This window comes from Pygocentrus nattereri, chromosome 11 (assembly GCF_015220715.1).
Source record: "Pygocentrus nattereri isolate fPygNat1 chromosome 11, fPygNat1.pri, whole genome shotgun sequence".
NCBI lineage: Eukaryota > Metazoa > Chordata > Actinopteri > Characiformes > Serrasalmidae > Pygocentrus > Pygocentrus nattereri.
This window is the reverse complement of record NC_051221.1, coordinates 25,767,582-25,839,670: the sequence shown is the minus strand read 5'-3', so window position 1 is coordinate 25,839,670 and position 72,089 is coordinate 25,767,582. Positions and strand designations below refer to the sequence as shown.

At 40.1% G+C, this 72,089-nt stretch overlaps 3 protein-coding genes across 8 annotated transcripts in view; all 3 read left to right on the top strand.

Annotated features, from left to right (window-relative positions):
- roraa (RAR-related orphan receptor A, paralog a) overlaps positions 1-23,806 on the top strand; it is a 305,914-nt gene extending 282,108 nt beyond the window's left edge. For both annotated transcript variants that reach the window (XM_017708331.2, XM_017708332.2), the window contains 8 exons: positions 1,848-1,989; positions 6,515-6,910; positions 8,537-8,658; positions 10,253-10,385; positions 11,752-11,859; positions 13,276-13,386; positions 13,743-13,855; positions 16,636-23,806. In XM_017708331.2, the coding sequence (XP_017563820.1) occupies positions 1,848-1,989; positions 6,515-6,910; positions 8,537-8,658; positions 10,253-10,385; positions 11,752-11,859; positions 13,276-13,386; positions 13,743-13,855; positions 16,636-16,800 (1,290 nt within the window). In that variant the 3' untranslated portion in view covers positions 16,801-23,806. The remainder of the gene's footprint in view (positions 1-1,847; positions 1,990-6,514; positions 6,911-8,536; positions 8,659-10,252; positions 10,386-11,751; positions 11,860-13,275; positions 13,387-13,742; positions 13,856-16,635) is intronic.
- Positions 23,807-35,161: 11,355 nt separating this feature from the next.
- Positions 35,162-57,098, top strand: ice2 (interactor of little elongator complex ELL subunit 2). 5 transcript variants are annotated; one of them, XM_017708334.2, is made up of 15 exons: positions 35,166-35,315; positions 35,933-36,034; positions 36,274-36,568; positions 36,673-36,777; positions 36,941-37,075; positions 37,165-37,281; positions 37,441-37,597; positions 38,761-38,939; positions 39,078-39,969; positions 40,718-40,884; positions 42,662-42,791; positions 53,859-53,943; positions 54,203-54,253; positions 54,923-55,175; positions 56,623-57,098. In XM_017708334.2, the coding sequence occupies exons 1-15, from the start codon at positions 35,302-35,304 to the stop codon at positions 56,782-56,784; spliced, it is 2,844 nt and encodes a 947-aa protein (XP_017563823.1). In that variant the 5' UTR covers positions 35,166-35,301; the 3' UTR covers positions 56,785-57,098. The 5 variants fall into 5 exon arrangements, 3 of the variants coding, with proteins under 3 accessions (XP_017563823.1, XP_017563822.1, XP_017563824.1); XM_017708333.2 differs by having other exon boundaries at positions 35,167-35,315; positions 36,670-36,777; XM_017708335.2 differs by lacking the exon at positions 35,166-35,315 and having other exon boundaries at positions 35,941-36,034; positions 36,274-36,307; positions 36,408-36,568; positions 36,670-36,777.
- A 3,267-nt stretch (positions 57,099-60,365) lies between these two features.
- On the top strand, positions 60,366-65,056 carry LOC108433632 (annexin A2-like). Its single transcript, XM_017708336.2, has 13 exons — positions 60,366-60,445; positions 61,408-61,465; positions 61,569-61,662; positions 62,143-62,237; positions 62,351-62,464; positions 62,552-62,642; positions 62,742-62,821; positions 62,977-63,036; positions 63,244-63,337; positions 63,441-63,536; positions 64,083-64,141; positions 64,339-64,461; positions 64,725-65,056. The coding sequence occupies exons 2-13, from the start codon at positions 61,418-61,420 to the stop codon at positions 64,782-64,784; spliced, it is 1,014 nt and encodes a 337-aa protein (XP_017563825.1). The 5' UTR covers positions 60,366-60,445; positions 61,408-61,417; the 3' UTR covers positions 64,785-65,056.
- Positions 65,057-72,089: the final 7,033 nt, after the last annotated feature.

Below are 72,089 nucleotides of genomic sequence, written 5' to 3'. Positions count from 1 at the left end.
GTGAACACAGTTTATGATTTTTACTATCAGTATTGAGTAAGAGCAACAGTATATTTTGCCAACCAGCAAGTGTATATATCCGTAATTGTAGCCTCATGCTCTCTTTTTTATACAGCCAGTGGATTCTTGTTATAGTGGATGCTCTTGGGGGGAACTGTAACTTTCCACTTTGTTGTTGCTTTTGGTAGTTAGCTGCTTGTTGATTTATCCATAGGTCTTCCATGAGCACTGTCCAGCATAGCCTGAAAAAGGTGCTGAACGTATCAACATCATACAGAGTACAAGCAGATGGGTTTTGGCCCACATTACTACAGATGGTTAATAAGGTCAAACGCAGAAACTACATTAATGGAGTGATGTTAATAACTTATCAATTTAATACTTTATGAACATGTTAATCTAAATAGCTGTAATATCTTTGCTAGCTTCACTAAAGTACCAAACATGTAAAAATCAGTACGTTCATCATTACTCACTGGAGCACACCAGGCTCTAATAACTCTATCACTCCACTATGTGATTATTAGGACAAAGTGACTTCCACAACTCATTTTCCTTCTGCCCTCTCTGGGAGATTTTTATTTTTTCTGACTTTAGCTCTGCAGTCATTCTCTCCTCCGCAAATAAAACCATCAAAAGTGCAGTGCTTTGAATTATAGCGCATCGTTAGCTGTTTTGCTACACTGTTGAGTTTTTTTTCCCCTTTTTGTGTTTGTTTCAAACATGCCATCCACTCAGCAGAGGGAATTATATGCTTATTGTGTATTCTTGTTTGCCACTTGTCACTGGGGCTGGTTGTTAGTATTCTACAGGCAGGCATTGCAAAGCGTAGCAGAAATGAACAAACGCTGGGGTTCGACTATTTTTGAATGAAAGACAGACTCCCTGTTCAGCATCTTGCTCACTCACAGAGCCCAGCGAAAGAGAGGGGAAAAAAATGTACAAGCCTGAAGAATAAACTGCTGAAATGTATCTTTAATGATTGCTAATTACTTCAGGCAGAGAGGCATTTAATGATATGTGCGAGCACACCGCTCTGGCCCATAAATCATAGCATTATTAAGGAGTGCCGCTTGTCACCGGCAGTCCTACCCCACTTTCATAATGGCTGCCATTAGAAAGCAACTTGGCAGCTGTCAGCTGTTTTCTTGTAATTAAACAGCCAATGAGCAACTAATTAAGACATATGTGTATCGAGCAGTGGAGTGGGGTATGTTAATGGTGTGCTGGAATCAATTCATTAAGTAAAAGGGATGAGGTATCAACTGAGTGTGGCTGCACACTCTCTCTCGCTGTCTCTCTCTGCCTATGTCTCTCTCTCCCTCACTCTCCGTCTCTTTCAACACCCACTGGTTTTGGACTCTGTTATTCGACTCTAATAGCCGTGCCCAAACTCGCCATTATTTACAATCACAGGCATGCAAATAGTGGCACAGAGTACAGCGCATTAGCTAAGCGGCTTTTATTTCAGCCCCTTGCCAGTATTATGCAGAATTATATAAAACAGATTTGTCCCCTGCTGAAACAGTGATTTCATGTATATGACTCAGGATTAACAGAAGTGATCTCACCCCTTAACCTTGTGCTTCTGTTTATGACCACATCCTTGGTTACTGTACACTCTTAAAAATAAAGGCTCCTAAGTGGTTCTTGGCTTAGACGAGCATTTCTAAGAAAGACCTTTAGTTGGTAGATTCTTTACATTATGTGGGTAGTTATTTAAACTTCTTTGTGTTTTATTTTCTCTCAATTGAATAATTTCTGTTAGCATTTATTGTTTGAAAGAGAATGTAGTCATGCATTATGGAGTTTACTTCATAACGGTCTTCTCCCTATGTGTCCTGCAGGGTTTCTTCAGGAGGAGTCAGCAGAGCAATGCTGCGTACTCGTGCCCGCGTCAGAAGAACTGCCTGATTGACCGTACCAGCCGAAACCGCTGCCAGCACTGCAGGCTGCAGAAGTGTCTGGCTGTGGGCATGTCGCGGGATGGTGAGTTTGGGGCTGACGTCAACCTGGACTGGTGGGCACTAGGAGGCACAGGCCCTGTCTCTTAAAGAGGGCTTTAAAGCCATGCCAACATGAGCTGGAAAAATACATGTGCTGGAATATATGAATGGATTTTAGGCTGCCTAGGCTAAATGTGTCGGTCTACAAAGAGACTGCTGTCAAACACTTGAGAAATTCTGTCAGTATTGTGGAGTCTAAACTTTCAGTCAATATGACAGATATGGTTGTAAGTAGAAGAGATACTTAAATATGACTTATGTGATGAAAAGTAATTGTTGTGCTTAGATTCTTGATATAGAAATAAACAAAAAATAGTCAGAAAACTCGATCCAGTCAGTACACTGTATAAATGTGTAATAATTCTGTAATTATGTTATTATATTTAACAGGCTAGAAACAGCAAAGGTACTGACTCTCCACTTCTGAAAAATAAAAGCTCCGAAGGTGAACTGATTCCCTAAATTTAACGTGTGGAGTAAATGAAACACCTATAACTTGATTAGACCTTTATCCAGGATGTGTCCATTGTTCGCTTGCATTACTCTTAACCTTTTAATGCGGAACCAAAATAATATCTGTTTCGGCCCTTTAGAGTACTGTTCTCCATTAATGTCTAATGTTTTTGATGTAGTTATTTTGATATTTAGTGGTTATTTGATTTGAATTTGTTATAAACTCACATTTCGAGCAAGCAGACACATGAATATACTTCACTCTTCAGAATATACGCACACTCACTCGGTACATAGAGCATACAAAAAAACTCTGGGGGCAGATTTTAATGAGTTAAGAGGATGCTGACGAAATGTTAGGTAAGATGAGGTTAAGATGTTAGAATACCTCCGACGTCGCAGAGTGAGAATGTCAATCTGTGATCGACTCCTCTCATCCATGTATCTGTGTATGCTGTGGGCAAAAGGCAAAAAGGCACTTTTTCTCTGGAAAGTTGAATACATATGACTACAGACATGCATGTTTTTTTAGACTGCACTTCAGACTGCCATGTCATTTGGTATTCTGTGGTGGCTGCGTTTAGAAAGCAAACGCTGCTTTCTTCCAAGCTGGTGACAAGATCAATGGCCAGGCGCACTGTTTCCTGAGTTAGGTCTTGTGTTGCACTTCGGGGCATGACCAACTCTGGGTGGAGAGAGTGTGACAGCAAGTAGCTTTTATTAAATGACTGTCATTAGGAAGGCTCATTAAAGCCATCGCAGGTGAGCAGCATTATCGGGAGCACAGGTGAGAGCGTGTGTGTGTGTGTGCGGGTGTTTATGTGAAGGCCCCCTGCAGGGGCTCTGGCTGGGCTGTGTGACTGTGGCCCGTAACAGGAGGCAGTAATCAGGCCAGGCCATCAGAGTCTGCTGGGCTGCTCTCTCACATACAACCAGGACAGGCAAGGTGACTTCTGACTTCACTCAGACGGGAGCTTGCTGGCCCCCATCTGCCTTGTACTGTCTCTCTCTCTCATACACACTATTGCTGCACAAAAACATCATTAAAATTATGATCTTGATTAGTTATCAATTGCATTCATCAGTGCAATGTGATTCTAGAACAGCAGACTGGTAGTAAGGCTGCAGTGTTCAGAGCAGGCCTTTAACCAGGCGTTGACAGCACATGTATGTCAAGCCCCTTTTACATCAGAAGTGATATCCAGTGTTTCTGCAGTGCATTGGTCAGCTTGGCCCATTGAGTACTGCACGAACGACAATGGAAGTGATGCACAGTCACTGTGCTCAAAACTTTAAGTTTACCACGAGCTGTGTGCCAGTAGAAGCATGCACAGAGCACTTACATGGCATTTATCACTTGCAGTCTGCTCTGCAGCCGTGCCGTGTGAAATTAAAAGAGACTCACATTAGCCTCATTGGTGCTGTTGATATTTTATGCTCATTGACACAGAGCAAAGCAGATTACTAAAGTTCAACTAGTTAAAACAAATTCTAAGATACAGGTTCATTCTGTATTAGTTTTACATACATGTTACCCTAACACTATCTGGGTGTGTGCCTCCATATGTAATAAAACTCCATTTAGTTTTTATTACCATCTCATTATATGTGTCCAAGTATGTTTAATACTATCAATATGTCTTTATTCACCTTTTTTGATTAGTAAAAATGATTACTTAAATCTCTTTACTTTTTATTTCTTGATTGTTTTCCTTGTAACATGAACGAATATGAACCAAAACAACTGAACTGTGTTTAAAAAAAAAACTTAATGACTGTCAGTGTGTCATGGTAATGAGATAAAATTGCAAAATGCTATGTAATTTAAAATATGTATATTTTAATAATCAGCTTTAAAATACTTAAATAGGCTTATCTTTAAATCTTATGGTGTTGCAGTAATGAGAATTTGGTCACTTAAATTGGAAAATGTTACTAAAAACCTGTTTAAAATTCTTCTGTCACAATTGGCTCCTCCCACTACTCCATGTGCTCCTTTGTTTTGGTCTTCCATTCCGGGCCTTTGTTTGATGTATCGGTCTCTGTTTGTTGTGTTAGTGTTGATTCTGGTTTATGTCATGTCTGCACACCATTCTGTCTGTATTGGCTCAATGACCCTGGACTGTTCTGACCATGACCCTGGATTTGCCCTTAATAAATCTCGCTTATCTCAGCATATGCGTCCGCCTCCTCGCTCCCCGTTACAGCTTCAATATAGAGAAACTTCCAGAGTCTGAGTTGTTCACTGTTTATAATCAGTAAAATTATTGATATATATATATATATATATATATATATATATATATATATATATATATATATTATTATTACATTTTTTTTCTTTATCTTTACCATCTGTTGAATTTCCAAAACTCCCCCATCTCTGCATTAGTCAGTCCCTCCATTGTCATCTTTATCACTCCTCCACTGTGACAAAGAACTTAAAGCCAAACTTGTATAGTCAATCCCCTCTCATTTCCTCTGTGCTCAGAAACTGGAGTTCTTTTCTCTGGACTCCCTCGTACTTCAGCATTCAGGCTTTCTTTCTCTTTGCATTCCAAGTCATTTATCTCCAGCTAATTTAAAAAATGACCCAAAGTTACAGAGATGACATTCATTTAGACATGAAAGATAAAAACTAATTGTAGAGCAGTGCCATTAGTCCACTTAATGGACACAATATTAGTATAGTGATTTTATCAGTACATAATGTGATTGTAATACGCTTTGCAATATGACCTCACTGTTGTAACAAAGCGTATCTCTACAGGTAGCTTTACAGGAAACGTCTTATGTAAAAGTTATTGAATGTATGTTTATGTAACAAGATTTTATTCTAGATCATTCTGGACCATTCCTATTGGTGCATTCACCATAAAATGTTAAGGGTAGCTGTAATAATGAAGTACACTTTTATGGTATCAGTATTGCAGAGGATAATATAGGGGTTAACAAAGAATTGATTAACAAAGAATATATTATGCAGGCCCTTTTCCTCTATTCTAACAGCTTTTACATCAACTGTGTCTGAAAGACCTGGTTCTGTGGCAGATAGTAGTGCTAGCTGTTCTGCAATTCACTCTCCCTCTTCTGTTTACTGGGCTTGTACATGTTCACTGTGTCTTGTGCCTTGTCTCGTTCGCTCTGAGTCATCCTGGCCGAGTCTGCTGGCCCTGTCTTAATCTGACAGGTAAGAAGCAGTGGAAAGTTAATGCTGTAAAGATGTCAAAGTGGGGAAGTATTTTACACCCATTACTCTCCTAATGCGCAGGGAGAGAACTCATTCCCGCTGGGCTGGCCGTGTTGTCACTGCTGCTACATTAAGCTCCTTGTCTTAGGGCCACATCCCAGAGGAAAAGGACATGTTAACATGTTAGTTTGCTGATTTCCGTAGTGAAGGAATGCTGCCACTTGGTTGTACCTCCAGTGTGTCCTCAGAGAGATGCAAACTTCAGGGATATAGCACTTCACTGGTCCCTGAGTATCCTCTGTAAGACATATCTTAATGTTTTTCACCATTTCAACTTACAAACAGCTTATTAATAAGCTAATGAGTTGGAAAATGTATAATAGAGAGACAAAATACCAAAATATGTAGGGAGCATTCTCTGTTCTGAGAAAAAAAAAGTTCTGTCACTATTTTACCATCATCAGCATTACATATACAAACTCAGTAGAAGCATGTAGGTATGTTGAACAGTAAATATAATAGCTATATTTGCGTAGACTTCACATGCTTCCTGTCACCACCACTGTAGAGAAATCTGAGTCTTCATATCAGACCACTCTGAATGACTATGTTTACATCTCAGTGTTTAAATTATGCAGAAATTTTGAAAAGTCTGTGGAATTCCCCTTTAAGCCTGGGCAGGAAAACTGGCCCAATAATTTAATCATAAAAAAAAATGTTTTATCTTCGAAGCAACAGGTGTTGGGAACAACCTGGTCCCAACAGGTCAGGTGTTGGGAACCACCAGCTTAGGTCCATTCTAAACATTTCTATGGACACATTTCCTGATGAAAGAGAGAATGACCACATTTTCTGTCTTCTCCAGCGGTGAAGTTCGGCCGCATGTCCAAGAAGCAGCGAGACAGCCTGTATGCAGAGGTGCAGAAGCACCGGCTTCAGCAGCAGCAGAGGGACCACCAGCAGCAGCCTGGCGAGGCAGAGCCGCTCACCCCCACCTATGGGCTATCCGCCAATGGCCTGACCGAGCTGCACGATGAGCTTAGTGGCTACATGGATGGACACACGCCGGATGGCACCAAGCCCGACTCTGGCGTCAGCAGCTTCTACCTGGACATCCAACCCTCACCTGACCAGTCCGGCCTGGACATCAACGGCATCAAACCTGAGCCTATCTGCGACTTCACACCAGGATCAGGCTTCTTCCCCTACTGCTCCTTCACCAACGGAGAGACCTCCCCCACCGTCTCAATGGCGGAGCTAGGTAAGCATAGCTGAGACTACAAAGGAGGATGCAAAGAGATATGAAGGATTTTCAGTGGGGCTGCAAATATTAGTCGATTAAGCTAATCAGTCATCGAAGACTTTGTAAGTAACAAGGTAACAAAGTTAGCCTCAGCCTTGATCAGTTCTAATACAGTGTTTTCAATAAAGTACATGGTCAATTTTAGGCCCATATTAAAAAAAAACATTTTCTTATATTAAGTGATACTTTTTCTGATCCCATAACCGGGGAAATTCCACCTCCGCATTTAACCCATCGGTGAAGTGAAACACCACATACACACCAGTGAACACACACACTAGGGGGCAGTGAGCACACTTACCCGGCGTGGTGGGCAGCCCTATCCACGGCGCCCGGGGAGCAGTTGGGGGTTAGGTGTCTTGCTCAAGGACACCTCAGTCATGGACTGTCGGCCCTGGGGATCGAACCGGCAACCTTCCGGTCACAGGGCCAGATCCCTAACCTCCAGCCCACGACTGCCCCAAAGCCCACGACTGCCCCTATCTTTGAAATAAAAGTTTTGGATGTAGAATGTAAACATGTTTAACGTTTCAAAAAAAAACAAAAAACTTTTTTTGGTATGTAATATCACACAAACATTAAAAGTTGATCCTCAGAGAAAAATTAAAACACAAAATTATGTAATAATGAGCCCTTTAAAAATTAAATGGAAAATTAAGCTACTGTTTACTGTAGTTTACAAATACACTGAATTGCTATATCCTGAGCAAAGAAACTGCACAAGGCGTAAAGACTTGATTAGCCGATTAATCGACTAATCTGCAAACTAATCGGTTACAGTCATAATAGTTAGTTGCAGCCCTACTGTGCAGTAGGGACTATGTGATTGCTGCTGGGGGATGCTGCGCTGGGGGTGGGAGATGGGGAAGAACTCAACCATGGGGCAAATGACACAAAGGTGGCTTAAAATAGCAGGAGGTTGGAGACTCATCTCCGAGACTCATTAAAAGTGCCTCTTTTTTGTAATTAGTTTCCATTAATTAGGGCCAATCAGGATCCAGCAGGGCACGCATCGAGGGAAATCATTTTTTTAGGTTCCCCTTGTGCTCTGGGACTCCTTATAACAGATGTGTTTTCAACATGATTGGATTTTTATACTTTGTGTTTTTTTTCCCCTTTTGTCTTTTTTTTATTGAAAGCAAATGTGACCTTTGTTTCCAAGCCTGATGCACATATATTCATCTCCCCTTCTAACACACACACATACAGAAAAACACAATTCCTTAAAATATTCCACTACTCAAGCAAGGCCCTCATCCCAGAGGTAGTAGAAGAAAATGTCAACAAGCTTCTAAATCAAATTTAAAGGCAAAACAGCAATAACACACATACATACTCAAAACACTGTTTTTATATTGCACAGGCAAATCTGCCTCTTAAAGAGAAAATCTCTGTCTCTGTCTCTGCAACAATAACAATCTCCCCAACTAAAAGCAGCCACTGTTTATTGGCAAATTGGAAAAAAGCACTATGTCTAGGATGTATAGAGTAGAACATCTGTGAGTGCACTGTGTGTGTGGGTGTGTGTTCATGTGTGTTGGTGCGTGTCTGAGTGTTTGACGCTGCGCTGCTTGCCCGTTGCAGAGCATCTGGCCCAGAACATCTCCAAGTCCCACATGGAGACGTGTCAGTATCTGAGAGAGGAGCTGCAGCAGATGACCTGGCAGGCCTTCCTGCAGGAGGAGATGGAGAGCTACCAGAACAAGGTAACACTCTCCCCTGCACATACACCACAACCACTGTCACCCACATCTCCTCATTGGCTGTTTCAGCCTTCCAGAAGTTGCTGAACTGCTTGATACCAGAAACAACTCCAGGGGTCACTTTTAACCTCTTTTTAATTAGGTGAGAGAAACCTGCTATGATTCTGAAACTGATTAATTTCATATCTTTTCAAACAACAGTTGCATAAACTTGGACCTAACATCATGTCATATTATTGTCTAAAAAATAAATATAGAAAGGCTCCAAAATACTTAAATAAAATCTCTTTACATTAACAGTTACTTACCATTTTGGAGACACGTTTTCCAAAAACAGGAGCTCTATGAAAGATTTAAAGCAACAGTTTAATGGAAAATCAGATTTAATGATTTTTTTTTCCCTTTCTCAAAATGTAGTCAATCAAAAAGACCTGTTTGGTGTTCAAAGTTTGCTTCTTTAATTTTGCACTGGAGCTACCCAGCTAATGTAGCTGACAAGTAATGGTTATGGACATTAGCATTGTGGAAACTGGATTAGTATCATTAAATTATTATGTTGCATAGATTAAAACAGTAATAGCTGCCATCATAAAGACCATCCTTTTCATACACTCACTGCAAAGATTGATAACTTGCCAGGTGAAATCATCTTAAACCTAGTGTAATATTCCTTATTTTGAGATTGTTGTAAAAACATTATAAGGTTATTTTACTTATTTAATGTACTAATTTTAAGTGATTTTATCTAGTGAAGTCATCTTATTCTATTGGCAAATAATTTAGCTTGTTTTGTGCATTATTTCTTGAAACAAGCAAAATTATTTCTATAACTAAATATAACTATTTCTTTAAGGTACATAAACAAACATCAAGAAATACATTTCATAAGCATTTCATGTTAAGACGTTTTCACTTTCAAAGTTTTTTTTTTGCATTGTAATATGATCAATTACATTTTTCAATGAATTAGTAGTAGTAGCAGTGGTAGTAGTAGATGATGTAATGCTTCTCTTGCCAGTGCTCCCCAAAATATCTTGAAATGTGTCATTGTTATTATTCATGTGTGCTTTTTCGAAACACCTGTGCGTGATTGTGAGCAATGGGTTCACACTCACTCAGCGCTGTTTCCCTAAAAAACATTTTTGTAGTTTATGTATATGTTTTTACTTAGATGGCCAGTCCAAACTGGTGTCAATTTTTTTGTTATTATTTTGTTAATACTGATTTTGTTGCAGTCACAGTAAACTGCTGTAGAAATTCATTGTACAAATGGAATCATACAGACACACACAAAAAAATCATCTGTTTGGAGGAAATGAAAGGGAAGTGCGGAAAAGTTTATATTTCTAACACAGCTAATCAGCTCTGCTTGCCTAAAGCTTGTCTGATTATATAAACTAACATCTCTATCTAGAAAACAGTGCCTGCACAAAACATTCCAAACAACTCTGAAAGCAGATGATAGCAGAACTGACTGCTGATCATTTACTTACATGTTCATGTGAAAAATTCTGCATGTAGCACCTTTGAACAGACTAAGTACATTGAAGGAGATAATCAGATACAGAGCGTTCCTCTGTTTTGTTCTGCTCCCCAGCCCAGAGAAGTCATGTGGCAGTTGTGCGCCATTAAAATCACAGAGGCCATCCAGTATGTGGTGGAGTTCGCCAAGCGCATCGACGGCTTCATGGAGCTCTGTCAGAACGATCAGATTGTGCTGCTCAAAGCAGGTACTGAGACTGTGATTGTGCATTATATCACTGCTAGCATAGCATAGTCTACGAATAATAGGACAAATGTATGGAAGCATTAGTTTGCATGTATGGTTTTTAAAATTATAATTATATATATATATATATATATATATATATATATATATATATATATATATATATATATACATACATATATATATATATATATATATATATATATATATATATATATATATTCCCAGTGTTACATTCAGTAAATAATAATAATTATTTACATTTATTTAGACCGTACATATATTTATCAGCCGTATATTTTGAACAATATATAGCTGATAAATATAACAATGCATAAAATATTTGTGTATACTGCAATATGTGTTAATTTATTATTATGTGTTATTATGTATTAGTTTATTATTTGTATAGTACAAATGGCTTTATATAAATATACACAAAATATATTACCTAAAAATAGTCAAAAATAAGCCTGCAAACTTATGTCTACTGGCATAACAGTGTCCACTTCACCCTTATCTAAGACTGGACTACCTTCTCTGATGTTTCATATTCAGATTCAGAGCAATGAAGCTTGTGGGGTTTTGAGTGGCGGTTGTGTAATACACATATATTCTGTAGTCTTTTCCACTGCATTCCCAGAGACAAATATGAGAAAAAAGCAGGAAGTGATGACATAGCATGGTTGAAGTATTTATGGAGTGAAATAGTTTGAGCTCTCCCCTCTCAAAAGATGGGGCAAACTGCTCTCCAATGCACAAACAAATCCTGAAGCTCTGCACTCCCTCTATGTGTGCCTACATGTTATTTGTGCTCGCTCTGCCAATATTAATAATGACATACTGACAGGGATCCCTTGCCTGATGTGACATTCTAAAGCAGTGGCATCTCCCTAAAGCTCGGTAATGGCTTCCATTACGGTGTGTTTATCCTCTAATCCAGTTCTCAGTGAGCACTCTTCAGCGGAATTACATCTCCCACTCACAACAACAATACAACGGCCCACCTGAGTCACACACACGGGAATGCAAGCACACATAAAGTACACATGCAGCACAAAGGGAGATCACAGTAGGCATGGAGGCGTTTCTGTTGTTATATGGATTTCAGTGAATTACATACTCTCTATTTCAGTGATAGTGAGATGGTTTTTAATTTAGATTCAATCGACCAACATCGACCAAAATGACACAGTCAGTGTGGCTCGTAAACGAAGAGGATGGAATCTGTGGGTTATCAGAGAGACTTGGCAATTACAGACCAAATCAAAGTGGAGTATGAGTCAGAGTTTCATGGCACAAATGCTGCCTGTGATGATTCTTTCTGGTTGGAAAAATCTCACACTGATGTTTTTTGCTGGCTCTAGGCTCTTTGGAGGTGGTGTTTGTCAGAATGTGCCGTGCCTTTGACCCTCAGAACAACACAGTCTATTTCGATGGAAAATATGCTGGTCCGGATGTGTTTAAGTCATTAGGTAAGTAGAAGACAACCTCATGTTCTGTGTTGTTCTATGAAGTGTTTTTGTGTTTTCACAGTTAGTGATGTATCTAGGACTTCCAGAAGGCCTACAGTGTCATTTTTGTTATCTATTGGAAATAAAATTGTGATTGGTTGCTCTGTCACTTCTTAACTATGTTTGTGGTTAGTCTTATGAGTTTGCTCTGCAGTTCAGCTCCTGTTAACCAAGAGATTGAACATGTGTAGGTTCACTGGTTATTTTTGACAGTATATAAAATCCTATCACCACCACTGTAAAGACATCAGCGTCATTAGGTTTCTCTACTATGCACCATTTTATGTTAAAACACTCTGTTTACATCTCAGTGATTGAACTATGTGAAATTCTGAAATGGTGGAATTCCCCTTCAACAATGAAAAAGTATTACAATACTTTGCAGAGTTTAAATGCAAAGAGTATGATTATTATGTTAAATAAAAATGAACAAAAATTACATAAATATATGTGTTTATTTCACAGAAATCATCAGGCCTTCTCTGTGAGCCTAGAAGGCCCTGTGGGTTCTGCCTAAAACACATTTTTTGTGATGAATTGAGAAACCAAGATGCATACTGTATCTATCTTACCTGTGAATGTAGAGTAGGCCAGCTACTCCTAGATCACAGCCCAGCTTTCTTTATATTTCTTATGTCTAGAAAAAACATAAGATTGAGTGCCTATTGGGGGAGTTTTATCAAGCCTGCAATCCATGCAGTCATAATCCAGGCATTGGATTTCTCTAGTGTAAGCAAATAACATTTATGTTTGAATGCCATGACATTAGTAAAAATCCCTCCACTGGAGTTCCTTGTGCACATCCAAAGCCTTTTGAGGCCGAAAGCTGTCCAAATGCCAGAATGAATATAAATGGGAGAGAGACGTGTATGTGCATGCATGTGTGCGTGCATGGTTATATTAAGGAATCTCAGTGTGTGCATTTGTGTGGGCGTTCTCAGTGATGTAGCAACAATGGTGTCTTATTCAGTGTATTGCGTGTGGCCCCTTCAACAAGCCAGCCTCTGTCTTCCACACTGTGGAGAGAGCAGCAGACTGCAGGCTTCAGCTGCTCCTCTGCCATCAAAACGACTGTGCAAGCCCCTCCAGTCATTGATTTTACTAAAAGTCTCGTTAGTGACCCCAGTCATGGTTGCATAACGGCGCTCATCTGCCAAAACATGATTAGTGTGTGACGGAGAGAACGGTGAATAAAAGCCTTCAGTAATGCGGCTGCCACTGTTGCCTCGCTGTGTTGCTGTTGACGGCGTGTGTATGCGTGTTTGTGTGTGTGAGCGAGTGTATGTTTATACTTTTCCTGTGCTAAAGATCAAGAGTGCGCTTGACACCTTTGTCTGCATCTTCCCAAAACCCCCACCCCCTCTCTACCTCTGGCAGGCTGTGACGACTTGATCAGCTCTGTCTTCGAGTTTGGGAAAAACTTGTGTTCTATGCACCTGTCTGAGGACGAGCTCGCCCTGTTCTCGGCGTTCGTGTTGATGTCTGCAGGTAGGAGCACAGCTAACAGCAGTTGCAGAGTTCTATCACAGCCAGATAGAACCATTCCCTGCTCTACCACAATACTGGGGTGCTTTTTTTGTTTTTACTATGTTTTACTTGTTCAGTCTAATCTAGCTCCAGTTGCCCTATGTGTGTCAATGCATAAGACTAACATGCTGTCTTATATCAGACTCCCATTCCACAGCATAACTTACACCAGCCCTGTTGCAAGTGTTCCACTATGTCAGACTGAATATTAATTCAGTCCTGTTTTATTACTTCTGTTTTACTCATAGTGGTTTATTTCTTCATTATGTCATCTCTTTCTGTGTGTGTGTGTGTGTGTGTGTGTGTGTGTGTGTCAGACCGCTCTTGGCTCCAGGAGAAGGTGAAGGTGGAGAAACTTCAGCAGAAGATCCAACTGGCCCTACAGCATGTCTTGCAGAAGAACCACAGAGAGGATGGCATACTCACAAAGGTACACGCATGAAAAACACAAGACGACAGCAAGGTTCACCTCCAGGCCACACAGCCCATGTATGGAAACTATGCAGCAAAATCAGTCCACTTTGAATTTGTTGTTTTTGTGACATCACAAAAAATCAGCACATTTGCTTATATCCACCTATTCAGCCTACAACAGCTGGACTGTTTTTCAGATGACGCCCAATACAGGGTAGCCAATCAGAACAAAGATAATTTACTTCTCAGTCTTACAGGCATAATAACAAAAAGAATGTTTGATTCTAAATGAAAAAGTGTGATTGGAAAATGGTTATGTGAAAAGAAATTTTTGGTACATAAAAAAACACAAATATCATAATGTCAGAAAAAGGACAGAAAAATATAGGCTTTAGATAATTAAATATTACCATACCAACCATTCACCTAAAGGTATTTCTAGATGTTTCAAGATTCCTGTGAATAAGAAGTGTATTCAATGACAACTCATGTACTGTAATTGTTTTTTTCAACTGCCTTGAGATTTTCAGCTTTGAAGTATAGTGAATTCTGGATATTGATTATATTTTAAATTAATTCTGGATGTAAAAACATCTTTGTCATCCTGGAGAAAATGTCTTCATTTTTGTTTTACCTTATTTGTATCTTGCTGATTATTTGTGAAATTGTGCAGGACAAAGATATTCAAATGTGCTTTGTCTGTCTAGAGAAAGTATCTTTGCTAGTTACCTATAGGTTAAGGAAAAAGGCAGTCCTGAGCTCAGATACTGCTAGAAACAAAAGTCACTGTAGATACCCAGAAAGAAGGCTGAAAAAAAGAGTTGAACACAGAACTCTGTGCCGTACAATACAATACAATACAGTAAACTACAATACACAGTGCATTCAACAATAAAGTAAACTACAATACACAGTGCAATACAATAAAATATAAGTGCAGCACAATATATTGCAAACAATACTTAATTCAATGCTCATTTAAGTGCTGTGTAAAGAGATGTGTCTTCAGTCTACATTTGAAGACAGCAAGAGACTCTGCTGTTCGGACAGCCAGTGGGAGTTCATTCCACCACCTGGGTGCCAGTACAGAGAACATTCTTGACGCTTGTCTTCCACGTGCCTTGAAGGATGGCAGGTCAAGCCGAGCTGTACTTGAAGCTCGAAGGGCTCATGGTACAGTTCGAGATTTCACCAGTGCCATCAAGTAGGTAGGGGCTGGTCCATTTTTGGCTTTGTAGGCAAGCATTAGGTTTTTAAATCTGATGCGTGCAGCTACAGGAAGCCAGTTATGGGAGCGCAGCAGTGGGGTGACATGTTCACAGTTCAAACACAGGCATGAAAAACTCAGAGAGGAACACACAAGGATAGTGAAGCGCAAAGGTACTAGATAAACATTTTAAAGGGATGATACACTTCATTTTCCTTTTTTTTTTCTTTCCATGAGGTCCACGTTTGGCATTTGTGTGGGTTCATGTACCAAAAACAGTTATAAAACATTTTTACACAACCATTTCCAACCTCTCTTTATCCTTTACAATTAAACAGGCTGTTTTTCTTAATATGTCTTCAAGACTGACATATGTAAATGTGCTCTGATCTGATGAGTTTTGATTGGCTGACATGCACTGTGCCTCATTCAAATAGTAGTTCAGGCTAAAACACTCATATATATAACTTAATCATATATATAAACAACATATAACTTCACCATGAATATGCAGTGCTAAACTGCTGCAGGCTGAAAAAGGTGGATGTGAATGTGGTATATATAAATGTGAAGGTTTGTAACATAATAAAAACAGTAATTTCACAATGGGCTGTTTTTGGAGTTTATGTTCCATGAATAGACTGTATGGACTCGGGAGTAAACAGCTTACAGTGCTGACAAACTACATCAATCTGTTCTATTTCAAGAATGCAAGGAAAATTGGTTATGAGCCCTTTAACATTTGGTAAAGGTGCATGACATATTTGAACATTAGTTGCTAGTTATGTGAATAAATATCCTGTGCACACATGCTACTTATTTCATCACTAAATATTCTTACTGTTGTTGACTTATGAACAGCAAAAAAGTGCCATTTTTTTCTCTTCCTAGTAATGAATGAATGAATTTATGGTTTAATCCATTAAATATGATATGATTTGACAGTTTTACGATGAGCTAATGCACATAAAAGGAGGGCCCATCTGTGCTGAACAAGATCGTATGAAGAGTTGAGTGTGTAACCCTGTGTGAGGGTTCAGTCATGTGAGAGGAAGGGAGGAGCTGAGCTGGTTCTCCAGATACCCTCCTCTTCCTCCCCTCCTCATCTCTGACTTTTCCTACTAGATCACAGTAACAAACCTCTCTGTATTACCCCTTCCCCTTTTCTTTCTCCCTCTCTCTTCCTCTTACAATCTCCCCATGTCTTCCATTCTCCTTTAATTCTATCCTTTTGCCCTCTTTTGTCCTGTTTTTTTTTACCTTCTCTCTCTTTTTCTATCCCCATCCCCTTTTGTCTTTCTTCCCTGTCTTTCTTTCCCTCTTACCCCTTCTTGCTAATTTTTTCTCTACTCTTTCACTCCATTTTCCACTGTCTTGCCCCATCTCCATACAACCTTTTTTCTCTCCTCTTTTCCACTCTTGCCCCTCTACTTTTTTCTCTCCTCTTTCTCTCTGCACCCTCTCCCCTTATTTTTCTCTTACTCCTCAATTCTTACTCCCTCTCTCATTCTCTGCTTGCTCCCCTTCTCTGTCTCCACTCCTGCTCTCCCTCTCTCTCTCTCTCTCTCTCTCTCTCTCTCTCTCTGCAGTTGATATGCAAAGTGTCGACACTGCGAGCGCTGTGCAGCAGGCATACAGAGAAGCTGACTGCTTTCAAAGCAATATACCCAGACATTGTGCGCACCCACTTCCCTCCGTTATACAAGGAGCTGTTTGGATCGGACTTTGAGCAGTCCATGCCCGTGGACGGCTAGTGGTCCCTTCGTCCTGCCCTCTGGGGGGCAAAAAACACCGTGGGGAATGTCGAGCATGAATCTGAGACTTTACCAGTGCCCTGCACACACATACATACACATACACACAGACACACACAACACACAGACACACACACACATACCAGGACAGCGAACCTGCTGCACATACAACTTTCCCGTTTTTTGTTGTTTTTCCTTTGGGAGGGCGTAAGCCAAAGGAGGCTTTGATTTGAAGGGGTAATTTGCAAGGTTTATTCCCCTCCCTTTTTGACACATGTGGGATTGAGGGGGCCCTGGGGAGAGGACGAGAAGATGAAGACACTCGTTTTCTCTCTCTTTTTCCCTTTCTCTCTCTCTTCACGGCTCAAGCTGAAGCACTCTTGCATACAACATCAGAACTGTCACATGACGATTCCTAATGATCAGCAGAAATTGTTTCGACCCGTTTCCAAAAGAAGAACCAGCGATCTAGAGAATCATTCTACTCAATTAGACCACTCAATTTCAGTAACCAGCAACCAGTTTCTGATGTCCAGCACGACCTCCAGATCAGTCTGATGAAAATTTTTTTTTTTTTTTTACAAAAAAAGGATTGTGACCCATACAGCATGCGTGTGCCCGGCCGAGCCACCTCTCCTCTTTTAATAAGACGGCCTCTGCTCAAATTGCAAACAGGCAGTGAAAAAGATTAGAAGAGGAGAGGCAGAGGAATAGAGAGAGACGGGGGGCAGGGAGAGACAGAGAGAAGAAGAGCACGAGAGAGAGAGAGCTCAAGGAATGTGGAACAGAGCTGTTGGCATAAGGTGACGTGAAACGGCACCTTTCTAAGGACAATCGTCAATAAAAAAAAAAGAAGAAGAAAAAAAAGTAGAATTCTGGTAATTCTAGTTTTTAAAAAAAATGCAATTACTTTTAGCTGTCGAAGACTCCATCCACCATGGTTGCTTAGTGATATCATGTAAGGCCATCTGCTATTAAATCCTTTTCTGGACAGGTGCTTGCAGTTTAACTGAGCACATCGCCACAATGCAAGGGTTCATTCCACCTGTTTTCTAATGTGCTACAGGGTATATGGTCATAAGTACTTACTATACAGAAAAAAGTAATGTTTATAGAATCTATTTTAAATAACATGTATGATATTAGTAGCTAGACTATTCTTAATTGTTGAAATTGATAAGGCACTTTTATTTGCACCTTTCTTTAATTTAAGACTTGTATATTTACCTAGTGATGTGTTGCATGTGCAAAAAGAAATACAAGTGAAAACCACAGAGTCACAGAGGCTACACATTGGAAGCTCCTACAGTGCTGAGTGAGAGTGTCAGGTTTCAGGCGGGTGCTGGGTAAAGGCTGACGGAAAGGCACCGAGAGTTGGAATGCTGGTTTTTGATCAGTGCTGTGTTTTAGCTTTTACCAACTACAAGAAGTGTTGACACAGTGGAATCTAATCCCAGATCAGCATGTCTACTTTCGGACATTTTGAGTTTTTGGCCTTTGTTCTGCCCTGCAATCACTGCCAGTACTCTTGTTCCATCCACAAAACCACATCTTATTCTAAAGAGGGTTTTCTTGTCAGAACTCCCACCTGGTCTGTAAATGGATGAAATGGTGGGCCTCGTTTAAAATCATGACTACCGTTCATCTTACAGTGATTAATACGTACTTGACTGAATGTTAAGCTTAATTCTGTCAAGTTTACCATCCATATAAGAATAAATATAAAGTACATTCTTTAAAATGAACAAAAACTGTGTACGGAAGGCAGACACAGGATTTAGACTGGGTTTAGCAGAAATCTTTGGCCTGCGTCTCCCAGCACAAGTCCGGCACTAGCCAACGGTTCCATCTAGTGGTGGAGAGCCCACAGCTTGTGCTTACAAATGGTGCAGAACGCAGCCAAGTTTCCTGTTTAATTCTGCTCTTATCTGGTTTTGTGGATGAGTATGTAAGAGATTTGCGTTTGTGTTTAGAGCTTTTTAAAAGCAGCCTCTCTAGAAAAGCCTTTGCCCAGCAGCAGCAATAGCTTGGAGACAGTTAAGGAATTAAAAAAGAGAGAGAGAATGAAATATTCAAAGCCTTGTCTGGTAGTAAAAGTTCTATTTTTGTAATATGTACAGTGCATAAGCTGATGAAAGAGGGAGAGGGAGAGAAAGAAAGTGAGATTATAGAGCACTTATCCCTGCAATAATTAAGATTCTTGTGTTTTTAAGTTTTGTTGGAATACAAGACGGTGGTAGTATTAGTGATTTTTTTTTTTTCTGAATACCTAGCTGTTGTGTGTTGAGTGAATCTAAACCCTTTGAACGTGCCATAGAGGTTTCTCCTACATTAAATAAGTCCACAAAAGATTGTGTTGTTACATTCCAGTTAAACTATGATGTGACTATTATAATATCTACATTTGATCCAGAAATACCACTCTGTTAGTCAACATTTATCCAGTATTTCTGCCAAACAGCAAGCTTTTCTAACTTTGTGACACCAAATCAATATTTTGATTTACTTTTTCTCCCCTCATTTCTTCATAGTGTTGTGTGTACAAATCCGATTTTCCTCAGGGAAGAGTTGTCCTTCTAACTCTGTTTGACACCATTTTCAATTCATTCACATAAGATGTTGAAAAAAAATATATTAGGTTTTTTTTTCTTTGAAAGATTGTCACTGAGCAGATTTCTTGGAATTTCATTCTAAACACAGTTACTAACATTTTAGATCCAGTTTTATGGCTGTTCCTTGCACATTGGTCTTGTCTTTCATTACTTTCCTGTGCCTATATTTGAGTGTTCCACATTTATCCTAGCCCCAGCTATGATTTCCAGGGTCAACATGGCTTATTAGCACCATATATTATACACTATAGCCAATGAGAGAATTACCATGAATTCCATATGTCAGTAGCCATGTTTTATTATTCAGTGCAATGTATTTGATTGGTGTTACTGCCCAGATGATTAAAAAACGCATAGGAACATTTGTCAAACTGTGAATGACAATCCAACTGGACTTTTTCTTCAATATTATGAATTGGCAGTGTATGGATTTCAATATGAATGCTCAGGGAGATTGTTTTAGTGAAATTACTGGGGTAGACCCTGATTTGTAGCATATGTTTGCATGTTTGCCCTTGTCAATGTTTAATTTCAATTGTTATAAGCACTTATCCTGGTCAGTGTGTCTAAGACCTGAATAAGAGATATTACCAGTAAAGATACAGCAAAGGAAAACAGATTTCTTCACTCACTTTCAGTTTGTCCATAATCATCACAGCCCTATTCATGTGTGTGTGTGTGCATGTGTGTTTTTTCCAACTTCAAGCTCACATTTGTTCTTCTTTCTATATGACTCACCTAAACAATATACGTACAGTAAGTGTACATTAAGGTTGATGTAACTTAATTACAGGCCACTGTCTACTCCAGCAGAACAGGATCCAAAATCATTTAAAAACAAACAATGAACTACAATGTCACTACAATGTTTATCTTTTTCTGGATGAGGATTGTTCTAATTGTCACTCCTATTGTATGAATCTATGTGCCAAATACCTCTTTTACTATTTGCTCCACTAGCAGATTCTGCCCACGAGCCAGGAATTTGTAGTGCGTTTCTAATACGGGTTTCTACAGGGTAGCCACTGCTGTGGAGTTCCCTCTGAACAAGCTTTGATACACAGAAGACTGTTGTAGTTCTTCTTTCAGTCCACTTTATCCATATTGATCTGTCCTAAAGTCATTTACAATACCCAGTTGAGACGTGTAATGAAGTCAAGTTCTACCACAGCAAACATCATTGTGTCGGTCTAGTTTGTATTAGGTATTAAAAGCAATACTGGCTGTAAAGTAGAACTTTGGACAAATTTATTTTTTCATTCAAAGTAAAGGTACTAAATCATCTCTGGATGTGAGGTATTAACATGTTGATGTACAGATACCTACTCTTGTTGTTAATGAAAGATCCATAAATTGTTTCCATGTGTATTGTGGTTTGTAAAACAGCATCATTAATCTGTGGTTTCTACCCTTTGTGTTGATTTCTGTAAAAAAGCAATACGATGCATCTGAACTTGTGTGTGTGTGTGTGTGTGTTTGTGTGTGTGTGTGTGTGAGTGCGTTTGATTAAGTCAGACCCCAGACAAGGCTTTAATACAGTAGATAAGAAGCAGCAGGGTCAGCTGGTGAAGTATATGGTATATGGATATCTTAGTTTTCCCAGGTTTTGCACAGTTTTAGTAGCACCAAGCTTGAACCCATCGATGAGGCTGCACAAGCATGACACAATGCTCCTCACTATTAATTTCATTCATGACTACATTATGCAAATCTGACATCAAAGGGCCTATGCAGTCACAAATAGCATGGATGGAGTTTACACTGTACCATCTTGTTAACTCTGTAATCCTTAGCGAAGGCACTTAGACTGCCAAAGCCATTTAACAATATTTGAAAGGTTCTGCGAAAAGGAATTAAAGCATGACATCATGCTTGTGAGGCCGTGTTGATTTGAGGGTGGAAGTGTTACTGAGATCTAAACCTTACCAATCACTTTCATTGCATTTTTGAAATTTGAGTTGTTTTTTTGTTTTTTTTCCCAGTTTTTTTTTCTCTCCCAAAAGCACAGCTGATACAGTTATTAAAAGTGAGATATGTTTTAGAATATAGAAGAAAAAGACAAAAAACAAACAAACAAAAAAACTTTAGCCATAATCGAATGTCAAGCAATAATATATATGGTATATTATTATTCATCTTTGTGCATAGGCTTTTTTGACATCTGCATGTAAATACACTTCTTATTTATCACGTTTTATTCCATTTTATTTGTTTCTCCCTCCCTCTCTCTCTCTCCTTCTCTCTCTCTCTTCCTCCAGTTTCCATTTTTGTTGTGTATATTTGACTGGTTCTGTTCCCAGGTGGAGAACTAAGAACTTCATATGGCCTGTAAACTGTACAGCTTAATTTCACTCTCTTTCTTGCTCCCTCACCTTTCTGCTTTTAATTCACAATATTTAATGTTATTATTGATCACATGTATAAAGGTAACTTTGTAACTTCTGTCTGTATAGGTAAGAAGAAAATACTGCTATTAAGACCTACTCAGTGCAAATATTTATCTGTTTATTGAATACATCATGCTGTACAGTATCTCTGTTTTTAGTAGACTTCTCTCTTTTAGACTTAGTTTGATAGAGGTAGGGTGTGCTGACATTTAATTTTGTGTTAAACTGATGTGTGGTGCTAGGTAAGTTACTTTTGTGAACAGAAATTCTCGATTCATAGACTAGGCCACTCGATTAGTCCGTTCATTTCACTGAGTATTGATGCATTATTGATATTAGGACTTGATAAATAATAAGGATAATGGTAAAGATAACAATAGTGGTAAAATTACTTTAAATACCCGGCAAGTACCTGTATCAGTGTGCTAGTCTTGGGACGCGGCTCTTGTTTCCTTCTCACTTTAAGAATAGAAGTAAAATCAGTATCATATAATTTAGATTGCATTTCTGATTTGTCGCCATGAAGAAAAGATTGTTCAAGCTAAAAAAAAAAAGACAGTATTGTGTTGATCTTTTTGATTGTGAGAACCACTGGCTGGAGTTGTACTATTCAAATTTGCAAATACGATGCCTACCAGTATACTTTTCTGAGTATCCTATGGTGTAAAGGACTAGTCTGGATTATTTAATGCCTCATTTTGGTTCCCCCAGTTTTTTATTTAACCCACACGGCGGTATGTGAAGCCTGGCTTCATTCACATTTATTTTTCTGCACTAAAGTGTTTCAGCTCATTGTCATGAGGAATTAGCACGCACACTGTGGTTACGTGTTAAATGTACAAGAAATTGAAATTGCCAGTTGCAGGTTTGTTCTACTAGAACGTCTCATTTTCTCTCTGTAGCAATTATGAAGACTGTACTTGCAATAATACACAACAAACTACACTGAGTGCCTCTCAGAGGTCCAGGATGCAGAAATGATTTAGCTGTTGCTCTTGTTTTCACCATTCAGCCATGTACTCAGATGATAATGTATTTGCACATGTAGGTGACTTCTATCTTGTGTTTTCAATTTTATTTTTCATGCAGTGTCTTTTTATGTAACTGATATTTTCCCTGTTCTCTTCTGTGACTGTGTAAACATTTTCCTGCCTCTTGTAGTGTCCTGTATGTTTCATTTGACAAACTTTCCTGGCGATGCGCAGTCTGCGTTCTTCCCCCACCCCTTCCTCTTCTGCTGAATAGCTGACATTTTTGTAATGATGACATACATTCTGGTTTAATCAGTCACAGACTGATTTTAATCATGAATGATGAAGTGTTTTATTGCAGATCCAGGTTTGGGTATTTGTAAAGAGAAAAAAAGGATGGATAATAGACAATCCGCTCTGTTTCCCCTTGTTTTATGATGGTTCCGATTTCTGTTCGTTATTACAAGCAAATGACTAATGCATTGTATTTTAAGTATTCATATGTGTATGTAAAATATGCATAATACACATTTGGATTTCTTTCCTGTTGTCTGTTAAATGTGAGCTCCAGGGGAGGGTGCTGGGGGTCGGGGTGGGTTTTCCTCAACACATTGGCAGCATTAAACTGGGGCGGGGAGGGCAATGCAGAGGCCGGTTTGTGGTTGTCACAAATTTTTACGTCACACGTTTGCTACTGATCTTAAAATGGGGACAGATGATCATGTACCTTTTTATCCAGCTCTTTTGAACTCTTTAGGAGGTAGTATCTTCACAATAGTAGTTTTGCTCCTTCTCTTCGTCTGATTCTTAAATATGGAAATAAGTATTTTGATTCATTTTGTAAATACAGCTGTAAAGAAAAATAAGAAATTTAATGTTGTCTTTTAAATACTTTTCATTCTAATATGAATGTTGTTATATTGTACTTAGAAACTGTACCTTTAATATTACCTTTATTAAAAGTGCATTGGACACATCGATTTTAGATGTGCTTTATGTGCTGTTATCCCATAATAAAATTTACCGCTTGTAATGGGCTCATTTACTGTGTGTCTTACTTGTCAAATGCGACAAAAAAGAAAACGGCAAAATAAAAGTAAAAGCAAGTGTCCACTTTTCACATGTTCGCAGACAGCACCCATAGATTTGCAGTTTCAAAGAGAGGAGATTCTGTTAGCCTTGAGGAGGCTTATAAATTAATCAGGTCCATTTAGTTTTACACATTTCTTTGTGGATTTGTACTTTTCAAGTGATAATTTTACTATTGGGTGCATTAACTTACTTTCTCTGTCATTAAATATTAGAAATGACAACATTTTCACTAATTGAAAATGTTAATACTTGTACATTACTAATACTCTCCCTTTTATTGAATTGCAGTGATTTTATTGCAGTCATGTACATTCAGTTCCTGATTCATGGTAATGTATAATTCCTGTGGCGACAGGAGCTAGACTGGTTTACTGGTGCTCACCTCTCACTTCCAAACTTTAGCATTTTATCATAGACCAAAGAGATCCTGAAAAAAGCACCTGACGAATTTCAGTTCCACTGCTGATAAATGCCTCAACTTCCTTCTTCTACTCAAACTGTTACTTTTACTTCAATTGAAGCATCTACCGTTGAAGTAATATGACTTTTACTTATGGCTTTTTACTCAAGTACAGTGAGGCTTTCAGTGAGGCTGCAGGTCTTATGACATCTGTTCTATGGGCAGGAGTATTAGCTTACATGTAGCATAGGACTCCTTAAAATTTATAATTCAGAGGGTCCAGGAATAAACATAGGACAAAATTTATCAGCTTTGAAACATGTTTACCACATTTTTGTATAAAGTTTTTTTTTAAGAACACTGTGCTTTTTTCTGATAGAAAAAATGGCCTAGAACTGGAGTTCCTTATTTGGGCATGTCCTCACTGAAATTAACCATGAGGCCTATAGCAACAATATAAATGATTAGCTGCAACAAAATCCTACAGGACCACCTGTAGAGACAGGAAGCTGAGGTTTGTTCCCAATAGCCCCAAATAGTATCAAAATCTGCAAGAGAAACATAAACTTGCAAACTTATAGCAGTGATTCATACATTTAAGTAATAAGCAATGCAGATACAGTACATATTTTTACATTTTCTTTTTAGAAGCGAGAGACTGCATATGCCCAGATAAACAGTCAGGATCTGTTGTTTAAACTTGTACAAGATTACCACATCCAGCAAAATTCTCCAGCCCAAACTCTGCTTAAAAGCTGGCCACCAGAAACTGAAACTAGCCCAAAATTTTAAGTATTCAATTGCCACATAAAGTGTAAGACTATAAATTGCATGAATGCAAGACTTTGCAAAATTCTTAGGCAATCTGAGAAAATTCTATGTTAATGTATTTATCTGGGCAGTACATGTTCACTTATTCAACAAAAACACTAGAATAAATAAAAAACTACAAATTAACAATCCATTGTGATTGTCTGTGTCAGTGTATTAGTTTAGCCTTTTCCAAACCTCTCCTCAAGGATGTGCATTATTTACAACCTCATTTCCAAAAAAGTTGGGATGCTGTGCAAAATGTAAACAAAAAAAATTGCAATGATGTGCAAATCATTTAAACACTGTATTTAATTGAAAACAGTACAAAGGCAACATATCAAATGTTGAAACTGAGAAGTTGTATTCTTTTTTTGAAAAATAATTGCACATTTTGAATTTGATGCCAACAACTTGTTCCAAAAAAGTTGGGATGGGGCAACAAAAGGCTGGTAATGTTGTGTAATGCTAAAAAACACCTGGTGGTTGATTGGCAGCAGGTCGGGAACATGATTGAGTATAAAAGAGCATCTCAGAGAGGCAGAGTCTTTCAGAAGTAAAGATGAGGAGGGGTTCACACTGTGAAAGACTGCACCATCAAATAGTGCAACAATTCAAGAATAATGTTTATCAACATAAAATAGCAAAGAACTTTTGCTTTTCATCGTCTACGGTACATACTATCATTAAAAGTCTCAGAGAGTCTGGAGAAAACTCTGCTTGTAAGGGACGAGGGCAAAAATCAGTATTTGCTGGCTGTGATCTTTGGGCCCTCAGACAGCACTACATTAAAAACAGACATGATTCTGTAGCGGAAATCACTGCATGGGCTCAGAAACACTTCTGAAAATCACTGTCTGTGAACACAGTTCATCACTGCATCCACAAATGCAAGTTAAAACTCTAAAACACAAAGAAGAAACCAAATATAAACAAGATCCAGAAATGCTGCCACCTTCTCTGGGCCAGAGTTCATTTAATATGGACTGAGGGGAAGAGGAAAAGTGTCCTGCGGTCTGACAAATCAACATTTGAACTTCTTTTCAGAAATCATGGACACTGTGTCCTCCGGGCTAAAGACCACTCAGCTTGTTATCAGTGCACAGTTCTAAAGTCAGTATTCATGATGGTTTAGGGGGACATTAGTGCACATGGCATGTATCATGTACACATTTGTGAAGGCTCCATAAATGCTGAATGATATATACATGTGTTGGCAACATATGCTGCCATTCAGACGACATCTTTTTAAGGGAAGGCCTTGATTATTTCAGTAAGATGATGTCAAACCGTATTCTGCATGTTTTACAGCAGCATTGCCTCCATATTAAAAGAGTCCAGGTGCTAAACTGACCTGCCTGCAGTCCAGACCTGTCACCACTGAAAATTTATGGTGCATTATGAAATGGACAATAAGATAAATGAACCCCTGAACTGAGCAGCTGAAATCCTGTATCAAACAAGAACCAAAAACATTTCACTTTTAGAACTACAGTAGCGTCTCCGCAGTTCCCAAACACTTACAGAGTGCTGTTAAAAGAAGAGGTGATGAAACACAGCGGTAAACAGTCCCCCGTCCCAACTTTTTTGGAACATGTTGTTGGCATCAAATTAAAAATGGGCAAATATTTGTTGTCTTTTTATCATTTTCCTTTAAATATATGATGTACATGATTTGGACATCATTGCATCCTCTTTTTATTTACATTCTCCACAGCATCCCAACTTGTATACATGCCATGTGCAGTGAGAAGTCAAGAATCAAAACTGTGTTCTTCGATCCTTCAATTTGAAAATATTCATAATAAGTATTCAAGTATTCAAAAACATATTCAAAAATCCATCCATCCATCCATTTTCTAAGCCGCTTCTCCGTCAGGGTCATGGGGGGGTGCTGGAGCCTATCCCAGCAGTCTTCGGGCGAAAGTCATATTCAGAAATACTTTTACTATTTAACTACTATTTTACTATTTAAGAAAATATGCCTAAGTTAGTCAGTCCTTTTTGTGCTTCACAGAAATACTTTTCCTGAGTAAGGGTCTTGAGTCTGGGTTACTTACTACTATGACTACAACAGCTAACAGTTACTTGCATCTCTAATGTTGTTTGTGAATAGCCTTATTCTCATTTTCAAAGTGGTTTTAATTATTAATTTACAGAGATCTCTTTTTTGACATCACGTGTGTCCCAGGCCTAGAGGGGGCCTGGATGGGAGAGAGGATAAGATTTCAAGTAGCTGGGCCTCTATCACGTCCGAAGAGAGCTGGAGAAGGCGGGCCCTTTCCTGATTTTATCCAGATGAGCACGGTATACGTCCAAAGGCATAGCCACCTTACATCACCCATCATTCAAGTTTTACACGGGGCTTTTAAAGGTTGCCACAGTCATGGTTTCTAAAAACTTTACAAGACCAACTGACTTTAGTGGTGTAGTAGGTGTATAATATTGAATAAAATGTTGTTCTGCATGACTGGCTTTATTTTCACTCTTACATTTAACTTTATGACACGCACATTTTCAAGTGGATCGCTGATATTTGGATATTTGAAGCTTGTATGCCCCGCTGTTGTGGGCTATGTGTATGTTGTAAAATGATGTTATGATGAGCTTTATTAAATAATAAAGGGCATAAAGGGCCCGGTCATTTGCCCCGTCCCCGGCCCGGCTCTGATTTGTTCCGCTAGTGGTGTGTCCACTCGACTTTAAATCATCAGAATGGGAATCAATGATGCCACGTCACTCGCGTGTCACTCACTCTCTTTTTTCTCTCTCTGTAGTCTACTGTACCTGCCTGTCTGTCCTCAGGTTTACAGATATTCCAACTGGGATCTATGTATACCCAGGACGTAACAACACTCATGAGACGATTCATTTTCATTGTCTGCTTTCTGCAATCAATCGTTTTTGCTGCAGTACATTGTAAAAGTAGCCCAAAAATGCATGTGATGGCATTTTCAAACTAGTCCAATTTAGTGGGAAAACACTAGTTACAAATGTAACTGTCATTTTGTGAGTAGTGGATGACCGCCAGGGGTGGTACTTACTGACGGGACATTTCCCTGCATTTGCAGCTTCAGACTAAGGGATGTATACCAAATGAGTCGCCATGTGACCCATGTATGTGATGTCACCAAGACTCACTGCCAGCTTCCTCAGGGACCTGGATCTTCTTACTCACTCTGAGAAATGAGGAACCCTGGCAGTCATCCACTACTTAAATGAGTTGCATTTGTAATTAGCATTTTCTAGCATTATGTTTTGTATTTCCTGACCACAAGTGGTGGATGACTTGCCCATGCAGTCATGAGGACTGCATTAGATGCAGCTTGTGGTATGGAACAGGATAGCTGATGTCAGGTCAGATGACACTGCAAACTTAGTGTTGTACAGTCAAGACAAAGTGCAGGGTGTACACCATGTAGCTGGTGCACAGATGATAGGAACCCCTTTTTAAGGCAGCTCAGGACATGGCAACTTTCCTAATGGAATGCCCAGTAGCTGCCGTGACAGCAGCAAAAGACAGTCCCATTTAGCTTCCAAAAAGAAAAAAATATCTGATCTGTGTTCCACACCTTTGCATTAACATAATCATGCCACTTCGATGACCTGACAAAACAAAAAAAGCTGTCTCCTGGTATCTGACTGGTTAGTGTATGCCACCAGGCTGATGGACTGGTTCAGCCTCAATGTCACATTTGCGTTGTCTGGACCCCTTGCAGACACAGGTGGCTGACCAATAATGTATGTAGCTCACTTACGTGCTTCGCTGTGGCCACAGTGAGTAAAAGTGCAGTTTTCAGTGAAAGGTGATGGCTGGGTTAGACGTAGCAGGGAAAGTCTCCATGCCCCTGTTAAGAAGGCCACAATCAGCTTGTGGGTTCCCAGAGATGGGCTGTCGCTTGGAGTGCATCCGTTGCTGGGTTGGTCATACCTACTAAGTGTGCATCTCTCAATGACAGGAACTGTCGTGTGGTGTGCCAGTGTTCATTGGTCCAGGCTCAATGCACAAGCATTAGAAGAAAATATTCTAAAGGGAGTTTCACCACTCTCAACTCGAGATGCTGACCACTGTTCCTGAATCCACGCCATACTCTACCGCATTCTGTGGTAGACACATCTGTTGTCACTGCATGCGGACAGTTGACCCATTTATCGCCATGGTCTGTGAGCTATGCATAGAATATGAACTAATGCATGCCTGTAGCACAGAGTAAACCCAGAGAGATACTAGCCACATCTTTTATAGAGCTTCCCCAGTGCAATATCCTGCAGTGCAGCCCTGAGGAATCCTTGAAGCCACAGCAGTCTCAACTTCTGAACTTTTGCTCCCAGCCTCAGATGCCCATGAGTAGCAGAATCACCTGCACTCAGTCCTTGAGCAGTGAGGCCACCATTGTTTGAGAGTTTAGCACCATGACAATAAACTGGGCGGAGACAGTTTGCTCTTTCCACAGACAGGCCCAGTGCTAGAGTGTTATGAATTGAAAGATTTTTGGCCTTTTTTTGCCTTTGGGTGACAGGGAAGCCTGTATACACTTAAATGTCCTTGGAGCTAACAACAGTCCAAGGGCAGAAATTTTGACCTGGAACACATTTTGCCCTGGAACACAAACTGGAGAACACGCCTGTGCTCTGGCACTATGAGAATGTGGAAGTGCGCATCTCATAAGTCCACTGAAATAAACCACGGTCCTTCATGAACACTGTGAAGAATATCAACAGTGTGAGGAAAGTTCAAACATCAGAGGTCCTGAACTGGCAGAAAGCCTCAGTCTTTCTTAGGAGCAATGAAGTAAATCAAGTAAAAGCCCTCTTGCTGAACATGAAAGTCTATAATTTCTAACGCTCCTCTGGCTAGGAGGGAATTGACCTCATGAAAGAGTGTCACATGAACTTTGTTCTGAACAACAGTAACCTTTGAGAAGGCACTAAGAGGAGGACGATAGCAAAATTGCAGCTTGTAGTCTGTTGACATGATGTTTAAGACCCATTGGTCCATGACTGTCCTTCTCCAATAGCCTAAACAGATTAACAAAGAAGAATATCTGTTGGGGCCACACACATGCAAAACTTACTTGTTTTTGGGGGCTTCAGCAGGTGGCATATTGAGTGCTATGTTCCCGGTTTCCAGACCTGCTAACCTGTCTTGGCGGTGCGCTGAGGGGATGATTGCACAGTTTATGTAGGGGTTAACCAGCACTTCACAGAGGTGGTCTAACCCAGGGCATGAAGGGTATACATTGTGGCCATTGTAAGGGTCTAGTATGGTGGGAATACATGCTGTCTGGCCAGTACAAACTCCCAACACCTTGTTAGCTGTAGCATGCTAATTCTCCATAGTGCACAGAACTTTCAATTCCAGTGTGGGAGCCTGAGATACTTACCTGATGGCCCTGCTAGTATATTGGCTAAACTGCTTCCCCAACACTGAGCTCACTCAAGGTGAGGGGAGACCAATGATCCACAGTGGTCTGAGCCTACACCAAGATGCTCTGGTCAGATGTGGAGTCATTGGTAACACAGGATGAAAAGATTTTCGAAGCTTGTGAAACTTACTGGCCTGTATGGTCAGTCTGATAGCAAAAGGAGGATGGAGGAAGCTTGCAGCGAGTCACAGGATGATATAGCTTTGGTGAGATCACATGCAGCGGTCACATGGTCACTCATTTGGTATTCATCTCTTGGTCTGAAGCTGCAAAAGCTGGAGAATTCCACTTAATAAGAACCACCCCTGGTGGTCAGGAAATATGAAACATAACACACACACACCTGGTAGATACACAACCTTGTCCTGATTAGTTGAATGTTGAGTGGTCCACATAAATTGTTATTTATTCTCTTTACATAGCATAGGGCAGATTGTTCCTCTGAGCATATATTGCACTGACTGCTGCTGGAATATGAGGAGAATTTCACCGTAACACAAAAAACGTATTCTGACTGAAAAATCACCTTTCATCTTTCATGACCAGCCTACTTTTGCAATAAATTAGTGTCTCGCCATTCTGTCTTTGCTGGTCAATTAAAGAGGACACAAAATCTCTATTACTGGTATTACTATAATGATGGATTGATTCAGGCTACTAAGAGAACCCCAGCCTTGGTCAGAGATATAGCCTCATATTGAGAAGGGCATTGGGAGGCAGTGAACCTAATCCAAAATCCAATCTGCATTACTGTCTTTTCATGCACTTCAGGGATGGATTAAGAACTCTTACAGAGTGAACACACCCTCATAGGAACAGACACAAGAGAGAGTTAACACATTAACTTAGGTTAGCTACCTGTGGTGACTGAAGATAGATTAATAGCTAACTTAATTTAAAAACTTGTCAGAGATTCACTTGCTATTAACAACATTCAAACATGTAAACACTCTCATCTGCTTTCTGTTGAATTTTGAATTTGATATGAGAGTGTGATTGTTCTGCCCGATGACCACTGGGATAGGCTCCAGTACACTCCCACCCCTACCCCCGCTACCCTGAGGGAGAAGTGGCTTAGAAAATGTGTGTGTGTGTGTGTGTGTGTGTGTGTGTGTGTGTGTGTGTGTGTGTGTGTGTGTGTGATTGTGCGAGGGTATGATTTGCCTTTCCTACCATCCAAAGATCAAATTGCCAATGGGTGTTTATAGGTAAAATAGTATTAGGAAGGGTCTTTGTTTTAGCTCAGCATTTTCACTTGATATGGTAAGCCAGGATTGTGGGAGGTGTGAGAAGTGAAACAGGTTATTATTATTATTAGTAGTAGTTGCAGTAGTAGTATTGTTATTATTATTATTATTATCATTATTATTATTATTATTATTATTATTAGTAGTAGTAGTAGTAGTAGTAGTAGTAGTAGTAGTATTATACAAGCAATGTGCATAAAAAGGACAAAATAGTTATCAAACAAATATTTATAAGTGGTACAGTGTACAAAAGTATTAGGCCTAATTACTGAAGGGTTTTTTGAATGATTTGATAATTTGAGTACATATACATTTAAATGTATTTTATTTCCAAACAAAGCATTTGTGTAGGCTTAAATAGAATTTTGCCTAAAAAAAACCAATCATTTCATAAAAGAGTTCTTGTCTTCTCTTCAGGGGTGGAAGCAGGAAAAACAGTTACACTCTTTGTAAGAAAACCTGAAAAAGAATTTTAGAAAATTCCGCAAGAGATACAACCCCAAAGGAGATGCTCAAAGGGTTTATCTTATTGGTGACAAAAGAGCATTCTGACATATCAGCAGGGTTAAACTTAGCTAGTTTATAATTTACTGGATAGTTATGAATAATCTTAAAGGGGAATAATAGAAAGAAGGTGGAAAACAAAATGTGCCATTTGGGCCTGACTGAAGTGATCGTTTGACAACATCAGAAATGGCACCAAAAACTTTACCAAATTCTTTTAAGATAACTGGGAAAGAATAATTATTCATTAATCTTGCATGAGAAAACAAAATTCCATTATGGTTATTGTTATTTTTCCACACTCACTGGTGCGTGGAGACAAAAGGTAATATGTTTTAATGTTTCATTGATCTTAATATGAAAATATAGATTCTAAGTGTTTTCTTACAGCAGTAAAATGAATATCTATATTTTTATAAAATTCAATGTGTTCCTGAAACTGAAGTGAAGAAATGAATGTAGCAAATACATTTGAGAGGAGCCATATATACAAACAGCCACTTGAGACCAAATGCTCTGTGATGTTAGATCATATTGTGTTAATTCACTCAAACAGTCGCTTTATGTTTACTACCTCGTTTTCAAAAAAACATTTTTTTCTGCTGTGCAAAATGTAAATACACACAGAATGCAATGATGTAAAAATCACTTAAACTCTATATTTAATTGAAAATAGTATAAAGATAACTTCACCTCTTCAAACCGAATTTCTTGTGTTTTTTGGAAAATATACAAGTTGCAGAGTGTCCCAACTTGTTTGAAATTGGGGTGGTAATAGTAACGCATTTAATTCTTCTTCTTCTTCTTCTTCTTCTTCTTTCGGCTGCTCCCTTTAGGGGTCGCCACAGCGGATCATCTGCCTCCATCTTGCCCTATCTACTGCCACCTCTACTTTTACACCAAACATCTTCATGTCCACCTTCACTACATCCATAAACCTTCTCTGAGGTCTACCTCTTCTCCTTCTACCCGGCAGCTCCATCTCCAACATTCTTTGCCCAATATATCCACTATTCCTCCTCAACACATGTCCAAACCATCTCAACCTGGCCTCTCTGGCTTTATCTCCAAACTGCTCCACCTTCACTGTCCCTCTGATCTGCTCATTTCTAATCTTGTCCAGCCTTGTCACTCCCAACGAAAATCTCAGCATCTTCATCTCCGCCACCTCCAGCTCAGCCTCCTCTCTTTTAGACAGAGCCACAGTCTCCAAACCATACATCATAGCAGGACGCACTACTGTCTTGTAAACCTTCCCTTTCACTCTTGCTGCTATCCTTCTGTCACACATCAGCACTGACACCTGTCTCCACCCACTCCATCCTACCTGCATCCTCTTCTTCACCTCTTTTCTACACTGTCCATTGCGCTGGATGGTTGACCCAAGATATTTGAAGTCATCCACCTTTACGACCTCTACTCCTTGCATCTTCACCTTTCCACCTGCCTCCCTCTCATTCACACACATGTATTCTGTCTTATCTCTACTGACCTTCTTTCCTCTCCTCTCCAGTGCAAACCTCGACCTCTCCAGATTCTCTTCCACCTGCTCTCTACTCTTACCACAAAATACAATGTCATCTGCAAAACATCATGGTCCATGGAGCCTCCTGCCTGACCTCATCTGTCAACCTTTCCATCACCGTTGCAAACAAGAAGGGGCTCAAAGCTGATCCCTGATGTAACCCTACCTTCACCTTGAAACCATTTGTCACTCCAACTGCACACCTCACCACTGTCTCACTATCCTCATACATGTCCTGCACCACCCTAACATACTTTTCAGCTACACCTGACTTCCTCATACAGTACCACACTTCCTGTCTTGGCACCCTATCATATGCCTTCTCTAGATCCACAAAGACACAATGTAGCTCCTTCTGACCTTCTCTGTACTTCTCTACCGACACTCTCAACGCAAAAATTGCATCTGTGGTACTCTTTCTGGGCATGAAACCAACCTGCTGCTCACTGATCTGAACCTCTCGCCTTAGCCTTGCTTCAACTACTCTTTCCCATACCTTCATGGTGTGGCTCATCAACTTTATACCTCTGTAGTTACTGCAGCTCTGCACATCACCCTTGTTCTTAAAAATGGGGACCAGTACACTACTTCTCCACTCATCAGGCATCCTCTCACTCTCCAGGATTTTGTTAAACAACCTGGTTAAAAAGTCCACTGCCTTCTCTCCTAAACATCTCCATACCTCCACAAGTATGTCATCTGGACCAACTGCCTTTCCATTCTTCATCCTTTTTAAAGCTGCCCTCATTTCAACCTTATTAATTCTCTGCACTTCCTGATCCACTATCTCTGCCCCCGTTGTCCTCCTCTCTCTCTCGTTTTCCTCATTCATTAGTTCTTCAAAGTATTCCTTCCATCTACTCAACACTCACTGTTCACGCACTAGTACATTTTCCTCTCTATCCTTTATCAGCCTAACCTGCTCTGCTGTACATCCTTTCCAGCTCTATCTCTCTGTTTAGCCAAACGATACAAGTCCTTTACTCCTTCTTTACTGTCCAGCCTCTCATACAGCTCATCATAGGCCTGAGCCTTTGCCTTTGCCAACATTCTTTTCGCTATGCGACTAGCCTCACAGTACTCCTGCCTACTTCCTTCATAATGCATTTAATTCTAATGAAGTTTATTTAATGCTAATACACTAAGTGCACTTTTAGTGTAGATTCAAGTTTTTTAGTGTAGGAACGCGAAAAACATCTCAAATAAAAAAAAGCATGGGAACAAATGATGGGGCCTGTTCTTGCGGAACGTTTTGGTACGCTCGCTGTTTTTGCACGGTATCATTTCACCGTAGCATTATTTTGATTGTAGCGTGAGCGTCATCCAAGGGTCGCGTCCCAATCAACACACCTCTGTACTTCACACCCTGCACTAATGAGTGGACATCTAATACTATATGCGTTATTTTTACACACCATTTAGTGTGCTAGTATGCGGTTTGGGACGAAGCGAAGTTCTCTGGTCATGCTTGCTAACGTTAGCGCTGCACTGTGTTGTGTTTGTACAGTCTGAGTGAAACCCACACACATGGAGCTGAAGTGGTAAGTCATAAATTTATGTCTTATTACACCCAATACGCATTAAATAAACCTTTAGTTTTTGTTTTTTTTTATCTTGCTTGAGCTAAAAACCTTCATATCAGACACTTTGGAAAGATCTTCGCTCGTCTGATCAGAAACCACAGCAGTTGTTTTCAGAGCTGATTAGTACCTTTTTACATCTTCTCAAGTTGGAATTAGCATTTTCTTCAATATTTTATTTTAAAAATGATACTGCATTTACTTCCACTCAGATATATCCGTGAAGAAATTACTGTATTTTAATTTAAATTTAATTACAGTGTAGTTGCTTACATTTCGGTAGTAAGCCCTACATTGTTCTGTTGGTTTATGGATGTACGCCATTGCAGGTCTGTAAGTTACTCTTTTTTTGGACCTGCTACTTCATACTTCTTTTTTTTTGGAAAGGTATATTTACTTTTACTTGAATCATTGTTTGTAGTTACTACACTTTGTAGTTACTACACTTTAACTTGAGTATGGGTTTAGGATGTTTTACACACTTCTGGCTGTTTTAAACTAAAAGAATAATCTACACAAGTCTAGACTCTGATAACCTGTGTCTTGTCCAGGAAGGTCTAATCCTGCTCTCTCTTTAGGGATGAGCTTCCGTCAAGCAGCCCTGTGCCATTTTCCAAAGACACCTTTGAGAAATTCTCACTGGCACCCACAATAAAAGAGCTGTGGTCTCTTTTACAGAGGTGTGTTGATGCCTCTACTACAGTTTACCGTATGTAGGTGGTTTAAATTTACAGCAATAAAACAGGGGCAACTTTGTTCATGGGGACAAAAAGAAATCTGTAATCAAGTTATATGTTTAAGACTTTACCTCGAGTTTACTATGTGCTATTGTTCATTTCTTATTAATTGTATTGTTCATAATTAAATCATTTTATTTGTAATGATGCGTTACAAACCATGAAATGCTTTACCTCTATAGTCCTGATGAAGTTGAAGTGAAAGAAGAAAGTAAGGTAAGACCAGCTGGTTCCTCCTCAAAACCATCCAAAATCAAAAACATCACACCACAGAGCAGCAGCAGAAACAGCTATGGCTCTGCTGGCTCCACTTCAGACTGCAGTGACACTCCTGCTGACTGTAAGATGAAGCAGAATGAGGGATTCCCCAGTCCAAAAGTACCCTATCCTTGCTACTCAGCCATCAACCACAAAGAACGACTGGCTTACCTGCGGTTACTAAAAGAACAAAAACTACCACACAGCTCCACAAATAATGTATGTTTTCTTTGAAATTTGCCTCACAGAATACTCAAATATTTAGCATTAAAATGTTAATAAGTTTATTACCTTTTATTATTACTCATAATCTATTAAAGAAGGTGAAGAATGAGATTGCAGAGTTTATGAAGTACCTACAGGATGTCTCCAAAGTATGTGCCGATGACTACAAGTACATGCCCCTGGGAACCCCTCGCTACTTAGAGGTATAGGACCATTCTGCAGAAAGCTACAGATTATTTCACTTCTCTGAGTCATGTAGAAATTAGTCTGCCCTGCTCTTTTATTTGTCTGTTATGATCATTTTGCAAAAGGAAAAAAAATAAAAACAAAATATTTTAATGATGTGTTTCTATCTCTGATTAACAGGAATATTTTAAAGCCTGCTTGGACTATATGACAAACTATCCGCAGATTTACTGTATCCAAGAAATCACCAGCCTGACTGGGGGGAAGTTTGTGCCTGATATTTCCTTCAACGTTGAGAAACAGCTGCTTGCAATGGTAAATGCCCTTTGAAATGGTATAAAAAATGTACAGCTATATAATTACTTAGGCTTGAATATTTTTTGATTTTTGTCCTATCTATTTAGGGCAACATAGAGATGGTGGAAAAAAGGATGCTGCCAGAAGAAACTCAACTGTATGTGGATTATGACTCTGTTTCAGCTGGGGTTGCTCCATGTAAAAAGGCCAGCCATTTTCACAGAGTATGTGTTTTTTCTCTGATATGTCTTTAACATATCAACATATGTTGTTTTTGAATGACCTAAATCAGTTTTGTGAAAACGGCCACTAGAGGGTGCTGTTGACCCTATTTTGGAGGAAGCTGTTTGAGTGTCAGGTGGAGCTCTGTTTTTAATTTACAGGCTATCAGCAGTGACACAAATGCAGAGAAGCTCAGTGCTATATATGAGCCTCATGTGTGTCTAGCAAAGGAAGCCTTCCTCCAGCTCCTGAACAACAGTGCTGGGTATACAGAAGCATGGGAGCTACCAGTCTGGGTGAAAGAAAACCCTGGAAAATGTGAGTTTGTCTGTCTTCCCTAACAAGCTCCTGACAGTAAGCATCCTTCTGACTCAGCTTATTCTATTCATGCAGTTACTACTATGAGAGAAACCAGACAGTAGACACAAGCATTGGGACAAATAATCAGTTCTCAAAATTCTTTCCAGTTCTTTCTCAAAAGATTCTGCATTAACTGCATTGGATATGCATTGACTGGTCAACATTCCTGATGAAAAATATGCATTGTAGACTGTATTGCATATAAACTCAATTCCAAAAAATTTGGCACAGTAGGAAAAATGCAGATAAAAACAGAAAGCAATCAAAAGAGACATTACAAAAACAAAGTATGTAACATTTTACCTAATCAACAAATTAGTTTTTGTAAATATACAAATTGCCGCCTGCAAAATGCTAAAAAAAAGTTGCACAGTTAAGAAAATGATCATTAACGGTGATACAAACATGTTTGGGTTTGAAAAAAGCATCCAAGAAAGGCCTAGCCCATTATGAGCACACAGGGGCTGAGACTAGCCACTAGCCAAAAATACATCAGAAAATAGTCCAGCTGTTTAAAAATAATGGGCCTAATTCACCAACCATTCTTAAGAAGAAATTTCTTCTTAAAACCCACTTAAACAGTTTTCTCAAAGATTCTGATATTTGCAAATATCAATATTTGAAGATTTGCAAAGTTCAATAGCCTGCATCTTTGATGGTATGGGGTTGCATTAGTGCCTATGGTGTGGGTAGCTTACACATCTGGAAAGGCACTATCAATGCTGAACAGTATAAAGAGGTTTTAGAACAACATATGCTCCCATCCAGACAACATCTCTTTCAGGGAAGGCTTTGCCTATTTCAGCAAGACAATGATTAACCACATACTGCATCCATCACAACAGCATGGCAGCACAGAAGAAGAGATTGTGTGCCTATTGGTCTATATGTATAATTATATACTGTGTTTGTGTGTGTCGTTTGTTTTATTATTGCATCTTGGTACCTTGAACCAAAATCGAATGCAACTGTGAAAATCTTAAAGGTCCCCAACCCTAGTGCACACCTGCTCATCATAACAAATGAACAAATGTGAATTTTCAAACAGATGCCTTGATTTGCAGCTAGTTGTTTAGAAACATGATTACAGGATAATTTGCAATATGTTTGTTATTGTACAGGCAGCAGTAAAACGGTATACATTGACCCTCCTCTGCTGAAGACGCAGATGACTTGGAGAGAGAGAAATCATCTCATTCATGAGGAGAGTGTAAAACTAGCATATAAGAAGACAGGCTCAAATCCAGTGTTTTTTCTCCTAACAGAGGACTATTCCAATAAAACCAACTTTGCCCCAGAGGTAATACGAAGTACATTATTTGTAGTTTTCCCAGTCGTGTTTGTTCATGACAGATTTGGGGTAAATATACATGGAATTTCCACAATGAGTTTTAGGTGATATTTTAATTTTTGCATATCTTTTTTTTTTGACTCTTAGGAAAAGTTTTCCAGGGCAGTTGTTTCATTTGACGACACCAGCATAGACTTTGAAGTGGATGTAACTGAACTGGAGTCATTTGGGGAGTCCTACCAACTCAGTAAAAAAGTAAAAGGCCATGATGAATCTAAAGCCCTTTCTAAAAATCATACATTAGGATTATCTAAATCTAAATTAGGCTCAGATAAACATGCTCTGGCTGGAGCTTCCACACCTGAAGACATTTCTTCATCATCCCATGCATTGCCAAAGGAAGAATTTAAAGATGAAGCAGCCAAGACTGATGTAGACGACAGCTCAACGGACAAGAGTACTGGAGATATTTTGAATGCTGTATCTGAAGACCCTGTGAATAATAGTTCCTCTGTAGAAGAGTGCTCCAGTTCTGAATGTCCTCCAACAAAGCGGATAAGGTGCAACTCTGTGTACAGTTCAGACCACAGTATGGATTCTGATGAGGAACGCCTTGTTATTGATCACCCAGGCTCCCCACTGTACCATGTAGCCAAAAAGACCCAGATGGCTCCACCTGCTCCAGAGAGTATCACTTATGGCATCAATGAGCAAACTTCAGATCCGACCACTCCCTTGAGTCCTACTGGCTCTGCCAAAGAAGCTAAGAAAGGAAAGAGAAGGTCCAGAGTCTCTGGGGACTGTGATCAACTGGGGCACATTTTACGAATGCAGAATGCCATGCTGAAATCCACCATAAGCAAGGGTCAAGAGCCTTCAAAAGCACAAACCTTGGAGTGTAGACCTCCAGAGCCCAAATTAAACAGCCATCCTCACTCTTTGGTCAAGCCCTGTGTATCCTCCTACCTGGACTCTGGAGAAGGCCTGGATGAAGAGGCTGCAACTCCTACCATATGTCAGCCAACAGTGCCAAAGAAACGTTAGTGCTCATTGCTTTTTTAGTTTATGTTGTTTTTTTGTTTGTTTTTTTTGAAAGGAAAGAGTAAGAATTTCTTGCATGCAGAAAAGTAGTAAAGATTTTGTGAGCCTGTTAGAAGAGCACAAAGTTAGTTCCAGATTGTCCTTTGATGCCTTGAACCAACATATAGATTTAATAAATTCTATTACCAGCACATGTGATTTAACTTAATGAAGGATTGATCGGATAATGTAAACGTCCAGTTTGCACAGCATAAGAGATCTGTGCATTAAAGTATTACACATTGTCATCACATGAATAAAAAACATGACTGAATAATTACCAATATGCCAATTTGAATTGAAGTGATATATCCTGAATTTATTTCTGCAGTTAATTTTATAGTAGTTAAAAGCCACCAGAGGCTTTACAGATGTTTCAATATGCATAACCCAACAAGTTACTGACATGATAAATTCACATGGGACTGAAATTGCATAGATAATTAGGTAAATATTGCAATACTGGACCAACTCATGTCAAAAAAGGCCCATCTGAATAGTGCATAACGCAGAATAAGTTTTTTTTCTCTGCTGATATGTTGATAAGCACTTGCCGTCTTGCTAAAAAAAGCCACTGGTGTTGTACAGCAGTGAAGAACTTCAAGTTAACAAACACTTCTTATAGAAGTACTATTGCATTAAATTCTGCTTGAGTTACAAGCTCTGAGAGTTGGTGTTGAAGTGAGTTGTGTTTGTGGCTGTGGCAGGGCTGCTGAGAGAGGAGCTGCTGGTGAGTGCAGAGGACGAGAAAGACTACAAGGCTCCAGAGGAAGCCAGTGTGCTCTATAAGCTATACAGCCTGCTGGACGTGCTGCTGATGGTGCGCAGCACCGTAGACATCGCCCACCCTAGACATGATTCAGGCACCTTCAGCGTGAGTGCTACCAGGGCCTCCTGCTATTTGGGTCTGCAGATGTGGAATGGCACACTGAACATTTTTTGTGAATGTTTTTTCAGTGTCAGTATGTGTTAAAATAAGGTTGTGCCAGAGTCACATTCAGAAAAAAAATCTCTTTTGATGTAGCTTTTAAGTGATGGCCAACCATTTTATTTTATTACAATCGGATAAGACATTTTTAGTGTTTGAGGTATATAGACACCAGATTAGCATTGTGCAAACTGCATGCCTAAATCATCACACATTGTGACACAGAAGAAAGCAGAGCACAACCTAACACAGGGAGAAAATAACATGGATGTTATACTTGGTGAAATAAGTTTGTGTAGAATGTGCTTTTAATTATCTTCTCATAATTCCAGAGCAACATCATCAATGCATTTTGACACCAATCAAAGATGTCTCTCAAGGTTTAATCTGGATTATACCATTAAATACAACTTTTTTCATCATGAGTGTTTGTTGTTAGCGCTGTCGCCTCACAGCAAGAAGGGCCTGGGTTTGATTCCCTAGCTGGGCGGCCAGGGTCCTCTCTGTGTGGAGTTTGCATGTTCTCCCTGTGTCTGCGTGGGTTTCCTCCCACAGTCCAAAGACATGCAGTCAGGCCAACTGGACATGCTAAATTGACCCGATGTGTGAGTGCGTGTTTCTCTGTCTGTCTGCCCTGTGATGGACTGGCGACCTGTGTGGCGGTCACCTGTTGTTATCCTGTTGTTAGTTTTTTTTTGTTTGTTTGGTTTTTTTTGGCTAAACATTTTTAATGTGTTTAAAAAAGATGTGTGTCATATTAATTGTGTCCAGTACTGGACACAGGCTCTTTTCTTAAATCCTGTTCACTTTGATAATTGTATTTGTATGTATGGGAAAGCTTGTCTGGTTTAAACAACACAGACGCAAGTTGAATTAATTGTGTTTTGCATCGATTTCCTAGGCCTCCTAGCAACTGTTACAATTAGCCCCTAGGTTTGGAACAGTTAAACCTGGTTGTGGGGTAAGTTGTAACATTTGGTCTCATGCCATTTTTGCGTGAATTGTTCACAAATAGTAGGTTTCTGGCATAAAATATTAATATTGCTCAAATACTTGCCAAAAACAACTTTCCAAAATAACAAATTTGTTAGGTTGTGCCCTGCATATACAAAAGTGTGTACCTAAAAAAAAAAAAGGAGTATCAAATAACAAAAAAAATATAAGTTGAATCTGTGATTTTCTCTTAACAGAGAGTACATAAACAGGTCTGTTTAGTTACTTAATGGGAAGGCATGTGATGAATTAAGCATGCAGTTTACATGATGCTGTTTGGTGGAGTATATGTGTGAATTGCTGTGACACTTAACATGTCTTCACTGATGGAATACACTTGGTGCTGCTGGAGAGTACTGTGTAAATTTCATCCCCACTCCCTCTCAGTAAATATGCTTCTACTTTCCTGTGCAGCTTTATCCTAGATCCTGCTATTAGGTCATATCATAATATTTGCAGACTGTTGTGATTCCAGTCACTAGGTCACACACATTCACCACCTTTCCAGGTATTTATGATAGAAACAATTAATAATATTATATGACAGCCCAGAGCAATATAATAAAGCGAGTAGTCTAGTCTAATATTACAGCTCATTAAGTAGTTGTGTGTACTTTTTAGTTTATTGATCGAGCTGTTTCTGATAAGTGTGCTGTGTTTGAGCAGGTTGCATTATCACTTCTCTGTGTGTGGAATAACAGTGTAATATGTGTTGGCTGTGTTGGTGCAGGCTGTGCCAGTGCATGTGCTGCCTAAGCTGGAGTACCAGCTGTGTTATGGAGCGGAGACCCTTACCCACACTGAGGCATGCCTTCTCTGGGCTGAGCAGCTCCTCCACTCCAGTACAGTGTCTTTCATAGGTATGTCAGTTTACACACAACTGCTGAGCTGCATGAGATTGGTGCTAAATGAATGTGCTGAATTTGATTATTTTCATGTCAAGAAAGTATGTATGTGTGTGTGTGTGTGTGTGTGTGTGTGTGTGTGTAGATTATTACATTTTACTTAGTAGTAAAAAGGTATTTTTATATATGAACTGTTAATGTGGAAGCAGATGTACCCTCGCCAATCATTTTATTCGGAATACCTGTACATCTTTTGCTTATACGTGCAATTATCTATTAAGCCAGTTGTGTGGCTGCAGTGCATAAAATTATGCAGGTACAGGCCAGCTGCTTTGGGTAATGTTCACAACAACCATCAGAATGGGGAAAAATCTCCTGAGTTTGACTGTGGCCTGTTTGCACCGCACAGGCTGTTTTGGGTGTTTCTTTAAATGCTGGTTGCACAGTGTAATAAAGAAAAAACATCTAGTAAGCGTAAGTTCTGCAGACAGAAATGCCTTGTTGATGAGAGAGGTCAAAGGAGAATGGGCAGGGTGAGCTGACAGAAAGGCTACAGTAACTCAGATAACCACTCTGTACAACTACAGTATGCAGAAAAGCATCTCAGAATATTTCCAACATCTTGTGGAATCCATGCCATGAAGTATTGAGCCTGTTTTGAGAGCAAAGATAGAGTCTAACAAGTGTTAATATGGTGTGCCTAAGTGCTTGGTGATTGTACATCTGAGCATGTGCATGTTTTATATAGTGGCATTTGAGATGCATTCCTTTTATTAAAAAAATTCTCTTGCAAAACTTTGTTAACGTGATGACTTGATGTATGTGTGTGTGTGTGTGTGTGTGTGTATGTATATATATATATATATATATATATATATATATATATATATATATATATATATATATATATATATATATATATATATATATGTACATATACACACACTGCTCAAAAAAATAAAGGGAACACTTAAACAACACAATATAACTCCAAGTAAATCAAACTTCTGTGAAATCAAACTGTCCACTTAGGAAGCAACACTGATTGACAATCAATTTCACATGCTGTTGTGCAAATGGAAGAGACAACAGGTGGAAATTATTGGCAATTAGCAAGACGCACTCAATAAGCACACAGGTGGGGACCACAGACCACTTCTCAGTACCGATGCTTTCTGGCTGATGTTTTGGTCACTTTTGAATGTTGGTGGTGCTTTCACACTCGTGGTAGCATGAGACGGACTCTACAACCCACACAAGTAGCTCAGGTAGTGCAGCTCATCCAGGATGGCACATCAATGCGAGCTGTGGCACGAAGGTTTGCTGTGTCTGTCAGCTGTGTCTGTGTCCAGAGGCTGGAGGCGCTATCAGGAGACAGGCCAGTACACCAGGAGACGTGGAGGAGGCCGTAGGAGGGCAACAACCCAGCAGCAGGACTACTACCTCCGCCTTTGTGCAAGGAGGAACAGGAGGAGCACTGCCAGAGCCCTGCAAAATGACCTCCAGCAGGCCACAAATGTGCATGTGTCTGCACAAACAGTTAGAAACCGACTCCATGAGGATGGTATGAGGGCCCAACGTCCACAGATGGGGGTTGTTCTCACAGCCCAACACTTTGCAGGACGCTTGGCATTTGCCAGAGAACACCAGGATTAGCAAATTCGCCACTCACACCCTGTGCTCTTCACAGATGAAAGCAGGTTCACACTGAGCACATGTGACAGACGTGACAGAGTCTGGAGATGCCGTGGAGAGCGATCTGCTGCCTGCAACATCCTTCAGCATGACCGGTTTGGCAGTGGGTCAGTAATGGTGTGGGGTGGCATTTCTTTGGAGTGCCGCACAGCCCTCCATGTGCTCGCCAGAGGTAGCCTGACTGCCATTAGGTACCGAGATGAGATCCTCAGACCCCTTGTGAGACCATATGCTGGTGCGGTTGGCCCTGGGTTCCTCCTAATGCAGGACAATGCTAGACCTCATGTGGCTGAAGTGTGTCAGCAGTTCCTGCAAGATGAAGGCATTGAAGCTATGGACTGGCCCGCCCGTTCCTCAGACCTGAATCCGATTGAGCACATTTGGGACATCATGTCTCGCTCCATCCACCAACGCCACGTCACGTTGCACCACAGACTGTCCAGGAGTTGGCGGATGCTTTAGTCCAGGTCTGGGTGGAGATCCCTCAGGAGACCATCCACCACCTCATCGGGAGCATGCCCAGGTGTTCTAGGGAGGTCATACAGGCACGTGGAGGCCACACACAATACTGAGCCTCATTTTTTTGAGCAGTGTGTGTGTGTGTGTGTGTGTGTGTGTGTGTGTGTGTGTGTGTGTGTGTGTGTGTGTGTATATATATATATATAGCCCGAAGACTGCTGGGATAGGCTCCAGCACCCCCCCGCGACCCTGACGGAGAAGTGGCTTAGAAAATGGATGGATGGATGGATGGATATATAATATGCATGTATATATGTGTGTGTGTGTGTATACATACATACATACATATGTTTGTATGTATGTATGTGCTTGAAAAAGACTTATTAGGAAATTTTGGTCTAATATAAAGCATCAAATGTTGTGGGCTCGCACAATTTTCATGGAATTAACTTATATACATATTCATAATCAGACAGTGAGAACAGGTAGTAGTCTTTGTATTGTTGTGATCCATAAGTAGAAGTTAATGACAGTCTGGAACTTTGTCTGGCAAGATAAGCATTGTCTTGTTCAGGTAAACACAGATTCATCATCCATGTCTGTAGTTTTTCCGTGGCAACTGCTCAGTACTGCTCAGTACTGTTCATTCCTGCTAGCAGTGCGGCATGCAGAATTAAGAGGAGGTATTGTACAAGTTCAGATAAAGTTTGCTTAGAGCAGCTGCAGTAAGACTTGAGTAGTTTTCTCTATGATTCAGAACAAAGCAGAGGTGGAGTCACTGTTTAGAGGAAGCTACTCCTCCCTCTCCTTCCACAGGCCTCTCACATGACTCACTTAGTCTCTGTGTGTGTTTGGAACTTCTGTTGCCATAGCTACCATCATTTCAACTTAGTCCCAGTGGCAAATGAAAGGGGGGAGAAAACCCACTCTCTTGCTTTGTAAGCACACACTCTGCTGCAACAACTGCCAAGTTTTTTAAGGCAGCTTAATGGTGTTCAGATAGGCTAGTCTGCTTCAGACACTACTTGTTAACAAGTGTCTGTTTTTATTTTTACATGGGTCAAAAGTGCCTGAAAGTATGTTCATAAATATTTGAGTGTCATCATTTTTCTATTTTTGGAATGTGCTACCCTAATTCTCATTACTGCAGTGTCATCATATCTGCTACTAATTACTGATATTTATCATCATTTGGCTTTTTTTGGAAAAAATATTATTGTATTACTTGTATCTATCTGATTCTCCTAATTTTAGTGTAAGTTCTCAAGAAGAGAACCAGAGGAACAAAATGGAATAAGTGGAAAGAAAGGGCTGTCAAAGAGTTGAGGTAATCAGATAAAATAACATATACACAATGTCATATGTTTTAATAGTTAGCTTTAATATGCTTAGTCTTGCTGCTAAATTTGAGAAAGCAATCAGAAAAAAAATGGACACATTAAAATTTTTGTTATGCTATTGAGAATTTGATTACTTAAACTGGAAAATGTTACTAAAATCTTTTTTAAAAAAAAAAGGTTAATCTTTCAGGTTGATTTTTAATTTTTCCACCATGCATCATTTTTTTGCATTTTTTAAAAAAGAAACATTTTATTTTTAGTTTCATGTTTTAACAAGCTGGATTCTGATATTTATATTTGTGAGAGCAACCTATATATGTATTTGGCAAATAAAAAGCCCTTGTCACACTTTTATAATTAAAGTTGATTCCCCTAAAATTAATGTAAACAAACAGCCAACGCTGAATGTTTATCAGCATTTTCAAGGTTCTCCTCTAAGCTTGATAACACCTCTTTGTTATACTATTTTTGAATTATGATTTTATAATAACTTAAAAGGGTCTGCTCCCACAAATTTTTCACAGCTGATTGGCTTTTTGCCCACACCCCATACTGATTTGCTCTTTCTGAAATCCTGTCCTCTCCTGTAAAGGTCTTACTTCTCTTCCTAGGAATTTTGATACGCTTCAGCAAACTGCTCTCTGTTTGTTCAGAATCTGACCTAATGGCTGCACGTTCCCACCACATTTTTAAGCACGTATGCACTCACAGTGTGATAGAGTCGGGGGTGTTAAGTCAGTGGAAGGTGTGGCTGCAGTTTTTCATTCCAGTGAAACGGGAGCAGTCAGTTCTTGAGTTTTAACTGAACTTTTGCTTGGTATGAATACAAACCTGTAACTACACTGGCCTTTGGTAAGGTAAAATTGAACATCCTGGATTTTAAGCATTTAAGCATAACATCTTTCTTATGCAATCGATCAAAAAGTCCCTTGCAGCCACACTTAGTAGAACTGGATGGTACGTATATAACTTAGCATCACAAAATTTTCCAAATATATGACAGTATGTGATATTTGAGTTTGACTAATGCTTTCTTGACTACTGGTACAAGACAGCATGTGTTGATTAGATTGTTTGATTCAATTCAAATTGAAACAAAGAAACCTTACACATTTCCAGGAAAAAAAAAGCTTACTAGTTATTTTAATATGTATTTTAAACTGTTATTTCACAGCAGTCTAAAGTACCCAGCAAACAACATGCATTGCAGTTAACTGACATAAAGGGGAATTCCACCGGTTTTCAAAATTTCTACATAATTTAATGGCAAAAATTTAAACAAAGTCAGAATGGTTTCATGTGAGATGTTCTATTATAGAGAAACCATATTTATCAAGAGGGCATTAGGAACCAGACATCTAAAGAATGTAATGTCTCCAAAAAAGCTCCTTGATAAAACGTTATTATCAGAAATAGGCCTAAAGTTGCAGTTCAGGTGAGGCTTCATGCTTAGTCGTCAGTTTATAGACTACAGTAGACTAAATTAGTTTAATGTATGTAAAAGTGGAAAAAAGCGGCGGAGGAACATATTTAGAGAGTCTGAACAACTGTGCAATCTTGAAGGAATGCAAGGGAGGAATGAACCAGATTGCTTCAGCCTATCCCCCCAGAGAATTCCTTTAGTTGAGGAAGGGAATTCATTTTTTTTCACGTATTTCAAGTATTATTTAATTTGAAGCACCACTTGAATCTTGCTTGTAACTCACTCCCTCATGCATACATGGGTCATCTGTGTAAATTATATTAGATAAAGGATGCACTTTAGCTTGTCACCTTTAATGTGCTCAGAGCACACCATCTTTTGTTTTGTTTGATATCACATCAATTGCTACACTATATATATATGCATGTATGCATATGTATGTATGTGTATATATGCATGTATATATATGTATGTATGTGTATATATGCATGTATATATATGTATGTATGTGTGTGTGTGTGTGTGTGTGTGTGTATATATATATATATATATGTATATATATATGTATATATATATATATATATATATATATATATATATATATATATATATATATATATATGTATATGTATATATGTATATGTATATGTGTGTATATATATATATATATATATATATATATATATATATATATATATATATATATATATATATATATATATATATATATATATCCATCCATCCATCCATCCATCCATCCATTATCTTCCGCTTCTCCGGGGTTCGGGTCGCGGGGGCAGCATCCTAAGCAATGAAGCCCAGACCTCCCTTTCCCCAGCCACTTCCACAAGCTCTCCAAGGGGGATTCCGAGGCGCTCCCAGGCCAGCTGGGCGATATAGTCGCGCCAGCGTGTCCTGGGTCTTCCCCGGGGTCTCCTCCCAGGTGGACTCGCCTGTGACACCTCCCGAGGGAGGCGTCCAGGAGGCATCCTAACCAGATGCCCGAACCACCTCAGCTGGCTCCTCTCGACGTGAAGAAGCAGCGGCTCTACTCCGAGTCCCTCCCGGATGACTGAACTTCTCACCCTATCTCTCAGGGAGAGTCCAGACACCCTGCGGAGGAAACTCATTTCGGCCGCTTGTATTCGCGATCTTATTCTTTCGGTCATTACCCAAAGCTCATGACCATAGGTGAGGGTGGGAACGTAGATCGACCGGTAAATCGAGAGCCTTGCCTTATGGCTCAGCTCTTTCTTTACCACAACAGACCAGTAAAGAGCCCGCATCACTGCTGACCCAGCACCAATCCGCCTGTCAATCTCCCACTCCCTTGTACCATCACTCGTGAACAAGACCCCGAGATACTTGAACTCCTCCACTTGAGGCAAGAGCCTATCCCCGACCCAGAGAGGGCTCTCCACCCTTTTCCGCCTGAGAACCATGGTCTCGGATTTAGAGGTACTGATTCTCATCCCAGCCGCTTCACACTCGGCTGCAAACCGATCCAGCGAAAGCTGAAGTTCGCGGCCTGATGTCCCCAATAGGACCACATCATCTGCAAACAGCAGCGATGTGACCCTGAGGTCACCAAACCGGACACCCTCCATCCCTTGACTGCGCCTAGAAATTCTATCCATAAAAATTATGAATAGAATCGGTGACAAAGGGCAGCCCTGACGGAGTCCAACTCTCACTGGGAACGAGTCTGACTTACTGCCGGCCATGCGAACCAAACTCCTGCTTTGTTTGTACAGGGCCTGAATGGCTCGTAGCAAAGAGCCATGTACCCCTTACTCCCGAAGCACCTCCCACAGAATACCCCGGGGAACACAGTCGAATGCCTTCTCCAGATCCACAAAGCACATGTGGACTGGTTGGGCAAACTCCCATGAACCCTCCAGAATCCTGCAGAGGGTGAAGAGTTGGTCCAGTGTTCCACGACCAGGGCGGAACCCGCACTGTTCCTCCTGGATCCGAGGTTCGACTATAAGCCGGACTCTCTTCTCCAGTACCCCTGCATAGACCTTGCCAGGGAGGCTGAGGAGTGTGATTCCCCTGTAGTTGGAACACACCCTCCGGTCCCCTTTTTTAAAAAGAGGCACCACCACCCCAGTCTGCCAATCCAGTGGCACCGCCCCCGATGTCCACGCAATGTTGAAATGGTGTGTCAGCCAAGACAGCCCCACAACATCCAGAGCCTTGAGGAACTCAGGGCGGATCTCATCCACCCCTGGAGCCTTGCCACCAAGGAGCTTCTTAACTACCTTAGCGACTTCGGCCTCAGTAATGGACAAGCCTATTCCCATGTCCCCAGACTCAGCCTCCTCACTGGAGAACGTGTCGGTGGGATTGAGAAGGTCCTCAAAGTACTCCTTCCACCGCCCAATGACGTCTTCAGTCGAAGTCAGCAGCACACCATCTCCACTATATACAGTGCTAGTGGCACACTGCTTTCCCCTTCTGAGTCGCCTGACTGTTTGCCAGAATCTTTTCGGAGCCGACTTAAAGTCACTTTCCAAGGCCTCACCAAACTCCTCCCATACACGGGTTTTTGCCTTGGCGACAACTGAAGCCGCAGATCGCCTGGCCTGTCGATACCTGCCAGCTGCCTCTGGTGTCCCACAGGCCAACCATGCCCGGTAGGACTCCTTCTTCAGCTTGATGGCATCTCTCACCTGGGGTGTCCACCACCGGGTTCGAGGATTACCGCCCCGACAGGCACCAACTACCTTACGGCCACAGCTACAGTCAGCCGCTTCAGCAATGGAGGAACGGAACATGGCCCATTCTGAGTCAATGTCCCCCACCTCCCCCGATATCTGGTCAAAGTTCTGACGGAGGTGTGAGTTGAAGATCAATCTGACAGGTTCTTCTGCTAGACGTTCCCAGCAAACCCTCACTATACGTTTGGGCTTGCCTGGTCTGACCGGCATCTTCCCCCACCACCTGATCCAACTCACCACCAGGTGGTGATCAGTTGACAGCTCAGCTCCTCTCTTTACCCGAGTGTCCAAAACACATGGCCGCAAGTCCGATGACACGACTACAAAATCAATCATTGAACTGCGGCCTAGGGTGTCCTGGTGCCATGTGCACTTATGGACATCCTTGTGTTCAAACATGGTGTTCGTGATGGACAAACTGTGGTTTGCGCAGAAGTCCAAAAACTGAACACCACTCGGGTTCAGATCAGAGAGGCCATTCCTCCCAATCGCACCCCTCCAGGTCTCACTGTCATTGCCCACGTGAGCATTGAAGTCCCCCAGTAGGACAATAGAGTCTCCAGGAGGAGCACCTTCAAGCACCCTTCCCAAGGACTCTAAGAAGGCTGGGTACTCTGAACTGCTGTTCGGTGCATAAGCACAGACAACAGTCAGGACCCGTTCCCCAACCCGAAGGCGTAGGGAAGCTACCCTCTCGTCCACCGGAGAAAACCCCAACATACAGGCACCGAGTCGAGGGGCTATGAGAAAGCCCACACCTGCCCGCCGCCTCTCACCATGGGCAACTCCAGAAAAGAATAAAGTCCAGCCCCTCTCAAGGAGATTGGACCCAGATCCCAAGCTGTGTGTTGAGGTGAGCCCGACTATATCTAGCCGGTATCTCTCAACCTCGCGCACCAACTCAGGCTCTTTCCCCGCCAGTGAGGTAACGTTCCAAGTTCCAAAAGCCAATTTCAGCAACCGAGGATCAGAACGCCAAGGCCCACGCCTTTGGACACTGCCCGATCCACAACGCACCGAACCCCTACTACTGCCCCTCCCATTGGTGGTGGGTCGATGGGAGGGGGGACTCATGTAACTCCTTCGGGCTGGGCCCGGCCGGGCACCATGAGTAAATGCCCGGCCACCAGACGCTCGCTGGCGAGCCCCTCCCCCAGGCCTGGCTCCAGGGTGGGGCCCCGGTAACCCTGTTCCGGGCAGGGTACACAAGTCCTGCTTTTGTGTCTTCATAGGGGTTATTATGGATCACACTTTGTCTGACCTGTCACCTAGGACCAGTTTGCCATGGGAGACCCTACCAGGAGCTTTTGCTCCAGACAACATAGCTCCTAAGATCATTCAAGCACGCAAACCCCTCCACCACGATAAGGTGGTGATCCAAGGAGAGGTATATATATAGTGAGTGTGTGTGTGTGTGTGTGTGTGTGTGTACACTGTGTGTGTATATATACACGCACACACCCACACACCCACCCTGATCAGGCATAACACCTAGTTAGGTTAGGGAACTGGCCCTGTGACTGGAAGGTTGCTGGTTCGAGCCAGTGTCCTTGAGCAAGACATCTAACCTTAACCTAATCTTAATCTGTTTCTCTACATACTTTGTTAGCCCCCTTTTACCCTGTTCTTCAGTGGTCAGGACCCCCTTGGACCCTCACAGGGCAGACACTATTTGGGTGGTGGAACATTCTCAGCACTGCAGTAACACTGACATGGTGGTGGTGTGTTAGTTTATGTTGCGTTGGTATGAGTGAGGGGATCAGACACAACAGTACCCCTCTTGTTACTGGGATGGAACCCTCAATGGCACATCTCAGCACCTTTAGTCAGAGAACATAACTGTACCAAAAGCCACTGACATTATATTTTCTAAGCTATATTGACTCCACACATGTTGTCTCATCTCTAGGCTTTTTATTTTATTGTTCTGGGAAAAACTGATTTAAGGTTCACAATTAGACCTTAAAACCACTGTTGTACCTTTAAGGGTACATTTACATTGTTTTTACCTTGATGAACAAAAAATGTACCTGCACAGAGTTTTTGTTTTTATGTTGTTTTTTTTTAAAGTATTTCAAGGCCTGAAAGGAAAACTCTATTCAGAGAAAGTGCCAGCTAAACTTATAGTTAATCAAAAACAGTTGTTTTTTCACTAACGTTTGCTTTCTCAAATCAGTAAAGATATAGAAATAACAAGCGACATCAGGTAATGCGGGTCACTGTGCTGGCTGTTCTGTACTAGTTCTTGTGTCTCAGCCAGAATCTTACGTGATGGCCTGCATGGCCTTGTTTTCAATTCACACTGACCTGCTGGTGCATATTTTGGCACGGCTTTATAAGGACTTGTGCCCTACTCCTGCAATTTTGTTTGAATATCATCAGCAAGAAGATCAGCCTGTAGCTTAGCAATGTGCTGATCGTGTCAGGTTCAGTCTTTAGAAATCTGGGATTATGTGTGGAATATATTCTATTTTATTGGATCTCTGTCCTCCTCAGTGTTTTATGCTTCACTCACAGACTAAACACTGGAACAAAGATTATATTCTGTTGTGTCTTACTTCATATGATTTTTAAGCCTACTTAGAAATGTGCCTAACAGTTACTGATGGTCCACTGAAGTTAAGTAGTTGTGGGCATGGCCTATACTTGTATGGGATGTGTTACTATAAAGGTCACATTACTGATAGTCGCTTCTGGGCTAAAACTGCAGCTGTCTTTTGGGTTATAAACTATAATTCTTTTTTGTCCTTTAATTCTCAGTTAATTATAATCTTGCTGATAATCTCTAGCCTAGAAAAGCATTCAGTAACCAGGAGTATCTGAAGACTATAAAAACCTCTGGATTCATTCATTCATTCATTCATTCATTCATTCATTCATGCTTTCTGTCTTTCTTTCCTTTGGCTGTTATGTAATGAGAGCTTCTCACAGTTCTTGTGCTCATGTTGCTTGTAGAGACAGGTCTGTGGCTTTCAGAGTCAAGTAGCATGATGTAATATGGAGTTGCTCTGCAGCAGCATGCTGCTTCCTAACTAAACCCTTGTCGTTTAAAACAGGCTTGCAATGGATAGATGTTGTTAATGCACTAGCTAATAACTTAAGTTTTGCAAATGACCTTGAAAGAGAGGAATCCACCTGTTTATACTGTTTGCTAATTTGCTAAGATGATTTTAACTGGAAGTAAACTTGTGTTTTTAGAGTTCGCATACGTGAATAATCTATCTGTCACTATTGACTGGCCAAGACAAGTCCAGCATACTGCACCCTATGAGACTAAGTTCAATTGTACTGAATACAAAATCACTTTCAATGAAAAGTTCAAATACTGTTTGGAAAATCATGCTTGCCAGAGCTGCATAAAGCCTAAAGGGCATCTGCTAATATCAGTATTTATTATTCTTGCATGTGTGTACCTGTGTGCTTGCCTGTTTTGTCTGTGTAGGTCGCATTAATGCACACACATCGAAAGTGGTGCAACTGCAGGAGCTCTCGGTTGACTGGATCCAGAACACCTCCTCTGATTTCAAGTACGCAGACCCTGCTTCACTGCTTCTCCTCATGGGGCCCCTGTATTAGCTAAGCTTTATCACAAAAGTGACGAATGCTTATTACGCAAGTTGAGGAGTGCTCACTGCATACTTTAATGATTTGATGATTGCTTTATGCTATATCTCAGTGTGAACTTGAGTTAGTGGTTACAGATGATGTTCAAGTTTTACCAAAATAGTTTTTCTTAGTATTTGTTTGTTTGTTTGTTTGTTTGTTATATGCTCTGTTGTTTTACAGGCCAGCTAGGTGCTTGAATACTCTCTATCACATATTGAAAAAAGTCATGGGGTGAGTTTACCTTTTTTTCCCTTATTCAGCCTCTTTTTCTGACAGGGTTAAACTTTAAACAGTCCACACTTGGTGAAACACTTGTTTATAGTTTCCCTCTTTAGCGAGCCCCCTTCAGGCAGCCCCTTCCCACATGTCATAAAAGGACCACAGTCTGGTTGTGCCAGGGCTTACACATGCCTTCCTCTGAAGTGTGTAGCAAAGGCTACCGCTATGTCTGTGTCCGACTACTGGCTATGCACTGTCGAGCAGCTATGAATGATACTCTCGTCTTAGAAGAGGGGTCATCTGTGAGTTGGAGCAGATATTTTTCTTCATTTGATTCTGACTAGTTTGGCATATTGTAGTTGTTACCTTCTCTCTGTTGTGCGATGTTCTTACTTGACTGTTATCATTCACCCACTGTCTTGTGAGCTTGCCTTGTGTCTTGGAAGGAATGCGTGGATATTTTGTCATCTCTCATGTCAGAGCATGCAGCCAAACAGGGTTTATGCTGAAGTATGTTTCACAACCAGAATGCTGCCGCCTTTTATTCCAAGTCAGTTTATCGCAGTCTCATTTCATAAGTCACCACCTGACAGCATATATTCCTGTTGGAAAGCAAAGCAATTAATCTAGGTTCTCACATTATTGGAATAAATCAAAACTCTGTGTAACATTCTGCTTCAGCTTACAGGAGGGGAGGTACCTGTTGGGCCACAAACCTGGTGAGGCAGTTGTGACCATCTTCAAAGCCAGCGATGAAAAGAAACCCAGTCGTAGTATCTATGACCTTCAAGCAGTGCACTCTGGTCCCCCAGGGGTCCCTCTAGAGGACAAGGTGCCCTGGGTTCCACTGGACCCATTCCACCTAATGCCTTTCCATCAGAAATACAAAAGACCACCTTGCACCTTCCCCCCACGCCCACCCCCACAGCGAAAGGTATGATGAATGGAATATGTCTTTCCAGTTCAGAAAGATATCAAATTTTAAATTACTAAATCCAATCAATTCTAAATGAAATGGGAATCATTGTTAATTTTTAATGCTTGGCTCATTTGATATAAAGCTGCAACCTGGGCGTAGTTATTAAATAAAGTACAATTTCATAATTCTTTTTAGAACCAAAGCACTTCCTGAACCTTTTATGTAACTCACTCGCTCATGTTACTGTGCATTTAAATAGCACCCCTCCAAGTCATAACTGGCTGATATAATACCAATTAAAAAATACATTCATTTATTATTTAAGTTATTATTGACATTATAATCCTTAGGTGAGACATTTTGCTAAAAATAATTTTGTTGCACACCATCTTTGTTTAACCACTGCAAAAGCATCCCTCAAGCATTAATATAACCTGAAAAACTAATTTATTTTAGTGTTGATCATTCAGTGTGTGTATATATAAATTACATTTCTTGTCAGCTAAGTAATTGAAAGTGAAATTGTAGTCACTGTCCAGACTCAGTGGGCTTGATGGAACACCAGCAATGTGTGCTGTAGACAAAACTCTGTCACACTATATGTCCTTGTTTATGTTCATAGCCTTTTAAGACAATCTATGAAAGATAAGGTCTGATTATGTGCTTAGAAGAGGCATATTTGTCACAGCCCTGCACACCTAGCTAAGATAAACAGACTTCCCTGAGGTGCTGCCTTTCCAAGCAAACTGCTCACTGCCCAACCCTCCTTGTTTCTCTGTAATCTCACATTCTCTGTAGTCTCACAGTCTCTGTGCATTCTTGTTCAGTAATTCGTTAATATAACAAGCGCTGACTGCTGCTGGTGGGGTAGCCGAAGCCCTCTCACAATAATGGGTACAAATAAGAGTCTCTGAAGAATTCAGACCAATTCTTTACTTCTACAAACCACTTCCAGCAGTGGGTTTTATTGCTGCAGGCCCTAAGGATAGCAGACACACCTTCACACCATGTTAAAACAGTTTGCATAGTAGTTAAGCTTGCAGACCAGATAATTATCACTGCTCAGCACTTTAATCCCCACAAAAATCAGGTCAGAGTCTATTTTTAGGTAGCACTCTATGTAAAGCAGATAATTCAGGGGGAATCTGTGACTTTACAGACACAATAAAGGTATGAAATTATCTTATTTTGTCACATTACCTGAGGTATTTGATACTGTCAAGCTTTAGCTTTGAGTTAAACCAGCTGGTCATTGTTATTAGATCTGGTATTATTTTTCCTCAGAACCAGTAAGCATGCATGATCATCTGATTATAGATGTCTTATGGTGGCTTGAATTAAGAAATCGCAAAGCTACTGTGCTACTAGTTTCTTGGATGAGTATCAGCTGCCTGTTTCTTTCTCTTTATTTCTGTGATTCTCTGTTGCCATAACTGTCTAAGTCTCTCACACATGCCAACAGGCAGGCAGGAGTAAAGGAGGAAAGCAAGGTAACACTCCAACCAGACCCACACAAGGGACCCAAAACTCTTCAGCAGTTGCTGATCAAAGTCAGGAGAAGAAGAAGAGGAAGAGGAGAAGTTTACAGCAAAAACAGAAACGGGCAGGAAAAGTGATGACGTAACAGAAGGAGGACACACAGACCAATTAAATAAGCGGTGAAAACTAGTACTTGCTGAATGCAAGTAGGAGTTGGGAGGGTGTCAGGAAGTTCCTAAGTTAGAGTGGGACTAGTCAGGGAAAGATCTGTTCATGTTAGAGTATGAGAAGCTGCCAGATGCTGGAGAAAAAGTAATTTCCTCAAAAATATCTTTTTTTTTGTAAAGTACAGTTCAGTTACTTTTTATATTTTATGGGAGAAAGATTGTAATGATAATGTTTGTACTTTTTGTTTCTATTTGTAAATTGAGAATTAATAAATTGTTAATATAAACTCTTTTAGTTTTGCATTTTTAATGTATTTTTATTGTTTTCCTGTTTCAAAGATGCTGATTTTGCACAGTGTAGCTATAAATGCTGAACTTCATTAACCCTCTCATGCATGAATTATAATAAACTCAGTCAGGATTTTTTTACTAAGTGTTTTTATACATCCTTAGGGATGTAAAACAAGGTTTGAAAAAAAAAAAATTCTATCTTTATTCGATAAAGAAATATTTAACTGTCCACGCAAGTGTACTTCAGGCATTTTGTATTGTAAAAAACATCAATGTAATAACTTGGTAGTTATATAGGTATAATTTGTAATTTAGTTATACAGATGTAATATCGTATTCTGTTGGAATGGTGGTTCCTCCATATTCTCTCACAGTAACTTATAGCATGTATCATATTTCCTGTCAAAACATCCTTCTTGCTCATTTCTGATACTATTTTCTATGATAGTTGCCAAAGCATCCGGGGCACAAAGCTACAAGACACTGCATGCAGATGTACTTGGTTCTTCATGTGCATGCAGCATCTTGGCATCTGCTGGAATTTTTTGCTTCCTTGAGCTGGGGCCAGTGGTTTCCAGGGGTATACCGGATCTCAGGGGGGGCCTTAGACACTGCTGTCCGTTTTGCCCGTGGTGGAGTGGCACTGGGTCTGCCTCTGGTGTGTAATTTCATGGATCCTGCATTGATAAGAGCACGAGCTATTGACGCCTTGAAGTGCAGCAGATCCTTTGCTTCATTTCCAGACATTCTATAAAGGAGCCAGGCATTCACAGTTGTGACATCAAGGAAGTGAAAGAACACTCTTATGTACCACCGTTTGTTTCTGCGTCGGTGTGGATACATGGCAACACATTGATCCATGAGATCTACTCCACCCATATGCTGATTGTACAACTTCACGGAAAATGGCCTTTGGATGTTGAGCATTTGCTTCTCTTTTTTGCTCCATCTCTGTGCAACATCTGTTGGGGACAGGCCGGTGCAGGAAGAGGCCATGTGAATAACTGAACTATCCAACCAGCGGGTGACAGTGATGTTTTGTGCATTGGTCACGACAGAGACAGATCCTCTTCCTTCTTGCTTCATTTGCTTTTCTCTTTTCAGCTTTTCTTGTGCTCCATGGAGCCTGTTGCTTCTACATGTGCCAGTGCCATAGATCCCTTGGTGTTCCAGTGCCTGAAGGAGGGGAACGGTGCAAAAGAAATTGTCAAAAAACACCTTGTGGTTCTTGTCCTGAATGTCTTGACAAAGGCGCATGACTACATCTCCAGCCATTCCCAGCTGACTGATCTCACCTCGTCCCCCAGCTGGACCTTGATAGGGTTCAAAGTTGTACATATACCCAGAGGATCCTGCTCGCACCCACACTTAATTCCCCAGGGCTTGGGTTTTTTGGGGACATATTGTTTGATAGACAGGCGTCCCTTGTAGGGAATCATCATCTCATCGACCGAATGAAATTCTTCTGGGTCAAGTGCTGATTGGAAGGTTTCCTTGAGTGCATCCAAGACTGGTCTGATTTTGACAAACCTGTCAGCATTTTTGGGGCCCAGTGAGTAGTTGTCAACAAAGTGCATGTAACTAAGAATTTGCTCGAACCTGTTCACTGGCATTGCATCGGCTATCAGTTTAAGACGAAGTCCTGTCTCTGATGACCAGTACATTCTGGATCTAGGATATCTGACATATGACATTACCATAATGATTCCAAGAAATGTTTTGAACTCCTCTGAGGTCAATGCCAGCTTCTCTTTTCCTTTCTGGACAGAGTAAAGGTTTGTATTGTGTACAATGTCATTGATCATATCCTGGGTGAAAAGATGCATGAACAAATCTATTGGATCTGCACCCTCAACATTCATCTTGCTCTCTCCTAAGAAAGGAGGCAGGTCTCCCTCAAACTGGTTATCCTTAGCTTTCCAGATATTTCTGACACTCTTTTCTTTTGCTTTTTTCCCCTGGGCCCTGGAAGGTGGTCCCTCAGGTTCAACAGCCTCATCTCCTTCATCAGCTTCATCTCCTTCCTCAGCCTCAACTCCCTCAGCAACATTTCCAGACTCCTCACCTTCACTATCACTGCTTAAACCTACTTTTCTGCTTGCACCTGTCTGTACTGGCAGCCATTCCTCATCACTGCTACCAGAAGCACAGTCTTCCTCACTTGAGTTTGGAAACTCCTCTATTACCCTGTATGCCTGTTTTTTTGGGCTCTACAAAATATAAGGATTTAAAGAAAAAAACTCAAATTACATTATAAAAACATAAAGAAGTTGATTTACAGCCAAAACAGTAAAGCATATGAATTATTTTCAAGAAAAACATTGGTAGTAATTGACATTGCATTAAAGTTGAAACATAGCTAGTGATGCATGATGTACAATTGAGTGGACAGATTATTATTCTGCATTTCCTCCAAATGTAAAATAAAAATTTCAAAAATCTTTACATAACATGTCACCTTCGATGTTAATTGATGTAATTATATTTTTTTAACCTGCAATGGTATCTTTTAATAGAAGGTAGAAACAGAAATAGCCAAGGTGTTTGGTCTTTCTCCCTGTCTGTCAGCCATCTTGGTTTCAATGACTATTTTTCCCCATTGCAATGACTAGCCAATGGGATTTTTTTGTATAGGATGATGCAATAGCTTCCACTAGAGTGGACTATATGCAGCAGTGCCCAAAATTGCAAGCATATATAGAGAAAAAACACTTTTAAACAGCTGTACACTGTAGTGACCTCTATTCATGAAAGGGTTAAGGAAAAAGAGAAACTTGCACTTTATGGTAAAGACTTGCTAGCAGATATGACTGGCATGATTTGAAAATTGTTGTTTTGGATGTTATTACCTTCCTGATATTCTCATGTTCTAATGGCAGGTTTGTAACCCCTTATTAAAGGGAGACTCCTTTTTTTCAGATTCTCTAAACAAACACTGAGGGTGTCTAGTACATCAGACAGTTTTTTTTTTTCTAGTCGTAGCATGTCTTGTTGAGCTAATGTGCATTCCTCTTGTCTTTCTAATGAATACATTAATGTGGTTTAATAATGACCAAACTTTACCGAACACCATTCCATAACATGGTAGTTTCCAGAGTCTCCAATATTTTTCACTGCCAGAAGTTTACAGTGGCATTGAAAATTGCAGTTTAAGTGGGAACTGTGACTGCCCAGTGATCTTTCATCATGGAAGGGAGTGGAAGAGGTGTGGCATAAAGGGTGAAAGAGGAGGCAGGACTAGGGAGGGAATGGAACTGCTGGCAGTGGCCTTGGTATTTAACCACCACACCCATCTCGCTCCTCATAGCTGGGACTCTGCTGTGCATACTCGTCACACTGCTCACATAGGTAAGTCTAAAACCAGAACTCTGGGATTAATATAAAACCACAGAGCACATCTAAAAGTATCACACTGGAAAAAAGTGCATAGCCAAACATGTGGATATCTTTTGTGTGCACTGAAATATTCTTTTGAACCTACAGCGACTGTGCAGCTATTTGTTGTGATAACATTTGCTACCATAGGGATGTATGATAGCCTGTAGATAATTCCTTTTATTAGGCGGCTCATGTTTAGTGTTTGTGTTAGCTGGCAGTAATGGAGATGGCGAAGGTTGTTACTCACATGCTGTAGAGAATTTTCCCGAGCATGATGTCCCATGGGTGTGTCTCCTTTCTGTTAATGATGGTCTTTGTTTGCACAAGGTCTGAGTAATGTCTTACTGCTAGGAGACATTTCTTGAATTCTTCAATAAAGGAACTTCACTTCTAGTTTTTGCAAGGCTTTGGTTATAATGTTTGGTTTCTATGTTGTTAAGGCTGTTGGGGTGGATGACTGAGATTTTAGTTTAGGGAACAATGACCAGGAAGTCTCAACCCTGGCAGTACCCCACAGAGGTTTACTCTGGCACACACATCTCCAGATAAATCACAGCTGGAACTCATTCCTCAAATTTAAAAGGGAGACAAAGAACATCTAAGCCTTTTCTGTTGATTTTGCATGATGGAGATGATGTCAAAGAGCCCTTGAGTGAGTCAGCATCACCCTCTTTATGCAGGACTTCAAGTTTGTGGGAAAAGATGAATAGAATACAGGACATTCGTCTCTGTGAGCTAACATAACCTTTGCTTTCTTCATCCCGATTACATAACACTCACTCTGACTCAGGCAGCATGAGGTTCTTAAAGGTCCCTGTTCACATTTCCAAGCAAGCTGTTTTAGAGAAGTGGTCTGCAAAAGTTTAGCTACAAATTTTCAGTTACACAGTATGTCTTAACACTTGCATTTTCCTGAAAATTGACCCTTACAGGAAGTCAAAGATGGCACTAGTGGCTGAGTTCCTAGGTCAAATCACATTCAATTTGGGGGTGAGTTTTCTCAGAATGAAATAGATCAATTAATAAGCTGATACCTTTGAGTTTATGTATGCTTACTTTATTCATTTTGTCACCTTTCTATTATGCAACTTAGGCCAATGAGCCCACCTACCCCACTGTGGTTCCTGCACCTGATTTCGATCCTGACAAAGATGCTGCCAGAATAGAGACCGCTATCAAAACAAAAGGTATAAAAAGATTAATTTCCCTCTGGTTGTCTCTAATGAAAGAACTGCAAACCGCTTGCACTTTAAGCATACTGACCATATAGAGCAGCCCCATCTAAAACATCCACTTAAAACCAGCCTTGTGTGCTTGAATTTCTGACCAAAATTTGGCGAGAATCAACACTGCTGGTGAGTCATCATCCTGTCTGGAAGCTCTTAGACCGTGTATGGAAAGTTTTGTGGGCGATGCCTTTGTGGTTGCAGCCTGCACTCCACTGCCTACATGTTCTTTAGTGCTCCCATTGTACCACCAAAAATGGCCTTTTAGAATATGATCTAATATCACCTTCATTAAATATCTGTTAATTTTACAATTGTATGACCTGATTGTGGTACCAGGATATGTCAGTTTTGATTAAGAATGTAGTGTGTAGGAATTAAATATTTAGTAAAATATACATCATACATCAAACAACATCATAATATAAATTTATATCTTAGGTGTAGATGAACAGACCATTATTCAGATCCTGACCAAACGGACGTATGGCCAAAGACGAGAAATTGCCTTTGCATATGAGAGGCGAGCCAAAAAGGTTAGAATTCACTTTTGTTTTTCACAAATACTAAATGTACATTTATTGAAAACTAATGATATTCACTGAAAATGTAGTGATTCAGTAAAAGCAAAAACCTTTTCTTTCTACAGGATATGATTTCTGCCCTGAAGGGGGCACTGTCTGGCTCACTAGAGACCGTCATTTTGGGACTAATGAAGAGCACTGCTCAGTATGATGCCTCTGAGATCAAAGCTTCTATAAAGGTAAGACATAGTCCAAAAAGTCACACTCCAGTTAGTATGAGCGGATTGAAGCTGATGTGTATACTTCTCTAAAATGTGTCTGAGCAGGGTTTGGGGACAGATGAGGAGAGCCTGATAGAGATCCTCTGTTCTCGAAGCAACGCTGAGCTGCTGGAGATTAAGCAAGTCTACAAAGAATGTAAGTTGAGAAGTCCTGAATCTTAAATCCTAACTCTAACAGACACTAATGGGACAAAGATGAGCAAGAGCAGCTGTAAGCAAATGCTTGTTTCTGCAGTGTTCAAGAAGGACCTTGAAAAGGATGTGGCTGGAGACACATCAGGAGACTTTGCTAAGCTGCTGCTGGCCCTTGTGGAGGTGATGAAGCACTTTTAACCTGCACTTATGCTACGTAGTTCAAACTGAAAAAAATATTTAATGTGTAATTTCTCATATTAAACAAAAAAGTTTAGTGTTCAGCTGTGATGTGTTTTTGATGATGATTTCCTGATTCAACAATGACTTCCCAACAGGCCAAGAGGGCTGAGCCAAGCAGTGTTGTTGACTATGAGAAAATTGATGAAGATGCCAGAGTAAGTCCTAAAATGCCTCTGTTTGAGTCTGTTTCTGCTCTACCTCAACAACACCAGGATTTCATTAGGATGTTTCTAAGTCAGAACCTTTGGAGTAACCAAACTATTTAATGATCTACCACACTTATGGCTGAGTTCACTTCTCCTTCTTGATTTGATATAGGAAAGATGCATGAGATCTACTAACCTGTACTGGCCTCTTCTTAGGCACTGTATGAAGCTGGGGTGAAGCGGAAAGGCACTGATGTCAAGACCTGGATTGCCATCATGTCAGAGAGAAGTGTCCCTCATCTGCAAAAAGGTTCCTCAGGCTTACATGTCTCCCAGTTCTTTGGTAGTAACAACATGCTCTAAATTAATCACATGATGCCTCTCTGTGTATTAATGATGTCTTTCATCTCTAGTATTTGATAGATACAAGAGCTACAGCCCATATGACATGCAGGAGAGCATCAGGAAGGAGGTGAAAGGAGACCTGGAGAAGTCTTTCCTCACCTTGGGTTAGACTCTTTCAATGTCTACTTTATAAATATTCAAACAGAGTGCAGAAATGCATGCACTGATGAGGATGGCAATTCAGCTGCTCTGGTTTTGCCGTTGTCATAATATTTAATAAAATACACACTCATTCTTTTGCAATAATAGGCTGCAAAATAAAGAAAGAAAGGGGGGAAACTAATCTGTATTCTAGGGTCTCTGTTCACATTTACATTCAGTGTAAATATTCTAAATTGTACTAAAATGATCAAATTGAATCATGCATAAGTTTCAGATTTCCTGATACACAATCACTTTCTAAGGAATTTTATTTTAATCCAGTTGTTGTGGTATCAGAGATGCTCTTCATAACAGTTAACCAAAAATACTACAAAAAATGTAAATCTGTATTCTTTGGGGAAATAGCTTGCATATTTATGAAAATTGTAATTGTTTAAATTTGTAATGATTAAATTTTATAACATTTTGAGCTCAAAGTCATAAGAAGATAAAGCCTTTTATCTTAATATTTGAGTTTCTTCTTATGTTTTCAAACTCTTTCGTTGCAGTTCAGTGCTTTGAAAACAAACAGCTATACTTTGCCAACAGACTCAATGATGCCATGAAGGTAAATGCATTGCTTTCTATTCTTACTTTTCTTTGAAAAAAATCCACTTATTTTCTGATGAGGTTGGAAGAAAATGTTTAGATGTTCACCGCTCTATGATCTAGCTGCTGACGTGGCAGAAGACTTTCAGTGAGGTTGCATCAGGCAGCACAACCATCTTTAATGTGCCTTTGTGTGTGCATCCATGTGTGTTTCAGAGTAAAGGAGCGAAGGAGAAAGTAGTGACAAGGATCATGGTTTCCCGCTGCGAGGTAGACCTTAAGAAGATCAGGTCTGAATTCAAGGCCCAGTATGGGAAGTCTCTGTACCAGACCATTGCTGTAAGTTTCCCTCACACATGCACAGGCGGCTCCACATGTAACATTAACCCAGTTTTGGGGCCTGTGCATTGTAGAACGAGTACAGTTTCCCTATCAGTGCTCCACAGAAACACACAACACAATGAATCATACATAGAGATCCTTTTACAAATGACTCTTCTAATGTGTCTTCCAGTTATAATTTACTATTTTCAAGGTGTTTGTAGCAAATACCGGAGACGTCTGATGTCTGTCTGATGAGGTTTTGTTTGCTTTCTCTGTAGGAGCACACCAAAGGAGACTATCAGACGGCCCTACTGAGTCTGTGTGGTGGAGATGATTAAAGTGGGCTGGGTCACTCTTGTTCCAGTAGTCTCGGATTCCATGAGCCTCAGGGGTGAAGCCCAGGACTCCAATCTGTCTCTTAAACTGGACACACAGGATTGCAGTCATGTCAAGATATCATCTAGACAAAATCTCTGTGTTCCATTATGTGCTTTTATTTACATTTTTGAAGTAATGATGTTTTACTGATCAGACCCATGTTAATAAGCTTATCTGAATTAGCATTGTACACACAGGACCATAAATAAAGAGACAAGACTTTTTAAATTGGCGTTGAATTATGTCTTATTTCAGTTAAGCAGTTTTCTTTTCTTTTCTTTTCTTTTTTCTTTTCTTTTCTTTTACAGTATTATCTAAGGCAGATGTAGAAGGAGTGCAGTTCCTGTAGTTGTCCAGTAGAGAGCAGTAGAGCATCACAGAGCTTTGCTTCTCAGCCTCATGAATCACCCTGCTGCCTGCTAAGGCTTCACTTTGATGTTCAGAGCTGCCTTTTTTTTTTTTTAATAAATAGTCTAAAAATATTTGATCTCAAATATCATTTGCATATTTTATCCCCTCATTTTGAAAATGAGTAAATGCAAAAAAAAAAAAAAGTTTTCATTCTGATGAGGTAACATTTTCTGACTGCTTCGGTTTTGCGCTCATAATGAAATATAAATATGCACTGCTTACATGTACAGCCAAATAAAGGCTTTGATTAGAGAGACTGGGCTTTCTGATTTGTTACTTAAGGAAACCAGGCATCATATTCATTCCAAAACCATTTACATAATAATCACATAACGCCTCAACCATGCCATCCATCTCCCCGCATTATCTGCCAGTGAGTGAAAGTCTATTTGGATGTGAATATCCTTCCCAGACATATTTTATGGGAGCAATAAAAGTGTTTTCATGCTGCCTTCCCTTTCAAGCCACACAGCTTTATTTAGATGTTTTAATCATTAGTGTGTTTTGCTGTGTTTGTTTGGTGCTAATTTTTTAATTAAAAATGTTAATTTAACCTCCAGCTAAGATGATTAGCATAGCAGAAAGAGGCTCCTATACTGGAGCTTTGTGCTGTTTAGTTTGTGGTCTCTGAGGGTGAGAGCCGCCAAAGCGTTGACAATGCATTTCAGATAGAGGAGAAGCACACACGGCCCCAGCAGGGGCCAGGCTCTCCGCTGGGGGTGTGTGTGTGTCTGAAGAACTCTAGAGAACTGCAGAGAAAGTAGACATGGTGGAAATGTATCTTGCCGTTTACTGATCAGGCTGAGTTAGACCACTCACCTTTCAGCACACTGAGGATGCTGCTCTCTTATGTGGCAATGAGGTGTCCCTGATGTAAAGTTGCAATTATAATTCTGCACATACCAGCAGGAAGTAATACAAAGACCAACGTAATTCAACCCTTTCAATTCACTCTCCTCATTCTTCTACCTGAAAATACACAGAAGCTCACTTGTCAGGCCTGCTGTGACAGTAGGTGGATCCTCTAACACACTGAACTTCTGTGTGGAGGGAGTAGAAATTCCTTCAAAAGTTTATAAGCCTGCAAATTTATTGTCATTTTGTAATAATATTGATGAGAACATTACCCCTTTGTGCTGTTTTATGTTTATTGCCAATAAAAGATAAAATATAGCATAACGGAGAGTAAAACAGTATTTTGCAAAAGCAGGGAGCAGATTTACGCCGAGCCACGCTGACAGATTAATCTCTGTATCATAAAGACGAGAGTACCTCCCATATTTTTCCTTTTTATGTGGATGTACAACATGCTGTTGAGCTCAAGGCCGGCCCACAGGGACCTCCACCGAACCCGGCGGGAACTCTCTCCCGGATTGAAATGATGCAATTTGTCATTGCAAACGCTGACACTCAATCATTCAGAGAGGACCTCAAGCCAATGAATGTCAAATGCAGAGCGAGCCCCAGCACTGGTGGGATGCAAACACACGCATGTATAGGAGGGGAATGAGTGGCATTTTCAAATGGCAAGTGGGCAAGAATATTATTTCTGATAATTCTTCTGTTTATAATTTATACTTTTTTATTTTATATATTGTATAATTTAATATCCTTACTGTCCAGATTATATGTAAATAGCTTTATGTTTTGTTCATTTTTAAGTGCAAATAAGTTACACATCCTCTATAGGGAACAAAATTAAATATGTTTTTTTGCAGATATTTTAGCACATAATTTCTCCTAAATAAATATATTAATAATAATAATAATAATAATAAAAATAATTTCTCCTAAGTAAATATAAATATATATGTATATTGTGATCAAGTTTTAAGAACAAAATATTTTTCCAGATTTCAATGCCAGTTAATACAAGACTTCCTCAAGGAGAGGTTTGGAAATAAAATCAAACCTCTCCTTAAGGAAGTCCAGTATTATGAGCTAGATTTTAACAAATCTATGTCTCAGATATCTCAGAGGAGAAATCTGGAATCAAACTAACACAAGATATCAACTAGTTTTTTGAAAGAAAAAAAAAAGATGTTTGTTACTTTTTACATTTTTATAATTTTGCTTTGAGTGACCCTATACTGTAAATATGTTTACTTTATTAAAACAAATAATTAAACATTCTATTTTGTCACTACCAAAACAGTCATAACACTGCTTTTCCAAATGTTTCAGCAGTGACCGTTTTAAACTTAAACACGAGCCAGTTCATGTTCATATTTTTCATTAAAACACATAAATGTTTGCTCCATTGCAGAAAATATATGTTTCAATTGTGATAACTGTTGATGTTCACACTGATTTTCAGACACATTTCAAAACACCTTCAAACAAGCTCACCATGTGGCCATGAGGGACAGGGATGCAGTCTCACTTCAGGGGTGTGGCTAAAATAATACTTATAGCTTATATTATAAAAATAATTATTAACAATAACTCTTTCAAATGCGGTATAGTTTTTATTTCAACATTAAATTCACAATAAACCTTACAAAATCAAAACAGTTAAAAAAAATTAAAGAATGTATTATTTTGAGAAATTGAAATTTAGGCATTAAATGTATGTGTAAATGATGCTTTTGTACATATTAAGCTTATTACTATCTCAATTAATATCTTGTATTTGGGTAAATGTATATGTTGGAAGTGGAAATATAGTAGTGCATGCTATGGATGTTCTGATGTATGAAGCTGAAGAGAAGAAGTACAAAAAGCAAACTCAAATCGTATTTGATAAAATATCTGATGAAATTATGATTCAATATCCTCAAAGAAAGGCTGTTCACCTTTATGTTTAAATACAGTGAAGTGTAACCTGCATCAGCTCTTACACTCTGACAGTCTGAGCACACAGCAGCCAAACTGCTTCAGTACAACAGCTTTCTTACAAATCCCTCTATATTATTTTACAGAGAGGACTGACAGATTCTCTCTCATTAGCTTATTGGGTGCACTCCATCCATGCCTGCGGTGAGCCAAAATTCACATGCTGTATAGCATGGTGTGTTTAATTATAGAACAGGCCTCAGTGATAGTGGCACGTGTGCTTGTGTTCCAGCTTGCGGCTCCCTGGAAGTGCTTTTGGGACTGAGTGGCCCTATAGGCTAGGCTGGAGGAACCAACTAGGCTAACTCCTACACAATGCTGAAGCTCAGAAGGTTCCAGTTTGATTAATATTTTCTAAATTATGATTATTTCATATTTCTCATTGAGGCCTGTCTGCTCCTCTTCTCAACACTGCAGAGTAGTAGGTGGTGTATAATGGCAAATACGGCCCCCCTACCCGCACTCTCCACCCCTCCAGGCATTCAGGAGGGCTCTGGTGAAGGACAGCTCGTCTCAGAGCATCTCTCTTTCCCCCTTTCTCTCTCTTTCTCTCTCTGGCTAGGAAGAGGGAGCTGCAGCCTTTGGTGTTGTCAGGACCGCTTCCTTTTATGAAGCTCAAACTGAGACAACAGAGGCAGCTCTCATCAGGCTTCCACTCTGTTGCCTTTGTAGGGGCATGATGGGAACAGCATGAAAAACATGATAGAAGGCCCCTGTCTTCTGCCTCTCCCACCCTCTATCCACTCCTACTCTCTCTGAGATTACTCATTTTCTACAGATACGTGCAGCAAATGTTGAAAACTACAGTTAACTTTCTTTGTATGTCTTCAGGATGTAAACAGCTGAAGTTCTTGTGCATTTTACAAGCTTCATGTTAACCTAGTCATACTCTTACTCTTAATTGACATTCTCTTAAATTCTCTCAAATTTCTTCACCCTAAAACCTTTTAACCCCCTTGAAATACAAGGCTTATTACATACTAGTGCTAAGCTTGTTATCCAGTAACTACAGGGACTTCAATGCAAACTGGTTGAGCTATTATTAAGTCATAGAAGTGTGTAATGAAACTTTGGGCCTGCCGATGGGCCCTGGCCAATTTAATAAGCTAACCCTCAGAAGCCCAACCATTGATTTTGTTGATGTAGTTTATTTTTTCCTATTTTGAAGTGTTTTAGGAAGCTTCTTACCATACAAATGTGTGGTACTTCTATATATTTAGCTATATGCTTATATATTTTGTGATGAGAAACATCAACATCAATTTAAAAAGTTCAGTTTTATTCAATATTAATGAATCAATACGACATAAAAACATATGTATGTTAATTAGTGTAATATTCCAAATACAGTAGAGGAACATGCACAAAATCTTGCAGTTTCATGTATTCCTCGTGCCTTCGAACAAGACCCAACTGACCCAACTCAAAAAGGCCTGGGAAGATCTGATGAGCTGGACCAGGTGTGTGACCAGGTGTGTGTGGGTGGGGAATAATCACAAATGTGTGGAAAAAGGGTCCTCATTGTTTGTAATGGAATAAATTAGGTCACTGTGTGAATGATACTAAAATACTAAATACTAATACTGAAAAATGGTGAAAAATCTGAGACTGGAGAATGGATCCATTTCTGTAACATTCAGATTGCCTGAAATTTATGACTGTATTTCTTTTATTTGTTGCATGTTTTAACACATTAGGAACGAAGTAAAAGTTTTACAGCTCAAATACTTACTTGAAAGTTTTGCTCCAAATTAGCTCTAAAACAGAGATCAAGGATGTCAGTAGAAGGCAGTTGTTTGACTTTGCCATGTTCTGATATTCAGAATTAGAATTAACATCCATTTGTCACTGTGTTTGCACACTGTGAAATCAGACCTCTGCATTTAACCCATTCATGCAGTGAAACACACACATACATGCACACTAACGAACACACACACTAGGGGGCAGTGAACACACTTGCCTGGAGCAGTGGGCAGCCCTATCCTCGGCACCCAGGGAGCAAATGGGGGTTAGGTGCCTTGCTCAAGGGCACTTCATTCATGGACTGTCAGCCAAGGGGATCAAACTGGCAACCTTCCGGTCACAGGGCTGGTTCACTAACCTTCAGCCCACGACTGCCCCATAACAGATTACTTCCCTGACCTTGAATTGAACCTGGGCTGTGAGAGTGCCAAATCCTAGCCACTAGACCACCAGGGATTCAGAATATTACATTTTAATTTCATCACAAACTATAATACAGTTTTAAGTGTGCACTGTTGTCATATATAGTTAAAGTGACATCTGGTCTAAACAGGATGTATCGACAATGCCTTAACCAATTTGTGCTGTTTTGCAACAGAGGCTATCTGAAGGTTAAAGCATATCTTTTTCATACATTTTTACCTACACCCACTGAAAGTTCTTTTTATGCACTTTACAGTTCTAAACTCTAAACTACTGTTAGCTTTGCTATTTTACAGAGAAGATGTTTTCCATCATGAAAATGCATATGATAAATGCCCAAAAGCAGAGTTCTCACTTGTGAGTCTGATCAGCAGCGTGTACTGCTTCAGGCCTGTCTGCTTTGAGGGTATGAGGTGCACCCTGTGGCACAGCCGATCCTCATCCTCCCTCTCTACCTTCCACCCCCAGAGCTCAGGGTCTCACTCACATCTGTACTCCTCCATTCTCCAGTTGCTAAACCACAGAAGCATGTTGTAATAATGAATAAGAGCTGTAACCGTTTCCTTGGCACATAATGTTTTTTGATCAGCAGACTGTAAAAAGCTTTTTCAAAGCTTCACAAATGATTACTTGACTCCTGTCTTTCCTAAGAAGCCTGTAAACCTAGAATAAAAATATCCAAGTAGGATAAAATGCCTAGCTCCAATGAGAAGAAATAAAGCAACACTGACAGGGCCCATATCATTAAAAAAAGAATTCCTTTTTTGCAATGAAAGAGTTAAACAGTGTAGTAACTGTGTAACACAGTTATACAGTAACTTATGTAACAGTGTTAAAGTTTCATGCTTTTACTCTGCAGTCCATAAATAGAAACTAAGAGACAATTTAGAATTTGTTGTTTTTGTGATGTCATAAAATTCAACACATTTACATATATCTGGCTATTCATATTGAAGCTATAAGGAGTGTTTAAATCAAGTCTGCTTTTTAAATTAAGCACAAAACAAGGCAGCCAATAATTTACATACATCAATCTTTAGCTTGTCAGCGTAAATGGGGAGTTACCTGAACCTTGAGGAGTGATATATAATGATCCACAAGGCTCTGTTTTTGGGTCCTTACTGTTCTCCCTGTGTTTACAGCCTAGTACAGATATAAACACTATAAACACAATGTTGGCTTTTAATTTTATGCTTAACCAGATTCAGTGACACAACTACACAAAATGGACTGTGTTAAAGATATAAAAACCGGGATGACCGAGATCTCCCTCCTGCTAAACTCTGATAACACAAAACTTGGGTGTTTTACCAAGTTTTACTTATCTTAAGGCCTATTACCAAAACATGCTGTTTCATTTTAAAGGATAAAGAAAGGTTGGGAAACTATCGCAAAACATATTTAATGATAAATAACAATGACAAAGTACAGTGGGGCAGAATCTGACCTGAATCTTTGTCCGACAGATTCTCATTAAACACAAAAAGCATAATGAATTGTTCAGTTAATTGGAGGATGAGTTATGGGAGGTGTGCATAATTTCTAGTTGCTGGCAGCTGAAAGATGTGCCACAGACGATTGTTAAGTTTTCATGCTGCAATCCTTTTAACTGTTGCCACAAACGAATTGCTGGCACCTCCTCTCTTCCGCCTCCTGCCGGCGTGTTTCCCGGCCTGTGGACTGCAGCAGGGCAGTGGCATCTACAAAGAAATGGGGAGAGTCATGGCGCAAAGCCAATGGCGCTAATCATGATTGCCCATGAAGTGGATCTAATCATCTGTTCCAGGCTGCCGCCACTCTCAGCGTGTTTGTACAAGCTGCTGGCTCCGCGCATGGTGTGTACATACAAG

What these genes read in the sequence shown, in the direction of transcription:
- ice2 (XM_017708333.2), top strand. An exon ending in GCCAACAGTGCCAAAGAAAC is followed by an intron (nt 39,970 to 40,717) that starts GTTAGTGCTCAT and finishes TGGCTGTGGCAG; the next exon opens with GGCTGCTGAGAGAGGAGCTG. An exon ending in AACACCTCCTCTGATTTCAA is followed by an intron (nt 53,944 to 54,202) that starts GTACGCAGACCC and finishes GTTGTTTTACAG; the next exon opens with GCCAGCTAGGTGCTTGAATA.
- LOC108433632 (XM_017708336.2), top strand. Translation starts at nt 61,418, where the DNA reads ATGGCACTAGTGGCTGAGTTCCTAGGTCAAATCACATTCAATTTGGGG. An exon ending in TAAGCAAGTCTACAAAGAAT is followed by an intron (nt 62,643 to 62,741) that starts GTAAGTTGAGAA and finishes TTGTTTCTGCAG; the next exon opens with TGTTCAAGAAGGACCTTGAA. An exon ending in GACTCAATGATGCCATGAAG is followed by an intron (nt 64,142 to 64,338) that starts GTAAATGCATTG and finishes TGTGTGTTTCAG; the next exon opens with AGTAAAGGAGCGAAGGAGAA.